At 47.6% G+C, this 56,582-nt stretch overlaps 4 protein-coding genes across 18 annotated transcripts; 2 read left to right on the forward strand and 2 right to left on the reverse strand.

Annotated features, from left to right (window-relative positions):
* The first annotated feature begins 23,700 nt into the window (after window positions 1–23,700).
* Window positions 23,701–31,769, forward strand: LOC122365464 (GPN-loop GTPase 1-like). 9 transcript variants are annotated; one of them, XM_043336677.1, is made up of 7 exons: window positions 23,701–23,735; window positions 28,717–29,078; window positions 29,363–29,541; window positions 29,832–30,017; window positions 30,326–30,471; window positions 30,858–31,138; window positions 31,596–31,769. In XM_043336677.1, the coding sequence occupies exons 2-7, from the start codon at window positions 28,763–28,765 to the stop codon at window positions 31,694–31,696; spliced, it is 1,209 nt and encodes a 402-aa protein (XP_043192612.1). In that variant the 5' UTR covers window positions 23,701–23,735; window positions 28,717–28,762; the 3' UTR covers window positions 31,697–31,769. The 9 variants fall into 9 exon arrangements, with proteins under 9 accessions (XP_043192612.1, XP_043192609.1, XP_043192615.1 ...); XM_043336674.1 differs by having other exon boundaries at window positions 23,725–23,816; window positions 28,715–29,078; XM_043336680.1 differs by lacking the exon at window positions 23,701–23,735 and adding an exon at window positions 23,738–23,796.
* LOC122365466 (GPN-loop GTPase 3-like) lies at window positions 31,565–35,724 on the reverse strand. Of its 6 annotated transcripts, none has more exons than XM_043336701.1 (6): window positions 35,596–35,724; window positions 35,256–35,362; window positions 33,899–34,095; window positions 33,384–33,522; window positions 32,892–33,073; window positions 31,565–32,642 (listed from the first exon to the last, which is right to left on the reverse strand). In XM_043336701.1, the coding sequence occupies exons 2-6, from the start codon at window positions 35,298–35,300 to the stop codon at window positions 32,348–32,350; spliced, it is 858 nt and encodes a 285-aa protein (XP_043192636.1). In that variant the 5' UTR covers window positions 35,301–35,362; window positions 35,596–35,724; the 3' UTR covers window positions 31,565–32,347. The 6 variants fall into 6 exon arrangements, with proteins under 6 accessions (XP_043192636.1, XP_043192633.1, XP_043192632.1 ...); XM_043336698.1 differs by having other exon boundaries at window positions 35,629–35,648; XM_043336697.1 differs by having other exon boundaries at window positions 35,516–35,632.
* A 46-nt stretch (window positions 35,725–35,770) lies between these two features.
* LOC122365462 (protein-serine O-palmitoleoyltransferase porcupine-like) lies at window positions 35,771–42,947 on the forward strand. Of its 2 annotated transcripts, none has more exons than XM_043336670.1 (8): window positions 35,771–35,823; window positions 37,528–37,771; window positions 38,094–38,298; window positions 38,610–38,874; window positions 39,251–39,363; window positions 39,623–39,720; window positions 39,989–40,120; window positions 40,301–42,947. In XM_043336670.1, exons 2-8 carry the CDS (start codon window positions 37,531–37,533, stop codon window positions 40,732–40,734), a joined length of 1,488 nt encoding a protein of 495 aa, XP_043192605.1. In that variant the 5' UTR covers window positions 35,771–35,823; window positions 37,528–37,530; the 3' UTR covers window positions 40,735–42,947. The 2 variants fall into 2 exon arrangements, with proteins under 2 accessions (XP_043192605.1, XP_043192606.1); XM_043336671.1 differs by having other exon boundaries at window positions 35,788–35,827.
* A 4,066-nt stretch (window positions 42,948–47,013) lies between these two features.
* Window positions 47,014–52,499, reverse strand: LOC122365463 (fez family zinc finger protein 1-like). The gene is made up of 2 exons (XM_043336673.1): window positions 52,411–52,499; window positions 47,014–49,241 (listed from the first exon to the last, which is right to left on the reverse strand). The coding sequence occupies exon 2, from the start codon at window positions 49,230–49,232 to the stop codon at window positions 47,856–47,858; it is 1,377 nt and encodes a 458-aa protein (XP_043192608.1). The 5' UTR covers window positions 49,233–49,241; window positions 52,411–52,499; the 3' UTR covers window positions 47,014–47,855.
* Window positions 52,500–56,582: the final 4,083 nt, after the last annotated feature.

Genomic DNA, 56,582 nt, shown 5'->3' on the forward strand with positions numbered 1-56,582 from the left:
GACCGACATCAAAGACTTTTCCAGATATACGCATGCGTGCACATTCAAATTGCATATGTTGCATATGGCACGTTGGGCGGACCCCTTTGATTTCGTTCAAAATCACAGGAATGATGCTCCTTGACCTCCTGAACACGAAAATAGTGCTACTTTTGACCGACATCAAAGACTTTTCCAGATATACGCATGCGTGCACATTCAAATTGCATATGTTGCATATGGCACGTTGGGCGGACCCCTTCGATTTCGCTCAAAATCACAGGAATGATGCTCCTTGACCTCCTGAACACGAAAACAGTGCTACTTTTGACCGACATCAAAGACTTTTCCAGATATACGCATGCGTGCACATTCAAATTGCATATGTTGCATATGGCACGTTGGGCGGACCCCTTCGATTTCGTTCAAAATCACAGGAATGATGCTCCTTGACCTCCTGAACACGAAAATAGTGCTACTTTTGACCGACATCAAAGACTTTTCCAGATATACGCATGCGTGCACATTCAAATTGCATATGTTGCATATGGCACGTTGGGCGGACCCCTTCGATTTCGCTCAAAATCACAGGAATGATGCTCCTTGACCTCCTGAACACGAAAACAGTGCTACTTTTGACCGACATCAAAGACTTTTCCAGATATACGCATGCGTGCACATTCAAATTGCATATGTTGCATATGGCACGTTGGGCGGACCCCTTCGATTTCGTTCAAAATCACAGGAATGATGCTCCTTGACCTCCTGAACACGAAAATAGTGCTACTTTTGACCGACATCAAAGACTTTTCCAGATATACGCATGCGTGCACATTCAAATTGCATATGTTGCATATGGCACGTTGGGCGGACCCCTTCGATTTCGCTCAAAATCACAGGAATGATGCTCCTTGACCTCCTGAACACGAAAACAGTGCTACTTTTGACCGACATCAAAGACTTTTCCAGATATACGCATGCGTGCACATTCAAATTGCATATGTTGCATATGGCACGTTGGGCGGACCCCTTCGATTTCGCTCAAAATCACAGGAATGATGCTCCGCGACCTCCTGAACACGAAAACAGTGCTACTTTTGACCGACATCAAAGACTTTTCCAGATATACGCATGCGTGCACATTCAAATTGCATATGTTGCATATGGCACGTTGGGCGGACCCCTTCCATTTCGTTCAAAATCACAGGAATGATGCTCCTTTACCTCCTGAACACGAAAATAATGCTACTTTTGACCGACATCAAAGACTTTTCCAGATATACGCATGCGTGCACATTCAAATTGCATAGGTATGTTGCATATGGCACGTTGGGCGGACCCCTTCGATTTCGCTCAAAATCACAGGAATGATGCTCCTTGACCTCCTGAACACGAAAACAGTGCTACTTTTGACCGACATCAAAGACTTTTCCAGATATACGCATGCGTGCACATTCAAATTGCATATGTTGCATATGGCACGTTGGGCGGACCCCTTCGATTTCGTTCAAAATCACAGGAATGATGCTCCTTGACCTCCTGAACACGAAAATAGTGCTACTTTTGACCGACATCAAAGACTTTTCCAGATATACGCATGCGTGCACATTCAAATTGCATAGGTATGTTGCATATGGCACGTTGGGCGGACCCCTTCGATTTCGCTCAAAATCACAGGAATGATGCTCCTTGACCTCCTGAACACGAAAACAGTGCTACTTTTGACCGACATCAAAGACTTTTCCAGATATACGCATGCGTGCACATTCAAATTGCATATGTTGCATATGGCACGTTGGGCGGACCCCTTCGATTTCGTTCAAAATCACAGGAATGATGCTCCTTGACCTCCTGAACACGAAAATAGTGCTACTTTTGACCGACATCAAAGACTTTTCCAGATATACGCATGCGTGCACATTCAAATTGCATATGTTGCATATGGCACGTTGGGCGGACCCCTTCGATTTCGCTCAAAATCACAGGAATGATGCTCCTTGACCTCCTGAACACGAAAACAGTGCTACTTTTGACCGACATCAAAGACTTTTCCAGATATACGCATGCGTGCACATTCAAATTGCATATGTTGCATATGGCACGTTGGGCGGACCCCTTCGATTTCGCTCAAAATCACAGGAATGATGCTCCGCGACCTCCTGAACACGAAAACAGTGCTACTTTTGACCGACATCAAAGACTTTTCCAGATATACGCATGCGTGCACATTCAAATTGCATATGTTGCATATGGCACGTTGGGCGGACCCCTTCGATTTCGTTCAAAATCACAGGAATGATGCTCCTTTACCTCCTGAACACGAAAATAATGCTACTTTTGACCGACATCAAAGACTTTTCCAGATATACGCATGCGTGCACATTCAAATTGCATAGGTATGTTGCATATGGCACGTTGGGCGGACCCCTTCGATTTCGCTCAAAATCACAGGAATGATGCTCCTTGACCTCCTGAACACGAAAACAGTGCTACTTTTGACCGACATCAAAGACTTTTCCAGATATACGCATGCGTGCACATTCAAATTGCATATGTTGCATATGGCACGTTGGGCGGACCCCTTCGATTTCGTTCAAAATCACAGGAATGATGCTCCTTGACCTCCTGAACACGAAAATAGTGCTACTTTTGACCGACATCAAAGACTTTTCCAGATATACGCATGCGTGCACATTCAAATTGCATAGGTATGTTGCATATGGCACGTTGGGCGGACCCCTTCGATTTCGTTCAAAATCACAGGAATGATGCTCCTTGACCTCCTGAACACGAAAATAGTGCTACTTTTGACCGACATCAAAGACTTTTCCAGATATACGCATGCGTGCACATTCAAATTGCATAGGTATGTTGCATATGGCACGTTGGGCGGACCCCTTCGATTTCGCTCAAAATCACAGGAATGATGCTCCTTGACCTCCTGAACACGAAAACAGTGCTACTTTTGACCGACATCAAAGACTTTTCCAGATATACGCATGCGTGCACATTCAAATTGCATATGTTGCATATGGCACGTTGGGCGGACCCCTTCGATTTCGTTCAAAATCACAGGAATGATGCTCCTTGACCTCCTGAACACGAAAATAGTGCTACTTTTGACCGACATCAAAGACTTTTCCAGATATACGCATGCGTGCACATTCAAATTGCATAGGTATGTTGCATATGGCACGTTGGGCGGACCCCTTCGATTTCGCTCAAAATCACAGGAATGATGCTCCTTGACCTCCTGAACACGAAAACAGTGCTACTTTTGACCGACATCAAAGACTTTTCCAGATATACGCATGCGTGCACATTCAAATTGCATATGTTGCATATGGCACGTTGGGCGGACCCCTTTGATTTCGTTCAAAATCACAGGAATGATGCTCCTTGACCTCCTGAACACGAAAACAGTGCTACTTTTGACCGACATCAAAGACTTTTCCAGATATACGCATGCGTGCACATTCAAATTGCATATGTTGCATATGGCACGTTGGGCGGACCCCTTTGATTTCGTTCAAAATCACAGGAATGATGCTCCTTGACCTCCTGAACACGAAAATAGTGCTACTTTTGACCGACATCAAAGACTTTTCCAGATATACGCATGCGTGCACATTCAAATTGCATATGTTGCATATGGCACGTTGGGCGGACCCCTTCGATTTCGCTCAAAATCACAGGAATGATGCTCCTTGACCTCCTGAACACGAAAACAGTGCTACTTTTGACCGACATCAAAGACTTTTCCAGATATACGCATGCGTGCACATTCAAATTGCATATGTTGCATATGGCACGTTGGGCGGACCCCTTCGATTTCGTTCAAAATCACAGGAATGATGCTCCTTGACCTCCTGAACACGAAAATAGTGCTACTTTTGACCGACATCAAAGACTTTTCCAGATATACGCATGCGTGCACATTCAAATTGCATATGTTGCATATGGCACGTTGGGCGGACCCCTTCGATTTCGCTCAAAATCACAGGAATGATGCTCCTTGACCTCCTGAACACGAAAACAGTGCTACTTTTGACCGACATCAAAGACTTTTCCAGATATACGCATGCGTGCACATTCAAATTGCATATGTTGCATATGGCACGTTGGGCGGACCCCTTCGATTTCGTTCAAAATCACAGGAATGATGCTCCTTGACCTCCTGAACACGAAAATAGTGCTACTTTTGACCGACATCAAAGACTTTTCCAGATATACGCATGCGTGCACATTCAAATTGCATAGGTATGTTGCATATGGCACGTTGGGCGGACCCCTTCGATTTCGTTCAAAATCACAGGAATGATGCTCCTTGACCTCCTGAACACGAAAATAGTGCTACTTTTGACCGACATCAAAGACTTTTCCAGATATACGCATGCGTGCACATTCAAATTGCATAGGTATGTTGCATATGGCACGTTGGGCGGACCCCTTCGATTTCGCTCAAAATCACAGGAATGATGCTCCTTGACCTCCTGAACACGAAAACAGTGCTACTTTTGACCGACATCAAAGACTTTTCCAGATATACGCATGCGTGCACATTCAAATTGCATATGTTGCATATGGCACGTTGGGCGGACCCCTTCGATTTCGTTCAAAATCACAGGAATGATGCTCCTTGACCTCCTGAACACGAAAATAGTGCTACTTTTGACCGACATCAAAGACTTTTCCAGATATACGCATGCGTGCACATTCAAATTGCATATGTTGCATATGGCACGTTGGGCGGACCCCTTCGATTTCGCTCAAAATCACAGGAATGATGCTCCTTGACCTCCTGAACACGAAAACAGTGCTACTTTTGACCGACATCAAAGACTTTTCCAGATATACGCATGCGTGCACATTCAAATTGCATATGTTGCATATGGCACGTTGGGCGGACCCCTTCGATTTCGCTCAAAATCACAGGAATGATGCTCCGCGACCTCCTGAACACGAAAACAGTGCTACTTTTGACCGACATCAAAGACTTTTCCAGATATACGCATGCGTGCACATTCAAATTGCATATGTTGCATATGGCACGTTGGGCGGACCCCTTCGATTTCGTTCAAAATCACAGGAATGATGCTCCTTGACCTCCTGAACACGAAAATAGTGCTACTTTTGACCGACATCAAAGACTTTTCCAGATATACGCATGCGTGCACATTCAAATTGCATAGGTATGTTGCATATGGCACGTTGGGCGGACCCCTTCGATTTCGCTCAAAATCACAGGAATGATGCTCCTTGACCTCCTGAACACGAAAACAGTGCTACTTTTGACCGACATCAAAGACTTTTCCAGATATACGCATGCGTGCACATTCAAATTGCATATGTTGCATATGGCACGTTGGGCGGACCCCTTCGATTTCGCTCAAAATCACAGGAATGATGCTCCTTGACCTCCTGAACACGAAAATAGTGCTACTTTTGACCGACATCAAAGACTTTTCCAGATATACGCATGCGTGCACATTCAAATTGCATATGTTGCATATGGCACGTTGGGCGGACCCCTTCGATTTCGCTCAAAATCACAGGAATGATGCTCCTTGACCTCCTGAACACGAAAACAGTGCTACTTTTGACCGACATCAAAGACTTTTCCAGATATACGCATGCGTGCACATTCAAATTGCATATGTTGCATATGGCACGTTGGGCGGACCCCTTCGATTTCGCTCAAAATCACAGGAATGATGCTCCGCGACCTCCTGAACACGAAAACAGTGCTACTTTTGACCGACATCAAAGACTTTTCCAGATATACGCATGCGTGCACATTCAAATTGCATATGTTGCATATGGCACGTTGGGCGGACCCCTTCCATTTCGTTCAAAATCACAGGAATGATGCTCCTTTACCTCCTGAACACGAAAATAATGCTACTTTTGACCGACATCAAAGACTTTTCCAGATATACGCATGCGTGCACATTCAAATTGCATAGGTATGTTGCATATGGCACGTTGGGCGGACCCCTTCGATTTCGCTCAAAATCACAGGAATGATGCTCCTTGACCTCCTGAACACGAAAACAGTGCTACTTTTGACCGACATCAAAGACTTTTCCAGATATACGCATGCGTGCACATTCAAATTGCATATGTTGCATATGGCACGTTGGGCGGACCCCTTCGATTTCGTTCAAAATCACAGGAATGATGCTCCTTGACCTCCTGAACACGAAAATAGTGCTACTTTTGACCGACATCAAAGACTTTTCCAGATATACGCATGCGTGCACATTCAAATTGCATAGGTATGTTGCATATGGCACGTTGGGCGGACCCCTTCGATTTCGCTCAAAATCACAGGAATGATGCTCCTTGACCTCCTGAACACGAAAACAGTGCTACTTTTGACCGACATCAAAGACTTTTCCAGATATACGCATGCGTGCACATTCAAATTGCATATGTTGCATATGGCACGTTGGGCGGACCCCTTCGATTTCGTTCAAAATCACAGGAATGATGCTCCTTGACCTCCTGAACACGAAAATAGTGCTACTTTTGACCGACATCAAAGACTTTTCCAGATATACGCATGCGTGCACATTCAAATTGCATATGTTGCATATGGCACGTTGGGCGGACCCCTTCGATTTCGCTCAAAATCACAGGAATGATGCTCCTTGACCTCCTGAACACGAAAACAGTGCTACTTTTGACCGACATCAAAGACTTTTCCAGATATACGCATGCGTGCACATTCAAATTGCATATGTTGCATATGGCACGTTGGGCGGACCCCTTCGATTTCGCTCAAAATCACAGGAATGATGCTCCGCGACCTCCTGAACACGAAAACAGTGCTACTTTTGACCGACATCAAAGACTTTTCCAGATATACGCATGCGTGCACATTCAAATTGCATATGTTGCATATGGCACGTTGGGCGGACCCCTTCGATTTCGTTCAAAATCACAGGAATGATGCTCCTTTACCTCCTGAACACGAAAATAATGCTACTTTTGACCGACATCAAAGACTTTTCCAGATATACGCATGCGTGCACATTCAAATTGCATAGGTATGTTGCATATGGCACGTTGGGCGGACCCCTTCGATTTCGCTCAAAATCACAGGAATGATGCTCCTTGACCTCCTGAACACGAAAACAGTGCTACTTTTGACCGACATCAAAGACTTTTCCAGATATACGCATGCGTGCACATTCAAATTGCATATGTTGCATATGGCACGTTGGGCGGACCCCTTCGATTTCGTTCAAAATCACAGGAATGATGCTCCTTGACCTCCTGAACACGAAAATAGTGCTACTTTTGACCGACATCAAAGACTTTTCCAGATATACGCATGCGTGCACATTCAAATTGCATAGGTATGTTGCATATGGCACGTTGGGCGGACCCCTTCGATTTCGTTCAAAATCACAGGAATGATGCTCCTTGACCTCCTGAACACGAAAATAGTGCTACTTTTGACCGACATCAAAGACTTTTCCAGATATACGCATGCGTGCACATTCAAATTGCATAGGTATGTTGCATATGGCACGTTGGGCGGACCCCTTCGATTTCGCTCAAAATCACAGGAATGATGCTCCTTGACCTCCTGAACACGAAAACAGTGCTACTTTTGACCGACATCAAAGACTTTTCCAGATATACGCATGCGTGCACATTCAAATTGCATATGTTGCATATGGCACGTTGGGCGGACCCCTTCGATTTCGTTCAAAATCACAGGAATGATGCTCCTTGACCTCCTGAACACGAAAATAGTGCTACTTTTGACCGACATCAAAGACTTTTCCAGATATACGCATGCGTGCACATTCAAATTGCATAGGTATGTTGCATATGGCACGTTGGGCGGACCCCTTCGATTTCGCTCAAAATCACAGGAATGATGCTCCTTGACCTCCTGAACACGAAAACAGTGCTACTTTTGACCGACATCAAAGACTTTTCCAGATATACGCATGCGTGCACATTCAAATTGCATATGTTGCATATGGCACGTTGGGCGGACCCCTTCGATTTCGTTCAAAATCACAGGAATGATGCTCCTTGACCTCCTGAACACGAAAATAGTGCTACTTTTGACCGACATCAAAGACTTTTCCAGATATACGCATGCGTGCACATTCAAATTGCATATGTTGCATATGGCACGTTGGGCGGACCCCTTCGATTTCGCTCAAAATCACAGGAATGATGCTCCTTGACCTCCTGAACACGAAAACAGTGCTACTTTTGACCGACATCAAAGACTTTTCCAGATACGCATGCGTGCACATTCAAATTGCATATGTTGCATATGGCACGTTGGGCGGACCCCTTCGATTTCGCTCAAAATCACAGGAATGATGCTCCTTGACCTCCTGAACACGAAAACAGTGCTACTTTTGACCGACATCAAAGACTTTTCCAGATATACGCATGCGTGCACATTCAAATTGCATATGTTGCATATGGCACGTTGGGCGGACCCCTTCGATTTCGTTCAAAATCACAGGAATGATGCTCCTTGACCTCCTGAACACGAAAATAGTGCTACTTTTGACCGACATCAAAGACTTTTCCAGATATACGCATGCGTGCACATTCAAATTGCATATGTTGCATATGGCACGTTGGGCGGACCCCTTCGATTTCGCTCAAAATCACAGGAATGATGCTCCTTGACCTCCTGAACACGAAAACAGTGCTACTTTTGACCGACATCAAAGACTTTTCCAGATATACGCATGCGTGCACATTCAAATTGCATATGTTGCATATGGCACGTTGGGCGGACCCCTTCGATTTCGTTCAAAATCACAGGAATGATGCTCCTTGACCTCCTGAACACGAAAATAGTGCTCCTTTTGACCGACATCAAAGACTTTTCCAGATATACGCATGCGTGCACAAAGTCGTTCTGAGTCTATAAGCTTCTGGTGGGCAGTTCTAGAAGCTCGACGAAAATGCGGTTCTAACATGTTGTAGCCACGTCAATTTTGCATCGACTGACACTAGAAACTTGAAGGTCAATTCAGTCGTTTTGAGTCTAGAAGCTTCTAAAGAGGCCAATGTTTGGCTATACACCCCGTAAGTGGTCTTTAGGCATACGAGTCAATGCAGAGGTCAACTTAACGGTCTCTCCTGCCTAAACTAAGAAAGATACAGAAACCCGGTTACCACCATTCGATAGTCCTTGAATGTATCTACAACACATAGGAAATTCAAGGTCTTGACGTTTTTGGTCTGGCCGCCAGATGACACCAAAGTTGACATATATTTGCGCCACCTGGTGGGCAGTTGTAGAAGGTCGACGAAAATGCGGTTCTAGTATGTTGTAGCCACATCCATTCTGCATCGACTGACACTAGAAACTTGAAGATCGGTATAGTCGTATTGAATGTAGAAGCTTCTAAAGAGACCTATGTTTGTCTATGCACCCCTTAAGTGGTCTTTAGGCATGCGAGTCAATTCAGAGGTCAACTTAACGGTCTCTCCTGCCTAAACTAAAAAAGATACAGAAATCCGATTACCGCCATTCGATAGCATTTGAATGTATCTATAACATATAGGAAATTCAAGGTCTTGACGTTTTTGGTCTGGCCGCCAGATGGCGCCAAATTTGACATATATTTGCACCACCTGGTGGGCAGTTGTAGAAGTTCGACGAAAATGCTGTTCTAACATGTTGTAGCCACATCTATTCTGCATCGAATGACACTAGAAACTTGAAGATCAATTCAGTCGTTTTGAGTCTAGAAGCTTCTAAAGAGGCCAATGTTTGGCTATACACCCCGTAAGTGGTCTTTAGGCATACGAGTCAATGCAGAGGTTAACTTAACGGTCTCTCCTGCCTAAACTAAGAAAGATACAGAAACCCGGTTACCACCATTCGATAGTCCTTGAATGTATCTACAACACATAGGAAATTCAAGGTCTTGACGTTTTTGGTCTGGCCGCCAGGTGACACCAAAGTTGACATATATTTGCGCCACCTGGTGGGCAGTTGTAGAAGCTCGACGAAAATGCGGTTCTAGTATGTTGTAGCCACATCCATTCTGCATCAACTGACTTAGAAACTTGAAGATCGGTGTAGTCGTATTGAATGTAGAAGCTTCTAAAGAGACCTATGTTTGTCTATGCACCCCTTAAGTGTTCTTTAGGCATGCGAGTCAATTCAGAGGTCAACTTAACGGTCTCTCCTGCCTAAACTAAGAAAGATACAGAAATCCGATTACCGCCATTCGATAGTTCTTAAATGTATCTATAACATATAGGAAATTCAAGGTCTTGACCTTTTTGGTCTGGCCGCCAAATGGCGCCAAATTTGACATATATTTGCGCCACCTGGTGGGCAGTTGCAGAAATTCGACGAAAATGCGGTTCTAACATGTTGTAGCCACGTCAATTCTGCATCGACTGACTCTAGAAACTTGAAGATCAATTCAGACGTTTTGAGTCTAGAAGCTTCTAAAGAGACCATTGTTTGGCTATACACCCCGTAAGTGGTCTTTAGGCATACGAGTCAATGCAGAGGTCAATTTAACGGTCTCTCCTGCCTATACTAAGAAAGATACAGAAACCCGGTTACCAGCATTCGATAGTCCTTGAATGTATCTACAACACATAGGAAATTCAAGGTCTTGACGTTTTTGGTCTGGCCACCAGATGGCGCCAAATTTGACATATATTTGCGCCACCTGTTGGGCAGTTGTAGAAGTTCGACGAACATGCGGTTCTAACATGTTGTAGCCACATCAATTCTGCATCGAATGACACTAGAAACTTGAAGATCAATTCAGTCGTTTTGAGTCTAAAAGCTTCTAAAGAGACCAATGTTTGGCTATACACACCTTAAGTGGTCTTTAGGCATACGAGTCAATACAGAGGTCAACTTAACGGTCTCTCCTGCCTAGACTAAGAAAGATACAGAAACCCGATTACCGCCATTCAATAGTCCTTGAATGTATCTACATCATATAGGAAATTCAAGGTCTTTTCTTTTTGGTCTGGCCGCCAGATGGCGCCAAAGTCTACATATATTTGCGCCACCTGGTGGGCAGTTGTAGAAGTTCGACGAAAATGCGGTTCTAACATGTTGTAGCCACATCAATTCTGCATCGACGGAATTTAGAAACTTGAAGATCGGTTCAGTCGTTTTGAGTCTAGAAGCTTCTTAAGAGACCAATGTTTGTCTATACACCCCTTTAGTGGTCTTTAGGCATACGAGTCAATACAGAGGTCAACTTAACGGTCTCTCCTGCCTAAACTAAGAAAGATACAGAAACCCTGTTACCGCCATTCGATAGTCCTTGCATGTATCTACAACTTAGAGGAAATTCAAGGTCTTGACGTTTTTAGTCTGGCCGCCAGATGGCACCAAGCTTGACATATATTTGCGCCACCTGGTGGGCAGTTGTAGAAGCTTGACGAAAATGCGGTTCTAACATGTTGTAGCCACGTCAATTCTGCATCGACGGACACTAGAGACTTGAAGATCAATTCAGTCGTTTTGAGTCTGGAAGCTTCTAAAGAGGCCAATGTTTGGCTATACACCCCGTAAGTGGTCTTTAGGCATACGAGTCAATGCAGAGGTCAACGTAACGGTCTCTCCTGCCTAAACTAAGAAAGATACAGAAACCCGGTTACCACCATTCGATAGTCCTTGAATGTATCTACAACACATAGGAAATTCAAGGTCTTGACGTTTTTGGTCTGGCCGCCAGATGACGCCAAATTTGACACACATTTGCGCCACCTGGTGGGCAGTTGTAGAAGCTCGACGAAAATGCGGTTCTAGTATTTTGTAGCCACATCCATTCTGCATGGACTGACACTAGAAACTTGAAGATCGGTATAGTCGTATTGAATGTAGAAGCTTCTAAAGAGACCTATGTTTGTCTATGCACCCGTTAGATGGTCTTTAGGCATGCGAGTCAATTCAGAGGTCAACTTAACGGTCTCTCTTGCCTAAACTAGGAAAGATACAGAAATCCGGTTACCACCATTCGATAGTCCTTGAATGTATCTATAACATATAGGAAATTCAAGGTCTTGACGTTTTTGGTCTGGCTGCCAGATGGCGCTAAATTTGACATATATTTGCGCCACCTGGTGGGCAGTTGTAGAAGTTCGACGAAAATGCGGTTCTAACATGTTGTAGCCACGTCAATTCTGCATCGACTGACACTAGAAACTTGAAGATCAATTCAGTCGTTTTGAGTCTAGAAGCTTCTAAAGAGGCCAATGTTTGGCTATACACCCCGTAAGTGGTCTTTAGGCATACGAGTCAATACAGAGGTCAACTTAACGGTCTCTCCTGCCTAAACTAAGAAAGATACAGAAACCCGGTTACCGCCATTTGATAGTCCTTGAATCTATCTACAACATATAGGAAAATCAAGGTCTTGATGTTTTTGGTCTGGCCACCAGATGGCGCCAAAAATGACATATATTTGCGCCACCTGGTGGGCAGTTGTAGAAGCTCGACGAAAATGCAGTTCTAACATGTTGTAGCCAAGTCAATTCTGCATCGACTGACACTAGAAACTTGAAGATCAATTCAGTCGTTTTGAGTCTAGAAGCTTCTAAAGAGGCCAATGTTTGGCTATACACCCCGTAAGTGGTCTTTAGGCATACGAGTCAATGCAGAGGTCAACTTAACGGTCTCTCCTGCCTAAACTAAGAAAGATACAGAAACCCGGTTACCAGAATACAAACCCGGTTCACAGAATACCTTCACCAAGATTCGTGACCTCCAGAGTCATGACCTTCCAGGTCAACATCAGGCCAAACGACGGAAAACGCTCTGCAAGCCAAAGGTAGCGAACGATTCCCAAAGGTAAGGTCTCCTGACTAGTCTCGTATGCCTAAAGACCACTTACGGGGTGTATAGCCAAACATTGGCCTCTTTAGAAGCTTCTAGACTCAAAACGACTGAATTGATCTTCAAGTTTCTAGTGTCAGTCGATGCAGAATTGACGTGGCTACAACATGTTAGAACTGCATTTTCGTCGAGCTTCTACAACTGCCCACCAGGTGGCGCAAATATATGTCATTTTTGGCGCCATCTGGTGGCCAGACCAAAAACGTCAAGACCTTGATTTTCCTATATGTTGTAGATAGATTCAAGGACTATCGAATGGCGGTAACCAAGTTTCTGTATCTTTCTTAGTTTAGGCAGGAGAGACCGTTAAGTTGACCTCTGTATTGACTCGTATGCCTAAAAACCACTTAAGGGATGTATAGACAAACAATGGTCTCTTAAGACGCTTCTAGACTCAAAACTACTGAACTGATATTCAAGTTTCTAGTGTCAGTCGATGCAGAATTGATGTGGCTACAACATGTTAGAACCGCATTTTCTTCGAATTTCTACAACTGCCCACCAGGTGGCGCAAATATATGTCAAATTTGGCACCATCTGGCGGCCAGACCAAAAACGTCCAAACCTTGAATTTCCTATATAATGTAGATACATTCAAGGACTATCAAATGGCGGTAACTGGGTTTCTGTATCTTTCTTAGTTTAGGCAGGAGAGACCGTTAAGTTGACCTCTGTATTGACTCGTATGCCTAAAGACCACTTAAGGGGTGTATAGCCAAACATTGGTCTCTTTAGAAGCTTTTAGACTCAAAACGACTGAATTGATCTTCAAGTTTCTAGTGTCATTCGATGCAGAATTGATGTGGCTACAACATGATAGAACCGCATTTTCGTCGAACTTCTACAACTGCCCACCAGTTGGCGCGAATATATGTCAAATTTGGCGCCATCTGGCGGCCAGACCAAAAATGTCAAGACCTTAAATTTCCTATGTGTTGTAGATACATTCAAGGACTATCGAATGGTTGTAATCGAGTTTCTGTATCTTTCTTAGTTTAGGCAGGAGACACCGTTAAGTTGACCTCTGCATTGACTCGTATGCCTAAAGACCACTTACGGGGTGTATAGCCAAACATTGGTCTCTTTAGAAGCTTCTAGACTCAAAACGACTGAATTGATCTTCAAGTTTCTAGTGTCAGTCGATGCAGAATTAACGTGGCTACAACATGATAGAACCGCATTTTCGTCGAACTTCTACAACTGCCCACCAGGTGGCGCAAATATATGTCAAATTTAGCGCCATCTGGCGGCCAGACCAAAAACGTCAAGACCTTGAATTTCCTATAAGTTATAGATACATTCAAGGACTATCGAATGGTGGTAACCGGATTTCTGTATCTTTCTTAGTTTAGGCAAGAGAGACCGTTAAGTTGACCTCTGAATTGACTCGCATGCCTAAAGACCACCTAACGGGTGCATAGACAAACATAGGTCTCTTTAGAAGCTTCTACATTCAATACGACTATACCGATCTTCAAGTTTCTGGTGTCAGTCGATGCAGAATGGATGTGGCTACAACATACTAGAACTGCATTTTCGTCGAGCTTCTACAACTGCCCACCAGGTGGCGCAAATGTATGTCAACTTTGGCGTCATCTGGCGGCCAGACCAAAAACGTCAAGACCTTGAATTTCCAATGTGTTGTAGATACATTCAAGGACTATCGAATGGTGGTAAGCGGGTTTCTGTATCTTTCTTAGTTTAGGCAGGAGAGACCGTTAAATTGACCTCTGCATTGACTCGTATGCCTAAAGACCACTTACGGGGTGTATAGCCAAACATTGGCCTCTTTAGAAGCTTCTAGATTCAAAACGACTGAATTGATCTTCAAGTTTCTAGTGTCAGTCGATGCAGAATTGATGTGGCTACAACATGTTAGAACTGCATTTTCGTCAAGCTTCTACAACTGCCCACCAGGTGGTGCAAATATATGTCAAGCTTGGTGCCATCTGGCGGCCAGACTAAAAACGTCAATACCTTGAATTTCCTCTAAGTTGTAGATACATGCAAGGACTTTTGAATGGCGGTAACAGGGTTTCTGTATCTTTCTTAGTTTAGGCAGGAGAGACCGTTAAGTTGACCTCTGTATTGACTCGTATGCCTAAAGACCACTTACGGGGTGTATAGCCAAACATTGGCCTCTTTAGAAGCTTTTAGACTCAAAACGACTGAATTGATCTTCAAGTTACTAGTGTCAGTCGATGCAAAATTGACGTGGCTACAACATGTTAGAACCGCATTTTCGTCGAGCTTCTAGAACTGCCCAGCAGAAGCTTCTAGACTCAGAACGACTATGTGCACGCATGCGTATATCTGGAAAAGTCTTTGATGTCGGTCAAAAGGAGCACTATTTTCGTGTTCAGGAGGTCAAGGAGCATCATTCCTGTGATTTTGAGCGAAATCGAAGGGGTCCGCCCAACGTGCCATATGCAACATATGCAATTTGAATGTGCACGCATGCGTATATCTGGAAAAGTCTTTGATGTCGGTCAAAAGTAGCACTATTTTCGTGTTCAGGAGGTCAAGGAGCATCATTCCTGTGATTTTGAGCGAAATCGAAGGGGTCCGCCCAACGTGCCATATGCAACATATGCAATTTGAATGTGCACGGATGCGTATATCTGGAAAAGTCTTTGATGTCGGTCAAAAGGAGCACTATTTTCGTGTTCAGGAGGTCAAGGAGCATCATTCCTGTGATTTTGAACGAAATCGAAGGGGTCCGCCCAACGTGCCATATGCAACATATGCAATTTGAATGTGCACGCATGCGTATATCTGGAAAAGTCTTTGATGTCGGTCAAAAGTAGCACTATTTTCGTGTTCAGGAGGTCAAGGAGCATCATTCCTGTGATTTTGAACGAAATCGAAGGGGTCCGCCCAACGTGCCATATGCAACATATGCAATTTGAATGTGCACGCATGCGTGTATCTGGAAAAGTCTTTGATGTCGGTCAAAAGGAGCACTGTTTTCGTGTTCAGGAGGTCAAGGAGCATCATTCCTGTGATTTTGAGCGAAATCGAAGGGGTCCGCCCAACGTGCCTTAAGCAAGATATGCAATTTGAATGTGCACGCATGCGTATATCTGGAAAAGTCTTTGATGTCGGTCAAAAGTAGCACTATTTTCGTGTTCAGGAGGTCAAGGAGCATCATTCCTGTGATTTTGAACGAAATCGAAGGGGTCCGCCCAACGTGCCATATGCAACATATGCAATTTGAATGTGCACGCATGCGTATATCTGGAAAAGTCTTTGATGTCGGTCAAAAGTAGCACTGTTTTCGTGTTCAGGAGGTCAAGCCTCAAGGAGCATCATTCCTGTGATTTTGAGCGAAATCGAAGGGGTCCGCCTAACGTGCCATATGCAACATATGCAATTTGAATGTGCACGCATGCGTATATCTGGAAAAGTCTTTGATGTCGGTCAAAAGTAGCACTATTTTCGTGTTCAGGAGGTCAAGGAGCATCATTCCTGTGATTTTGAACGAAATCGAAGGGGTCCGCCCAACGTGCCATATGCAACATATGCAATTTGAATGTGCACGCATGCGTATATCTGGAAAAGTCTTTGATGTCGGTCAAAAGTAGCACTGTTTTCGTGTTCAGGAGGTCAAGGAGCATCATTCCTGTGACTTTGAACGAAATCGGAGGGGTCCGGCAAGTTCACTTTAGGACGGGAAATCTGAATATCACTTGTATTTGCCTCTTGTCTTTGCTCAATAGGTTAATCGACTGTTTTTCGCCCTTTGGTCTAACAATGCCTCTGGTGCTTAAGTATATTGTTATTGCAGTATGTATAGCTAATGCCCTTCATAAATACGAAGCTGTCACGTGTAAAACGACTCCAAAAAGTGAGAAAAATTGCATGACCTTGAACGACCTTGAACTTAAGAGACTTCTCCTGAGAAAACTATGCGACCGCGTTTGATGCAAATTAGTTTTTTGTAAAGAACGACTGAGTCTTAATCATTTCTGAAATTTTTTTGAAATTTGATGAGGTCCGATTTTTCCGGGAAGGTTTACTAACCAGAATATTGTACTAGTAAAACAAACGTGAATAACTTGGAAAATACTTAATGTCGGTCAATAAAAAGATGATTTTCGCACTTAGGAGCTCAAGGTCTATCTGCTGTGCAATTTTCAGCTAAATCGAAGGGGTCCGCGAATGTGCACGCGAATCTGAATGTGAATATGATGCAACTATATGCACGTGTCTCCCTGGAGAGAAGCTGATATGTTGTTGTTGTTTTGGTGTAGGGCGCATAGCCTCTTGGGCTCAGAGCGTCCAGAAGTTGTCTTCACATCTTCTCTTCCTTCTTGTCATGGCCAGGGAATGGAACTAAGCGATCCATGGGACAAGGAAATGCGTTGCCAGGATTTGTCCAGTTAGGATTTATCAGTTTAGGTTGGTATTGCCGTAGTTAGATGTTAGTGATTGGTCAAACTACACTAACTAAAAATAAAAATAAAGTAAATTAAAGAGAAAGAAAAACAAACATCATACATTTCACAAGTTTAACATCAGCTCATACTCATAAGGCCTGCACTCAGCCATCACGCCAATCGTTCACATATGATCAACATATCCGCGTATATACCAAAAACGTATTCGAGTATATAGAGTAAACATATGTTCCTCTGTTATCCTGTAAGAGGAGCGCGCTGTGTTTCAGCTCGGCCTATCGCACACAGCAATGTGGTCTACACTGATTGTGCACGGTACTGATATAGTCTGAATATGTGTGTGTGCGACTGTCAGTACCGATATATTGTAGCGGTTTAGTGTACGCGAGTGCCGTGGCGGGTGGGGAGGGAGGGGGAAGCAAATCACCGAGTTAGTAGCAGCTATTTACCATTGTTATAAATCTCTACTCCTTCTACTCCACTCTCATGTTTTCCATTCACTGTCATTCATCATTCATTCATTCATTCATTCATCTCATTCTCATCCATATCATACTTTCACAGCATACATCACAGCTCATTATCACTCATACACAGCATAGTAGACAACAACAGAGACTTGCACTAAAATAAACAAAACGGTAAAGACTGTACATATCACAGCCACATAACATAAACATACAATAAACAATATAATCTTAAATTTTCTTAAACAGTTCACTATCGTGTAGAAACTTAAACAAAGCGTCAGTAATATCAGGGTATGAGTCACCAAGTAGAGTACCCAGCTCCATCGGCGCACCATGGTGCCGGCACAGTACACTGAGATGTCTTCTTTGGTCAGCGTAGTTCGGACATTCAATTAACATGTGTTGCACTGTCACGTACTGGCCGCAGGTACTACATTCTGGTCGCACATCACGGTCTATAATAAACGAGTGCGAGATTCTGGTGTGTCCAAGCCGCAGTCGACATAACACTATTTCCTCACGTCGGACATTCCGGCGACAAGACACCCAGTTCCCCGTAACATGCTTTATGCTCTTAAGGTTTGTCTGGCGAGTATCGTTTACCCACATGCTATTAAATTGATCAAAACATGCTGCACGGATAAAAGACACATATTCCTGCACAGACACTTCATACTCCTCCTCGGTCCTATCTAGTAAAACAGCCCGTTTTGCTTGAAGGTCTGCCTGTTCATTCCCGTAGATTCCACAGTGTCCAGGGACCCAAAGGATTACACACCGCAGATTGTGTTCCTTCAGACAATGCAAAGTATCCTTAATGTCGGTAACCATAGGGTGGTTACTTTCATTTGTTTGCAGGGCTAATAGCAGCGAGAGGGAGTCGGTACAAATGACGCTGTTTGCCAGTTGGTTATGTTGGACATAATGTACAGCTTGGAGCAAAGCAACACACTCAGCTGTAAAAATCGAGTAGTCACGTTTCAGTTTCGTTTTATACTGCATGTTTCCGTGCACGAAAGCACATCCCACGCCCCTTTCACTTTTCGAACCGTCAGTGTAAAGGAAATGATATCCAGGGTGTGTACCCTTAAACTCTTCAAAGGCCTGCAAAACATCACATCTCTCCAAATTAGCCTTCTGCTGTTCAATTAGTTTATGTGCGTCACACTGGTGTCGCTGCCATACAGGGTAAGCACTGGCTTTAAGCGTCACATCATTGGGAAGAACTATCCGAAGGTTTCGGGCGACATGTTGCAGACGTTCATAGAAGGGGAATCCAGATATTCGCTTAATATATCCCCACTCTAGGTCAGGTAGAGTAAAGGTCCCGTCAATGTAGTCTCGACATGGATGTTCATCGTATCCTGTCACTTTTAGGGCATATCTGACAGTCATCTCCCAACGTCGTAGGAAGAGTGGCGGTACATGTGACTCAACCTGCAGTGCCATTACCGGAGAAGTCCGCAATGCTCCTGTAGCTACCCTCAAACACGCGTTCTGTATGCTTTCAAGGGAGTGCACTGCATTGTTTGCTGGTCCATCAAGGACCTGACAGGCATATTCTAGGATGGGACGTATAAGGGATTTGTACATCCTCAACAGAATGGTTCTGTCGGCACCATATTCACGTCCGGATATGCATTTCAATATGGGAATGCGTTTCAATGCTCTGGCTCGAACGTACTGGATATGTTTGTTCAAGTTTAACTTGGAGTCCAGAAACACTCCAAGAAACTTTACATTGTCACAGTATGCAATTGGTTCGTCTTTAATCCGTAGTAGGGAAATGTGATCTAATTCAGTTCTTTTCATATATCGTCCAAATATCACTGCATTACATTTGGTAGGCGTGAAAGTAAATCCCCACGTATCTGCCCACTCCACCAAGGAATCAAGTGCGTTTTGCATGGTTGTTATTAGTTGTGGAAGATGCCTTCCTTGTAACCAAATTGCACAGTCATCTGCATACATAGCATAGGAGAACTCATCTGAAATACCTTCAAAAATATCATTTATCATCAGGTTAAAAAGTATCGGCGAAACAACTCCCCCTTGGACGACTCCATTCTCCTGTTCAAAAATCTGTGATAATCGACCACACTTCACCTGGAAGGTTCTTCCATTCAGGTAGTTTTCCACAAATTTCATCAGTCTTCCACGGAAGCCCAATGTATACATCTTTAGAAGGAGGGCAGGGGTAGACACTAAATTGTAAGCACTTTTAAAATCCAGAAATACTGCCAACGTATATTTGTGGTAGAGGAATCCATGTCGTATCTCTGATTCCAGTCTGATAATGTGGTCGACCGTACATCGTGCTTTCCTGAAGGCACACTGGTATTTCGATAGCACTCCTTTGTTTTCGGTATACCATTTGAGCCTTTCAGCTATCATTCTTTCCATGATTTTACCCATGCATGAGGTAAGTTGAATTGGTCTGTATGACTGAGGGTTGGAAGCCGGCTTCCCAGGTTTCAGGATAGGGACCACGTATGAATGTGACCAGTCTGTCGGAAAAATACCTTCCGTCCAGACTGCGTTAAACATCTTAAGAAGTTCTCCGTATTGAGTATTCCCCATATGTTTAAAAAAAGCGTAATGCAGTCTATCCGGTCCTATAGACGTATTTCCACATCGTTTTATGGCGTTTGTCAGTTCAGGTAAGGTGAATAAGTCATTGTAGCATTCAGCATTGTTAGAACGGAAATCAGGCATAGTTCTAATAATGTCATCAACTCGTGTACGAAAATGTTCTGAGTAGTTCTCCTGCGAGGAGATGCTTTCAAAGTATCGTCCAAGTGTATTCCCAACTTCAAAAGTATCATCGATAATACGTCCATCTATACTGAGTACGGGTAAAGGTCTGTTGTATCTCGTTTTCCTTGTGAATTTCCTCAGTATCTCCCACAACCTGGGTAAGGGGGTCTGGTAATTGAAGAGGCTAAGGAGTTTAAGCCAGGAGTCTTTCTTGGCCTGCCTAATAACCTGTCTGGCTTTGGCCTTTGCTCTTTTATATTCAAGTAATAGTCCTGGGACCTCTCTATTTCTCCTAAATCGGTTTAATAGCCTTTTCCGTTCTGTAATCGCTTTCTTGCACTCATCTGTCCACCAAGGACAGCAGTACTTTGCATGTCCAGTTTTCTTAGGTATTGTCTCTGTTGCTGCTGAGACAATAAGGTCTGTCATAACTTTGCAGTTTTCTACTCCCAGTTGATCATCATAGTTGAGTGTACACTTTTCTCTAAATTCATTCCAGTTTGCTTTATTTAAGTTCCATCCATAAAAAATGTCTGAGTCCTGTGAAGGGTCAACAACATTATTCAGTGTTATATAAATTGGGAAATGGTCACTGTCATGAGGATCATCTTCAGTCATCCACATTGCGTGGGGGGCGACTGATCCTGAAGATACTGTCAGATCGATATGGGAGTACAGCCCAGTGTAATCATCAATTCTAGTAGCACTACCATCATTGAGAACATTGAGTCCAAAAGTTCTGATCAAACGTTCCCATATCATTCCCCTTCGGTCACATCGATCCGAACCCCAAAGCATATGACGACTGTTGGCATCCGTACAGATAACCATGGGCTCCGGGAGCTGCTTAATCAGACTTTCCAACTCTTCATATTGTAAAGGTTCAGTGGGGGGTAGGTAAAGAGAACAGATGTGCATGGTTGAGCTGCCCATTCGTATGGAGCAGGCCACAGCTTGTAAGTTGGTGTTCACAGTTATCAGTCTGTGAGGAATCCTGTTAGTAACATATATACACACACCTCCCTGTCTCCTTTCATCATTGCCAAAAACATCATACCTTGTGTAATTCGGCAAGTTAAAATCATATTCATCTGATGGAAGGAAGTGAGTTTCCTGTAAACAGTAAACATCACATGTTTGGGTCATAAGGAAGGGTTTGACAGAAGCCCATTTTCCAATCAATGCTCTACAATTCCATTGCATTATTTTCACCATGGTGTAGTATGTGTTTGCCTCTAGAGTTTAGAGAAGTTTTTTTGTTTTTTGTTTTGTTTTTTTGTTTTTTGTTTTGTTTTTTTGTTTTGTTTTTTGTTTTTTGTTTTTTGTTTTGTTTTTTTTTTTTGTTTTGTTTTTTTTTAAAGAAAAGAAAAACTAACTAGCTACTAGTGAATATACTATTCACTCCAATCAGTTGTCTGATGCCGCTTGTGAAATATCTACCCATGACTGCTTTCTTGTCATGGGTTTGTCCCCTGCTCTTTCATTGGATATGCCTGCTCTCACAAGCGGGGGAGCGGGGGGGATGGTATCTGGACAAGCAGATACCTGTGGTTTGGTTTTGCCTTTTCCTCGTCCTAAACCCTTTTGCCTTTGTACAGTCTGCCATTTGGCAGCATCTTTGGTCTTTTTCACTGTGTCTATTGTCTGTGTCAAGTCACATGTCTGAATCATTTCGTCTCCCTCATCTCTTTCCATGGGTTGCGTAATTTCATGAGTTTTCCTCGTATCATTCACCTCCCCTTCATCACTGTCTGTTGTAGCATCTCCCATTGTCTCATCACCTCTCGATCTCTGTAATACATCCCTCTGGGTTTCCTTTACACGTACTGTGTCTGTTGTACTAGCAGCACCTTTAGAGGTACTTTCTGTGATCTGCGACTCAGTCAGTTTTTTGAGCAATGTCATCATCTCATCTACCTTCTTCTCTAGCTTTTCTACCTTTCCTTTCAACTCCTCATCCTCCTGCCTTCCAGTAATATGTGGAGTGCGCACAGTGGCAGCATAATTTCTGAGAACAGGGGGCTCATGGCGGTCATCATACAGTTTCCTGGCTTGGCTGAAAGATACCTCCTCTTCCACTTTGATCCTACATATTTCTTTCTCTTTCTGCCATGTTTCACAGTCATGAGATTGACACCCATGATCAGTGCGTCGGCAGTTGATGCACTGGGGCGTGCATTCTCCCTCATGAGGCATTTGTCCACAGTTTAGACATACCTTGTCTTTAGTGCATCGCTCCTGAGCATGCCCAAATTTGCCGCACCGGTAGCACAGCAGGGGGTTTGGTATATACGTGTGCACGTGGTATGTCACATAGTCCATTTGCAGTTTTGTTGGGCAGGATGGTCTGTCAAAGGTAAGTAGCAGGGTTGGGGTCCCTTGTGTTTGTCCATTCACTTTCCTGGTGAAGCGCTTTGCTCCAACAACCCCAAAGTCCTTTAGCCACTGGACCACCTCGTCCTCGCTAAGTTCTTCTAAGTCATATGCACGAATAGTGCCCCGTGATGTGTTCAGCCTTTCATCTTTCAATACTTCACAGTCCTCATTTGCAAATTTCCTAACTTTCAGAAACTTTTCAGTTTGGAGAGCATGTTTCGTTTTGACGAGCAAAGATCCATCAGTCAAAAAACTAGCCTTTTCCAACTTGTCAACATCCCCCAGGACACCTCTAACACCTAACTGCACCCATGGCCAGCCTCTGGATTTAAGTGTTTTCCCCGAGAGGAGTTTGATTTTGAGGTACGACCCGGAGTTTTCATTGTTTCCTTGATCGAAAAAAGATTCATCAGCCCTCACCCGTTTACCGGGCCTTCCCGGCTTCATTTTACATACCGTTGTGCACTGGGATTTTATAAATGATGAACGAATTGAAATTAAACAAAACTGAAACCAAAAACTTAAAGATCCAAGATGTCTTCCACCGCCACGTCACCACTAGAAAGTCAATCAGCTGTTCTTGCCACGTCCTCCCCGCAAGAAATCTGAAGCAAGAGTAGAGAAGCTGATACAGAAATACATGTTTACCGGTATTCGTAACTCGTGCGCCACATTCGCTATCCTATCTATACGGTTCTACGGTGCTGCCACCTAGCGAGGTGTCACGAGGCGAATTGAAATATAAAAAAACATAGAGTTCAGTGAAAAAACCGATAATGGCAACTGGCGCATATGCGACGATTAATGCGCATTTAAATGTTCTAAGAATTTTCATAAAAAAGCTGATTCGTGCATATTCTGCTCACATGCCTTGCAAATGTACATTCACCAATCAGAAGCGGGCCATAAAATCCATGAGCTAGATGAGCTCGTGACAGCGGTATAATGAATACCTGACAAAGCTAAGCCACATGCTACCCGCGTGCGGGGCGGTATTTCGGCTATTCCGTATTTATCTACTATATGTAATTTTCAATTATTCTATTATACGGCCTTCTTGTCAATTATCATTTATTTAGATCTCTCTCTATAACAATATACCGTGGTGATTATATGCACTGTGTCTGTGGGTTTGCATCAGGGTTTATTGGGTTTGGGTTGCTGTTGATACGAATTCAATTTGATTTTTTTCAATTTGAATTTGAATTTGGTTGCTGCATAGAATGCACTTGATTGCTATGCTCAAACTTTGCTCCAATAATCCTGAGGGCTGTTCACAGGCCCTGTGTGCGGTCAGACCGCACACAGCCTCGAAGCTCCGCTAACTGCGTCCCTACGTCAGCCTTCCGTCACCGCACACAGCGATCGCTGTGGCCGGTCGTGACTGGCCACAGCGGACCGTCCACCGCATGCAGCTGTGACGTCAGAACCGCCTACCCATCCCCTACCCCCACGCCTGCTGGACGCACCGCACACCCCGCACGCAGCAGTGTGCAGTGCCCGTGAACACCCCTCTGAATAATCCCTGGCTGCTAGGTCAGGGTAATTAATATTGCTTTATACATTGAAATCTGTTTGTCCCATTTTCATGTATTTTTTGTTGTAATTATTGTTGTTATTCACATTGAAGTCTGGTTGTCCCATTTTCTTATATAGGTATTTTTTGAGGGTTTGCAGTTATATGTTTTGTACAGTTCAAGCTGTTTAGGGATTAAAGGCTGAAACAGACTCTTTCTGTATTCAGGAAATCCCATGTGAGATGCTTTTCAAATGCATTAAGCTAAATTCTGCTCACATCAATCGTATGGGGTAGGTGCATACAATTAATGCATGCATTTTGCTTTAGGCTCTTGGGTGTAATTTCCTGGCTGCAGAAAGTCTGTTTTATTCTTGGTGTTTTGTCCTGCCTGCATTCAATGCTGCATGTCATTTTTGGCGCATTCCCTTAGATTTTGTGGCAGCCATAGCCCAAGCACCCATTTTCCCGATTTTGCCATTTTTCATGAACTTGCACATTAGGGTGGCACTTAAAAATCAATTTTTGATTTTTAATGCGTGCGGGTGGTTTTCCGGTTCCATTCCCGTTAAAAATAAGGGAGGCAAATTTTTATGGGAAAATATTGATGTTTAGAGGTCGCGAATTAAGGTAAAAATTGAGATTTTGGTAGCATATTTCAATATCATTAAAATCGCTTCTGAGTTTCCTATTACGCTATAATCGGATGATAATAAGGCATTTCTTAGTCATTTTCATATTGTTTATTGATATTCCATGCAGCTTCGGCCACGCCAGAACGCTGGTATATGTACTCCACTACTCCAGTTCCTCCTCTTTAGTAGATTATTGGCGCCTCATTGGAGGGAGGGGTATCATGGGCAACGGGCACCCAGATCACTTTGTGTGTAGCCTGGTTAGCAATTGCAGTCGATCTTCGGGTGTCAGGTTAGCGTTTTCTGTGATCTTTTCAACGACATGGAGGAAGAACTGGCGCTAATCTTTGTCTTCCATGAGTGCCAGTCCTACATCAGCGCCATACCGCGCCTGGTGAAGTCATTCACCACCCGCAGCTCCCGGACTACACGAGCTGCGGTTTGGTAGCCGCTGTCCTCCCAGTGGCCTTGGTCATTGATGATGAGCCCCGCGTCCAGGTCGTGTATCCTTGAGAGCTTTTTGAACGATGGTGTGAGGAAGCTCGCCAACGTCTCGGTCGCGAGAGCGGCGTTCATAGTGTCCACTAAGGACTTACGGGGCGGGTCCCCTCTCCTACAAGTCTATTGCCCGCACCATGTCTTGATTGAGCCCGAGGGTCGGGGTCTAAAAGCTCCAGAGTCACCAGCCGATCACTCAATTACTACAGGTGACGGCCGAAGACCGGGACTGTCGCTTTCGACAGCTCCTTGTCGGGGTAGGTGCAGAACGAGTTCACGAAGGTCAGGTCCAGAGCCGGCGCAGTGGCAGTAGAGTCCCAGACCAGGCGGCGGCGGCGGCGGCGAACTTGCAGGCAACGAACAGCGCACAGCGTCTGATGACCTGGGCCTCGGCCGCCGTCAGCCGGAGCCGCTCCATGAAGAGGAAGGCATCCACGGTACGGATGGTCTTTGCCATCCACCTAACTCAGTGGAGTACTCTGAGGCGGAGAAACGGATGCCGTGCTTGGAACTCCACCGAGAGCAGTTACGCAGAGCTCCAGAAGTTTTCGGTAGTCTTCCCGGAGCTAGGCATAGTCCAGCGATGGAAGCGATGGAAGCTTACCAGCAGCTTGTCCCACTCCGGAACGTCGTCGACGGCGAACGCCACCGGTGTGATCCTGTCAATGAAGCATGAACTCCCATCCGCCTTTGAACCTCTTAAACAGCCGGATGTAGAGGCCGCTCGAGATTCTACGGCAGGTGGAGAAGGCCTTCTCTAGGACCAGCTCTTACACGTGGTGCCGGCAGGCCAGCTGGAGGACGGGCCGATCCAGCTTCTGCTCGATAAGGGCAAGGCCCTAAATGATAAGGGCTAAAGTACCGTTCACCAGCATGCTGTTCGCCGTCGTGGCGTCGAAGCAAAAGGCCGCAGTTCCGCTTCTCCAGTTCCTAGCCTCCCAGCGCTGTGAGCATGGCCTCCTGTGCTTGGATGGAGGGGAGTTTGGGAACGGCGAGGAGCTTGGCCACCCTAATCCCCCCCCCCCATCACCAGGACCTAGAATCGGTCGACGCTCCTTCTCTCGCGGTTCAGGATTCGCGGTTCAGCCGGAGTCGTATCAGAAGTTCCGTGCCGCAGTTGATAACAGGCTCACGTGTTCTTCACACATTACGGTTGGGCAGTTTGGCCCGGTCGAGGCCAGTTCACTGTTGGGGACGTCCGCTCGCCCGCATGCGCTTGGGAGTGTGAGTCGACGTTTCTCTCTCATGGTCGCCATCGTCAAAGACGTTCCCTCCGTGTGCGTGCCGCAACGGCCGGGTAAGTCTGTTGCTGGCACTGGCACTATGTAGAGTCGGAAGAAGCGCCCACGGAAGAACATCCCGAAAGCACAATAAACCAGCGCAGCTCAATGCCCACTCTCGCCTCTGCTTTCCCCCGCCGGCGATAGGCTGGCTCCAACTTCTTCACATTCTCTTTGACAGAAAAGGAGCATGTCTCAAGAACCGATAGAACTGTGGGGCTCGTCCTCCCTTTGGAACAGGAGAGACCGTTCACTCCTCACACTCATAAGAGGATATGACCTCCACTGTGAGAGAGAAGGCACCGGTCGCAGGCCAAAAACAGGCCTGACATGGGTAAAACAGCCCAGATCAGACCTGTCTTGGCGTGACCTGGACTGGCTACGATCGACCGGAAGTGATGGGATAAGCAATTGTTATACAAATAAAGGTCAAAATACGTCGGATATGACGCTTAATGACCACATATGTCATTCCAAATAGGTTTAAAGTAGTTTCCAAAAAGTTGATTTTTTTCCCCAAAACTGCCAACTTTGACCTCAATTCACGACCCCTAAATATCAATATTTTTCAAAATTATTTTGCACACATTATTTTTTACGGGAATGGAACCAGAAAACTACCCGCACGCCTAAAAATCGGATAACATAAAATTCACCCTATTGCTAAGTGCCACCCTATTGCACATGGCTTTTGAACCAAGGAAGCTACAGCCAGGGTTGGCATTTTTGCCGGCAAAAACTAGTTTATGCCATTTGCCGGTTTAAACCGGTTTTAACCGGCAAAAAGTGGCAAAAACTGGCAAAAACTCAGAATATCACAATGCTATGCCTAGACATGATTTTGAACAGGAAACATTTTAAGGAGAATTTGGTGAAAGCTTTATGCTTTCAAACAGAAGTGACATTGACCACTGAAATGTTTCATACCTAACTCAGAAACATTTTCATGGGCTATCCATAAGGAGCTAGTAAGATGTCTTTTGGGGGTAATAAATGAGCCAATGCAAGGGTGACTGGGTGAGTCCTGCACAATCAGAAGTGCGAAGAGGCATCTGCCATTGATATGCGCACGGCACCGCATGACACCCTACTTACCGAGGCCGCCTTGTCCCACTCTCCCCTTACATGGAAATACATTCCGTTGTGGATGTCTACCGACATGCATAATTGCATAGACATTTTAAGCAGGGATAAGTAATGAGGCAACTTCAGAATGTTAAGTGCATCTATATAACTACCAGAAATGCATTAAAAGCATTTCTGTACATTTCAAATCCATTCCTAACTAGAAAAGTTGTAGGTTTGGCCATCTGATTTTTTGCCAGTTTTTGCCAGTTTTTGCCACCGGGGTTTCTGCCAGCCGGTTTAAACCGGTTAAAACCACTGGCAAAAACCAGTTTTTGCAACCCCTGCCAACCCTGGCTACAGCTCTGCAGAAAATGTATTTGATAGGTCTTTTGCTCTTCTACCACCCACTCTGCTGGGGCAGAATCTGCTCCTTTCTGTTTCGCTCAAATATGATCTAAAAGCTATAGCTCAATGCCAGTTAAGTCAACCTTGAGACTTGAAATTTGACCTCACCTGACCTGACCTTGATCAGCATTGACCTGAACTTCATCCAATAGGGCATGGCAAGGGGCTAAAAATAAACTCCTCTATCTGGGGTAAAGGTCTGTTTGCTTAAATGAGGAGTTGTTTATAATAATATTGTTGCTATCTACATTTTGTCACATTGGACTTAATGAATTACTGTTTTTAGTGAAATTGGTTTAGGGAAGAAGCATTCTGAAAATGCAAATAACTCACCTTTAATCCTCGAATCAATAAATAGTTAATTTATTGAAGTTGTTAAGTGTTATCCACAATTGTAGTTTTTGTGCATGTACATATGGAAAACAGTTCCTAAATTGTATACTTATGCATTTTTTCAGGCTGGGGTCTCTTCTTAATTTGTTCTAGATATTTCAAGTGTTGCAAATGGCAGAAGCTGGGGTCTCCAAGATGAATGCAAGTAGTGTGCCAGAGAATGGATCAGCAGGAGTTGCTGGTGCTGCTCCTTCAAATGCAGCAGACTCTCAGCAGTGTCCATCCTCTACTGATTCGTCTGATAATGCTAAAGCCAGTGGCGATTTCAGCAAGAAGCCTACCTGCCTCATATTCCTTGGCATGGCTGGCTCTGGAAAGACAACGCTGGTACAGAAAGTAACATCATATCTGTATGAGAAGAAACCAGCACCTTATGTGATAAACCTAGACCCAGCATGTGCTGAGATGCCCTATCCTGCTAACATAGGTAACTAGAAATTTAGGCATTTTATTGCATAATTAAACACATAAGCCGACCTTGAAATATTTGTTGTGAGCATTTAATCTGTTGATTTTTTTTCTCTCTGGCAATATATTCATGTTTAGGTACCTAAGTTAAAAAAAATTGAAAGTTTCACTCAGAATTCTAATGGTGCTCTTTCACAACTCCAAGTTGAATGTATTTCGTTCTACAAACTAAACCCCCAGTCAAAAGTATTTTTCTGTATAGCTTTTCTTTTGTTGAAAATGGCCACCTGATTCGTTTGACAGATATTCGGGACACAGTCAAGTACAAGGACGTGATGAAGCAGTACGGCCTGGGACCGAACGGCGGCATCGTGACCTCGCTGAACCTGTTCGCCACGCAGTTCGACCAGTTGCTGGGCCTGCTGGACAAGCGGCAGGACCAGCACGAGTACGTTATCATCGACACTCCGGGGCAGATCGAGGTGAGCTGGCAGACCGGCGTGCACACTGACGACGCCATCGTACTATTGACAGTGGACTGGCTTTCTTGGCTTCACTGAGTCATACAATTACTTGGGTTTGCTGCCTTATATAATGTGTAGAATAGATGGTGATGTTGCCAAAGTTTTGTAAATAGTCTTTGTTGTTTTGGGCCCTTTATTGACAGCTGCGTTTTTTCGGTTGCCCAAACCCAACCTGGTATATCGTATGTGGGACTCTCACTGCTCTGGCAGTTTGTGTGCGCGTGTTACCGACCACCTCGCTGCTGCAGGTGTTCACGTGGTCCGCGTCGGGCTCCATCATCACCGAGGCACTGGCAGCCGGCTTCCCCACCGTCATCGTCTATGTCATGGACTCGGTGCGCAGCGTCAACCCCGTCACCTTCATGTCCAACATGCTCTACGCCTGCTCCATCCTCTACAAGACGCGGCTGCCCTTCGTCGTCGCTCTAAACAAGGCAAGAATCCTCCCTGTTTCAGAAACTTTAATTTCGAAGTTTCTTATGGTTGCAAGGGTCTTTTTTCCAGAAAACGCAGCTTGCAAACGTCAAATCGATTTTGCTTGCTACCTCAAACCGCGTCAGGACACAGTCCTGCGTCTTTACCCGTATGCGTGTATTCATATTAGCAGCTAGCGTTTCCTTGGTAGTGGAGGAACGTCATCATTCAGTGATGCAGCCTCACCGCGCGGGCAAATGATATCAAAGAGTCCCAAAATTCGCGGCTCTCCGTGAGTCTGACCGCCGGCCCGGTTGGCTTCCATCAGACAGACGTGGTCGACAGCAGCTACGCCGAGGAGTGGATGCGCGACTTTGAGGCGTTCGACGAGGCACTGCGCTCGGAGAGCTCGTACGCCACCAACCTGACCTACTCCATGTCGCTGGTGCTCGACGAGTTCTACAGCAACCTCAGGTGAGCCGACATCTGATACGGTACATCTCCGGGGCTCCAGGCAGTGGAAGAGGTCCCGACATCCCGCGAGTTCGACTCGATGACCTGAATACTTTGCTGTTTTAGCAGGTTAATACTCGGGGTTGTATGCAAGTATATAGTATTTTGGTATATAGGACAGTTCTACTTACGAGCGCGACCAGTTTTAATGTACAGTCTCTTCCTCATAACTAAGTGTGCCTTTAGTATTTTTACGCAACCGAAAATAACCGTTTTCAGTGTCTGACACTGACTTCCAATGCCGCTATGCTGTTAACGTTATACTCTGCTGCACAATAGTGTGACACGGCAGGTACCCACTGTCACCCCTCTAACTCACCCGTGTCGGCACGCGCGGCCTGCGACAGGTGCACGGGCGTATCGGCGGTGACGGGCGCCCGGCTGGACCGGCTGCTGGAGCTGGTCGGCGACGCTCGGCGCGAGTACCTCACCGAGTACCGCGCCGAGTACGAGCGGCTGCGGGCGGCGCGCGACCAGGCCGAGCGCGGCCGGCAGCGGCGCGACCTGCAGCGGCTGGAGGCCGACCTCGAGCCGCAGGACCGCGAGGCCACCGTCGAGAGCGACGTCACCCTGCGCTCGGCAGCGCGCGTCGACGACGACGACGACCTGGCGGAGGAGCGGGAGACAGGTAGGGATGGGACCGGCACCTGGCGGGGGAGCGGGGACAGGCAGGGAGGGACCGACACCTGGGTGGGAGCGGGACACAAGTAGGGACGGATCGCCACCTGTACCGCCGGTACCCGACCTGCCATGTGAGGGGAAACAGGTACGAGGAGCTGGCACGAACTATGCAGTTACATCGTTAGACCTAGTATGAGGTTAACCAACTTTTGCCAGTGATTTAAGTTGCAATATTATCTTCAAATTAGATTTTAGAAAGTAATGCGAACTAAAAAGGCCGATAAAGAAGCGCCCGCAATATAATTAACTCCACCTTCTTTCAAAGGATTAAAACCGAAATTACTGCTTTTTTAAACTAGAACTTGTGCACAATATATCCTGTATTTTGCCAGTCTTTTGACAGTTCCGATAGCTAGTGAGACCTGTCCGACAATTATTGAACTGACGATCCGTTTGTATTTCAGAGCGGGACGATGAGGATGACACGGAGTCGTTCCAGAGCTTCCTCCAGCAGCACAAGCAGCGACAGGCGGCCCGACGAACGACCGATGCAAGCAAGTCTTGAAACCAGCTGTGAACACTTAAATCATGTCCATTCACTTGTAAGCGCTACGAATACATAACACTATATATGTTCACTGATTGTGTCCCATCAAAACGTCCCACTCAGATACAAAACGTCGCGGCGTTTGTACACAGTGATGATACCGACGGATGGCACTGCAGTGACTCGCCGCCCAGTGCGCGCCAGTCACGGGACAGTCGAGGCTCGCCGCCCTTCTAACACTTATCAATCACAGTCTACTCCACGGGCCAGCTGCTGGACGCCGCGCTGTTCGTCTACCAGCCGATCCTTCTCACAGCACAAGGGCGCCTTCGGTGACAGTCCTGGCCGGTCGTCAGCGAGGCGCCTCAGCCTCGTCTCTGCATCACAGGTCACACACCGCCGCAACCGCAGCGCACAGCTCCCGCATGTCTTAGCAGATCGCCGGTCGCCCACGGTTTCTGAAGGCATCTGCTGAGCTGTTCGCAGATCGCTCATAGCTGGTCCTGCAGGTACCTGTTGAGATCCTCGCAATTCCTGCAGGGACCTACTGAGCCGCTAATCAGCCAGCTACCAGTCCTAACAGGTACCAGCTGAGATGCTGGTGGACCAATTTTCAGTTCCTGCGGGTACCTGCTGAGTCGCTCACGGTTCTTGCAGTTCCTGAGCCGCTCACAGTTCCTGCAGGTACCTGCTGAGCTGCTCGTCGGCCGCCTCACCGTCGTCCGGGTCGGGCATCTCGAACTCGTGTGTGCGCACGTCCTCGTCCTCGCCGTACTGGATGGCGTTGTCGACGACGGCCAGTAGCTGTCCGATGCTCAGCTCGTCGTGTAGGTCCAGCGTGTGGTACTGCACCAGGCCGTACTCGTCGACCACGCGCGCCAGCGCGGCCGTCAGCCGGCGGTACCGCTCCGAGAAGCGCGACCCGTCCGAGTCCATCAGACGCCGCGTGTCCGGGTCCACGAACCTGCCCGCAGGCGCCCGGATCAGCGGCCAGAATCTCGGCGACAAACGCGACATAGTGACATCGGTGTGTTATTCATTCGACGATAGCCGGCCGCTTACATGAACCATTTTCTCTCAATATTTCATGGTAATTACTAATACTTGGTCCCAACCAGATGTTTTATTCTTAGCCTTAGGCTTATTTGCCAATCGATTTTAGTATGAGATAAGACACCAAACCAGAGGCAACGTTCCCTCATCCGCCAGTTACCTCTCGAGCTGGTTCCGGGACTCAGCGTTGAGGAGGTCCATCTTGGTCAGGACGTTGACGTGCGGGATGCTGATGTTCACCATTACGCTGAGCGCTGCCATCGTGCCGGAGATGAACTTACTGCCCTCGACCATGAAGGACGAGTCGACCAGGAACACGCCGCACATTCGGAAGTTCAGCGCCTGGCGACGCAACACCATCCGTTAGAGCTAGAAATGGTGGGAACAGTCTCAACCAGCGCTTCACCGGCTGGTTGCGTTGCATCGGACCGTGTCAACGGTGAATGTAGCGCAACGGCCCGTTTCCTGAGAATGGACGATCAGTTGCAAACCATGGATACCTATTACCTACTTTGCACGGTTATTTAACTAACTAGGTACCTACTAGCATTGCGGCGATGAAATATTATCGGCACTCGGTGGAAATGGTACTGAGTGGGACGTTACGGGCCCGAGTACAGTATCTCTCCGTGAAATTGCGCAGCTTAGTAACCTGCAGCGCGTCAACGATGTTCTTCATGGCATCCATGTGGGTGTAGAGCTCAATCTGGCCGGGACAGTCGAAGAGGAAGTAGTCGTCGTCACCTTCTCCGAGTTGCTCCTCCAACCAGCTCATGTTTTTCATCAGGTATCTGTGCGACATAGGACGGATGGATTCATCTATCAATCTCGCATCAATTGATGGCGTCGTACTTTATTCACTTGGGAAAACCTGAGCAAGGGTTAGGTACTGAGCTACGAATGATTGCGATGAACCGGCGCATGACTATGTAACCCGACACGCCATCTAATCAGCATTGTTACGTAATGAACGAATGGGATTGGATGATTTTGAGACGCTTTGTAAAAAGGTAAAATAAAACCTATTCACAAGGGTTGCTAATTTTCACAATATGGTTAATATGTCCATTAGGAGAGGTTGGCAAGCGCGATACAACAGATTGTTGGGCGCCATACGGTATATTACACAACTTCGATATGCCCTGCGAGTCTTTGTGTGCCGCTCACTCGATGCAGAAGACGAGTCCTCCGTTGGGTCCGAAGCGCAGCTCCTCATCCTCCATGGCGTCGTCCAGGTGGATCAGATCGCGCACGTCCACCGTCGGCTGGTAGTCAAAGTACTCGGCAGCCGGGTCCAGGTTCACCACGTGCACCGTCCGCTTCGCTGTCTGTGCATGCTTCTGCATCGCCGAGCAGTAGGTGCTCTGTTGGGCAAACAGATTCCAGTAGGATCAAATGAAAAGGTGCTGAACACCTGTATTGATAAACAATGACATCAAAGAACGTATTAGGTAGAATGGAATGAAAATGTCGATTTCGAAAAGACCAAAATAACATCAGAAGGGCATAAAACTATACAACAGCTAAAACTCATGACAACAAAATTGAGGGGTGTGATACCTACACCCTACTTCCCCACCTATCTAAGTACCAAACAAAACAATGAATATTGAATAGCCATTGCCCTCCCACCACAGAACACTAGGAATCATGTTTTAAGGGGCTCGACTATCATATGAATTGTATTATATAGGCATCTTTGGCACCTATTGCCACAGCCCAGCCAGGATAGCTGCTGAAGCTTTTGGCAGGGCCACAGCCATGTGATATTGTCCAAGTGGAGCAGCTCGTGCACATCCATCATTGGCTGGTGGTCACAGTAGGCACATAGGTACTCAGCAACTGGGTCCAGGACCAGGTTCACCTCATGCACTTGTAGCAGTGTATATAAATATAATTTTAGCAAGACATTTTTACATTAGCCCTATTATTTTGCATGATAGGCTAGGAATGATAGTGAAATTGCCCTTTTGTACCATAAGCTTAAAATTGAATAAAAACCACACCATATTGTCACAAACCAAATGTACCAAAAAATTGTTCATACTGTCATTTACTCCTAAAAACAGGTACACTGGAAGTGGAATAACAAAACCTAATTTAACTGACCTTTACATAATGAAGACTTACTTTACCTGACTAAACATGTGGCTGGAGTGACTTATAAATGTTAAGTGTAAAAAAAAAATATTTGTAAGTATTGATGTGCTGTGTCACTTTCAGGCTAAGGAGGACATGTTCTTTCCTCTCACCTTTTTAGCTTGCCAATTTCTGCAGTTTTAGAGGGCGCAGAAAGTAGATAAAGCTGGAATTACTTCTGTTATCGGTATCCTTAAGTAAATAATTAAAGCCCAACCACTAGACAATGAAAATGATGCCTATGAATTGTGAGTTAGGTAGCTAGTAGCTACCTACTAGGTACCTTTCAAGACTCGACAGACACTGACACGCACCCGAAATAAATTTTCTGTGTGCTTATTTCTGTAAATTATATATAGGCATGCAGAGTTATAAATATATTTACCTTCCCACTTCCAGCAGGACCCATGACAAGTTGGGCATACCTCATCTTGAGAACCTTTTGCAATTTATATTGATATTGATATGGCTTGCGAGATCAAGATGTTGAAACTGAAAGAGAAAGGTGGATTAGGTTGAAACAAGTGACAGTGTAAAAATATCAGACAGGACCAACATTTATTTTGATCAAATGTTACACAATCTTAATGAATTCTTATCAGCAGACACCAATAGATGACATAGGTACGTGTCTTTCATTTTAACATTTTATCGCTTATCCCTGGGTCGACACGGGGCTCCAAAATATCTGTTCTTTATTTATATCATATGCACCAAAGGAGGACCATTCGTGGTTGCAATTAGTCAATAATACTTTCTATTTAGTTATAAATTTGCAGAATTTTGATTTTAGAACACAATTTTTAATGAAACAAGCGCTTCATTTATGTAAAAAATGATATGACATAAACTGCGCTGCTGTTTCAGTTGGGATCACTAAATTCTGAAAATTCCGGGTGTCTGTTAGGTAAATAATCATTTGATCATCGCGGTGTGTGGAGGAGGGCCTATAAGTAGGTATGTTAGAAATATTTTTTTATATCTTTTGATCTTGTGATGCACTTCTAGGTTCATATGATCAACATCAATGTCGTATGTTGATTATCCTTTCATTCTAAGCTAGGTAGTGCAAGTGTGTCGAGAGGTCTAGGTTCAATTTGTCAGCCAGTCCAAGTCAGGTCTTTGAACTCTGAACCGGTCTGCCCGGTTGCTTGGTTTTCTGAGTAAGTAGTACCCATTTAGCTCTTCTAATTCACCCACTTGCATTGGTTTTGAAGTTAATCTCAGGCCTTGAATTTTACAGAAGGTAAAAACAAATATCGGAAGCTTGACAATAACTTACTCGCTCAGAGGTACAGAATTTTGATTGGCCACTTCAACTTGGCCTTTCACTTTATAACTGTTCCAGTCAAGCTGCTAAGTAATTGATAATCAGTGTTTCTTCAATATTCATTTAGGTACATACTAAGTTCTAATCAAGGCGTTCTAATAATATTTTTGCACTAATGCATTTTATCAATTCCCCACTCCCTAGTCCCCTCCCAAGTGAAGTATCTCAAGCATTCATCCCTAACAGAGTTTAAACTTTAAATCTGTGTGACTTATTGTGAAAAAATCAGCATTTCCTGTATTTACCAATGGTCAAAGCTATCAGATCATACATTTATATGCAAAGCTAGAAGTTGAAGTATCAAGTTAAACTTGTAATGTAATTATACCTACTTCATGACCTAAATGTTTGCAGCATATCTTTCCTTTAGGTGATATTTGTTCATAAGCATGGTTGAAAAGTTTGTAAGAAATGTGAATTCAAGGTCTGAGACATAAGGCATTTCACAACTAGTCCAGGGGGATGTCACTACTTTGCTTCGCCATAGGTCCAGTACTGATGTCGTCGGTTTCGATCCCGGTGACGTCAGTGCTGTCTACATCCGGGAACTTCTTGCACTTGGTTCTCATTAGAGGTGGCCATATTGTTTTGTCTCGTGACGACACATTTGCGTCATCAGGATCGAAACTGGCTGTAAACAAATCGCTCAGTGTCGCTACCTACTATATATGGCCTTGAACTAGTCAAACAAAGCACTTTGTGAAATCAATTTCATGTAAAATGCATCAGCTTTTGTTTGCTCATGAGCTTCCAGAGAGAGGGTGTTAGAGAAGAAAAGCATTTACCTCTCTGCCTAGAGTCCAGGTTCACTTTCCAGCCACTGCAGAGTACTGGTATCAGCTCTGTGAATCAGCTAGACAGCAGCACAACCATCACTATGGAGTGGGGTGGGATCAAGGCTCTATAGAAGGTGGGATGAGAATGGGACTGACTGGACGTGGACTGGGGACTCACAGGTGGCTGACTGCTGAGGACTATTTATGTCTGTCTGTGATATAGGCCAGGACTGACTGAAAGCAGCCAGGACTGTAGTGCTGGTGGTAACATGACTGAAACCTGGTGGGGGACGATATGAGAGATTTGCATTGCTACATACTTGTAGATTTAAAACAGGAGCAGGCAGCTGGTGAAGTCACTTGATTGGTCTGTCTGCTTTTTAAGCTGAAAATAGCTCAGCTCTCTGAAGTCTGAAGTCAGTTGAATGAGCCAGCTGAATTATTTTTAGCTATCGTGAGCCTCAGGATACAGAATGGTCGGCGACGGCGATGGTTAATTTTAAATTCCAAAATGTGTTCGAACTGATAACCGCTGTATCTGACGCCCTCAGACCATGGACTCAGACCTGGATTACGCGGACGGAGTGGAACTGGAGGAGGGGGAGTACGAGTACAGCAAGGAGCGCGAGCCGGAGGACTATGACTACGACACGGAGGAGCTGCAGTTCAACGACGACGGTCTGACGCTTCAGGAGACGGTCGACCACTGCGTAGTGCCGACCGCCAACGACGCCATCGCACATGTCGGCAAACTGCTCTTCTGGTGCTTTGTCCTGCGCATCGTTGTTGCACTATGTGAGTATTGTTGATTAATCTGATCTTTGATCTGATTTAAAAAATGTGACTTTTTGTATTTCATAGAAGTTCACAGAAATAAATTTGCAAGAAACATCATATGTTATACCTATTATGATGGGGTTATTTCTTCGGGCTTTTGTTCTTTCTCACAAAGGGAAGGGCATTTTGGGTGAAAATCGTTTCATACGAAAGGTTTTTTTTCGGGCATAAATGATCACCTTTCCCTGGATGAGTTTCACTGATCTTGTCGCAAATTATTTGCTGAGGGGCTCTAGACCTGACATTGTAGCTGTCGCTGATCGGTGGCCGTCCCCGGCAGGCTGCGGCCGCGCGCCCCGCGTCGCCCACCTGGCCTCTGCGCTGATCGGCTGTCTGGTGCTGCACCACTTTTTCGCCGAGCTGGCCGCCTCGTTCGTGGTGCACGCGGCGCTCTCGTACGTGGCGCTGGCAGCCAGCTCTCGACTGCTGCCGGCCGCCACGGCGCCGCTCAGCCTGCTCGTCTCGCTCACCTTCGTGTTCGCCTGGTGAGTCATGGCGAGCGCTACCCGTGCACTGTGAGTGACCTGCTGGTCTGGGGGGTCCGCTCCGATGTGCATGCATTTGTTTAGGTGTGTGCTCACTGCTCGTACTTCAGCTCGTAGACGCAAGTCTGTCTGGTCTTCCTTCAGACTGTTGTTTGTGTTTGAGGTCGGAGCGGGGTCGCAGTGTGTCAAACTGGGTGCTCGTGTTTGTGCTATTTCAGATGAAATGCTTGGTTTATTGAGATGTATCTATGTCTATCTTGGTGATATGTGAGTCAGTTTCGGTAACATTCAGATGTATGTGTCTGTTTCAGTGAGATGTGGTATTTCACGGCCGACAAGTGGCACACTGTGCGCGGCGGACAGATGATCCTCGTGATGAAGACGGTCTCGGTGGGTCTGGACCTGTCGGGCGCGGTGGTCGGCGGCGGCCCGGTCGCGCCCGGCGCCCCGGGCAGCCGGCCGGCGCCCGGGCCGCTCCAGTACGCCGGCTATCTGCTGCACCCGGGCACCACTGTGTTCGGACCGTGGATCGCGCTCGACGACTACATGCTCTCAATGGAGAGCCGGCCACTGGAGGTGGGTGCCGCGCCGTACCGCGCCGTGCTGGTGGTGTGTGTCACTGGTGATCCTGCAGTGAGTCGTGATGGCTGAAAAGTTAAGGTGCGTTGTAATTGCCGTGTGGTTACCCTAGTCGTGAATATTTTCCGGGTCGAGTGATAAAGAATAATGAACAAGCTTACTGAGTACTAGATAGTCCTGCCATGATTTACAGAAAAGCTTCAAGCGAGATGAACAATTTGATAGCAGGTATCATTGCTAAAAAGGACATGCACTATATGTACGCTATGCAGCTACGTTACCGCATAGCCCATTGCCTGATTGTCAGGTATGTCAGTCCTCCTCTCGGTACGCCCGCCTCCATTCAGCGCTCTCCCGTCGCGGTCCGTTTCAGCTGCTGAGTGTACGCTGGATGGTGACATCGGTCGGCAGTCTGGTGGCCGGTCTGCTCTTCATGAGCATCTCGACGTGCTGGCTCAACTATCTGCTGCCCGACCGGACCGTGCTGTAAGTGCTGCAGTCCTCACCGCCGGTCTGGTGCTCCGCCTCCAGTGGTCACAGGCTGAGGGTGCACGGCGAGCGTGCTCTTGTCGCTAGATATGACGGCTGTCCTGCGCTCGGGACCCTCTGGTACGCGGCTTTTAGCGTGATATTCAATGTAGTATCGTCTCTGAATTCGTAGCTGAAGAGTCGAATACCTACCCCGACCCTTCTCCCATCCCTGACTCTTGAAGTGCCCCTACTAACGCCCCGCTCCCGCCGACAGCATCACCGTATGGATCGTGGCGTACCGGGAGGCCCTGGCGTTCCGCTGCAGCCACTACTTTGTCTCGTTCGTCTCCCAGGCGGCGGCCACCATATCGGGTGAGAGCTCTGCGCCCGGTCTCGGGCCGCACTGCAACGGGTGTTATCGTCAGGCAGATCTGCCTGCATCTAACAGACTCGCTAAGCCGTCGGCATGTTCCGTTTGCAGGCATGCCCACTTTGGTTCCGGGACCCGGGTAGCAATATCTCAGGCGTGCATCGTGAAGGATTAAGGCGTGTAGATGGTAAACCGATTAGGCTGGTGGCGATGTCATTGCATAACTCGTGCGCATCTTCGCGGAAAAATGCAGATCTGCGTTCGTTTCAGGCATCAGCGGCGCAGTCTGGTCTCCCGGAGGTGAACTGCTAGTTAGCCGGCCGACCGCCATTGAGGCGCCACGGTCGCTGGTCGAAGTGGTTGTCAACTGGAATCTGCCCATGCACTACTGGCTCAAAACATGTAAGTACCTATATTCTGCACAAACTGTGTCTTCTACTCGTCCTTTTGATGTGTGATCGGTACAGTTCCATGCCGTCGGAAATCGCTTGCTTCTTTTGACGTGAGCTGACAAAGTCTATCCCTGAAGCCTGTTCCCCCGGCCGATCCGCGACTGACCGCCGCCCGGCGGCCTCGTTTCAGACGTGTTCCGCGTGGCGCGGCCGGCCGGCGTCTGGGTGGCCGTGCTGTGCACCTATGTGGCCAGCGCGGTGCTGCACGGCGCCAACTTCCAGCTGTCGGCCGTGCTGCTCTCGCTGGGCCTGTACACGTTCGCCGAGGACCGGCTGCGCACCCAGCTGGCCGACGCGCTGGGCGGCTGCGTGCAGGCGCGCCGGTGCGTCCAGCCGTGCCGCCGCCACCGGCTGGGCGCGGCGCTGTGGTCGGTGCGCCTGCTGAACGCCGGCCTGGCGCTGCTGGCCGCCTGGCACCTGGCCTACCTGGGCATGGTGTTCGACGGCTCGCCGACCGGCTCGGCCGGCTACAGCTGGCGCCACACGCTCGGCAAGTGGGCGCTGCTCGGCTACAGCAGCCACTGGGTGGCGCTCGGCACGCTGGTCGTCACCTGGCTGCTCTGAGCGGCGTCCGGGACCGGCGCCCGCGCCGCCGCCGACACAGGTCAGCAGGGGCGCCGGCCGCTCAGTCCGGCCCGGTCAGAGGGGATGGAGACCGGCAGAGAGGGACGCCGGTCCGTCCTTCATATCGCTACTTTAAACATAATTCGTATTTAAGATGCGTCTGGCGATTGCGAGATACTAGATGTTTGGTATGGTCAAACTAGAACCCGGTCAGCTGGCAGAACGCGTGAGGTGATTCAGCCCAACCGATCTTCATGGGAGACTCCTGAATGACTAGGTTTGCTGCTATAATGACTCGAATCTCCCCGTTCAACGGTCTCAGTGTCAGATCTGATCATTTGGAGCTGCTGATCACGCTGTGTGTCTGTGTTGACTGCCAGTTTGTCTCTCGGCTGAGTGGGCGGCCGTCACCCGGTGGGTTTGTGGGACAGTGACTGCTGTCCATCAGTGCCGTACCGGCGGGCCGTGTGCTCCGTATCAGTGTCCGGGGAGGAGCCGAGCGGAGTCTGTCAGTGTGTCCAGTGTCGCTGTGGGAAGCCGGTGGCGGGGTCTACGTGTCAGCTGTCCGGGATCGGTACTATAGGCATTATTTCGACTTTCTTAGGATCCCAGCGTCTATGTGTATTCAGTGTTGCTTTCTGTTGCATGCCATGTTTCCTTAGAAGATTCATCGTTGCTAGTACGGTTTATTTGGATCACAAATATCATGTGCATCGTGTGTATCTATGTTACAGGTTTTAACGTAACATTGCGACGTTTTGAGACGTGCAGCTATTTTAGATATCGATCTCATAAGATTCGCGTAGTGTAGTAAATCCGGCTTATCGGTACTCCCTATGCATTTATCCCAGTTTAGGGGATTAAGCTGCAAAAGTTATTCTGTCCCACGGTTTCGCTAGGCCTTGGTGCAACTTTCTGTAGTTCTTTGCTACTACCGGCCGGGATGCATGTGGAAATATGTTTGATCGACATCCGCCTTTTCCGTATACCGCATTGAAGGTGTAGTCTTTTTGAAATTGGGCATTTTTTATTTGTTTATCCGCTTAATTTGCTGTTATGTTATTCGCACGTAGGTAGCATTTCTTGCTATAACCCTGCACTCATGTATTCGATCTCTAACATTTGATTTGGTCGGTTTTACGCCACCTTTACCCCGGCCAGACTCCGAGGTTCGGGAAATACTTAGCTAACCCAGATGCCAGTTCCTTTTTCATAGTTACGATGATTTAACAGCCAGTTATAGTAGTCTTGCCATAACATGTTTTTGTGTGGAATCCAAGTAATCTCTACGAAAGCGCACACGAACCGTCTTTCTACTCGTTGCTCATTTAAGCCATGCTTACGCACTGAAGTGCATCCATCAGGGTCAAGATGGAGGTTAGAGTACTGAAAAAAATGAGAATGGCATGAAAATTAGAGAGAAAGTTTGGCAACAGCGTGCTTTGTGCTGCCTCGATTGATAACATATCAATTCAGGAGAAGTTCTATTTTTGGTAGCCTACCAGTACCGACATAATACATATCTACGCTGTTTATAGCGTGTCGTGTTATAACGTGTGTTGTGGGTCTACGCATCAAAATCCGCATCTGCCTGTGTCTATATTGCTACTTTACCTCAGTGCGAACCAATAGCCGTTGCTCTCACAAATCGTGATGTAGGTTTGATGTAGCGCCTGGCTGTTCGTCATCTGTAGGAGTGCATTCACTGATAATGTCCCTATTAGGAAAGTGCCTGATTTACCATGAGGATCCTCTTTTGCCGATTATCTCATCGCTGCACTCGTCCATATCACCTCTATTGAATGTCGCCTTCGTGTGTGTTTTGTGTTCGATCTGTGTGACCTAGTGCAGCCTAGTGTCGTCTCCTTTGAATCTCGCTGTGCGTCGCTGTGCCAAACCGGCTGTTTTGCCCCGCTGTGCTGTCTGTGATATACGTAGAACTTCTGTGCTGCATGGTGGTGGGTTGTGGCTTTGTCCTAGCTTTTCCTAGCGCTATTGCTGACATGTCTCCGTGAAACGGGAAGGGAATTTTGCAGTCTGAGAGCCAGTTTCGGCCGGCTGAGAATGGATGGGAGGTGTGAAAATTGTTTAGACGGCGGCATTTGATGCCTAGGATTGGAAGCCGTGTTGTTCTGATGGTGGGTGTGTAAATGTGTCCTGGGAGGACAGGAGTATCCGTTATCAAAAGACGTTCAATACAAGGTCCTAAGTTGTGTATTTCTTTCGTTTGAAAGTGGAACCAAATACCTGAAGCTATAGATATTTTGGGGAGGGGGGATTTCGTGATGCTTGATTAAGTTACGTCATATCACCCTATTTTTAACCGTGAAGTGTGGCGTGAAATTCAAGTCACGAACAGCAAATTAGGATTACCAACACATATATAATATGTAAACGATTAATGAATATGTGAAATGATTAGTGAAAACTGTGCATGACATAGGGGATAGTCACTGCTATTCCCAGTGGTGTATCGTCGTGTAGAATAGGATCCAATGTCAAGCAATACCGATCTTGTATCGTTTATAGAAGAGCAGATCGAACATCAGGCCATAGTTGTAGGCCATAGTCGTAGTGGGTGGCCCAATCAGGTCAAACAGCATACCGCTGGCTTCGTCCGAATTAGAGATTGCAATCCCATCCCGATCCCGATCCCGAAATTCCGCCAATCCCGGGATCCCGAAAAAAACAGTTTTTCACCATAAAAAAAAAATGCAGCCGCTGCACGAGTCTTGTTTACACTGTTCATGGTGCTTAGTGACATAAAGCAGAGAAACTATTTAGCTGACACCCCGTACCGGCCGTCCACAATTGACCGTGTTGGTAGCTCCCGGGTATCACCCACAGCGGATAAGCCGCTTAAAGGGACCCTCCCACCTTAACATTAGATTTGAGTTGAGATAGCCAAAATGGGGTCCCTGGCTCACAATTACCGGTTTCGGCACTCACAACATCGAGAAATGCCTTAAATCGGAAATATTGAATTTCAAAATTGCAGCATTTTGATTCAGAGGGGCTAATGCTTAGGAATACCCCTCTGAATGTGTGACGTCAGCGCAAATATCTAACGATTTTTAAATGTTTGACTAAAACGTTTTGTAGCACGCGGTGGTATATGCTATTTGCGCGCAACATCTGCCGCAAACGCCGCACTTCTAAATTAAAGTCGCTAGAAACAGCGGAGATCCCAAAAAAGTAAACAAAAGTAAAAGTCTAATATCTTGAAAACCGGTGAATATTTTTCGGTGAAATTTGGTAGATATTCGTTTTCGCTCTTTCTGAACCGAGCGACATCACTTTAATGCCAATTCATAAACTTTCTTGAAGGTGGGAGGGTCCCTTTAAATGTGTACGAAAAAGGGTCCCGAACGTCAAAAAATTGCAGCATCAGTGCAGCAACATCTCTATCAGGATCTCGGGTCGTGGAGTTAAGCGATTCTGACTTGTCCGTCCGTGGCCGGAACAAAAGAGGTCATCAAGACAGTGTTTGAGCTCGTGTCGCAGAAAGATGCCACAGATGTCAAGCAAGTGACGGCAGAGCTCACTGATTCAAACGTTGAAGACGGTAGAGTGGAGCTCTCCCAGTCAGTGACTCTGCCCTCAAAGCGACTTTGGAGCAAAATCTGAGAGACATTAGTGATGAAAGCGGAACCGGAAGGTGAAGTGACCAATCGACGTCTTGAAAACCTTGTGAAATAGGGAGCTGCCAAATTTTGCGTACACTGGTCGCGAGTTTTAAAATAGACAGACCTACCAGCAATGGCTTAAAACTGTCGCGTTAATACGAGTAGCGTAGACGAAGAGTTTGTGAGGCGTGGATGTGCTGGAACCCGTCTGAATGACGAGATAGTAAACGCACTGGTCGGCGCACAGTTTTATTAAGGCCAATTGGGGTAATACCTACTAATCAAATCGAAACGTTTCTTTCGCAAATTCAATCGTGTTCATTGCAAATGACATGGTCTAAGGATGGCTTTTGGTTGCCTCTTTGTTTGTGGTAAGCTAAAAGACGCAAAATATGTCAGTAGGAAATTATTCTTACGACCTATAGTGACAAGATCGGGATCCCGGGATCCCGGGATCCCGAAATGAAAACTTTCGGGATCCCGGGATTGTCAAAACGTTCCGGGATTGCAATCTCTAGTCCGAATGATCCGAATGACTCACGCTTTTTAAAGTTCTCTTTCGTCCGACACAAATCTACTCATTCAGAACTTTCGGCCTGGGTTTGCAGAGAGTAAGTGCAGGGTGCGTGCGGGGTCAGCCGGTGTGCGGGTGTCTGGGCCCGGCAGCGACCGAGGGACGTCTGTCCATCAACGGGGCTGTGCACGGGGTCAGGTCGGCGGGTACGGCGCCGGCCGCCGGCTGATGACCGACCGACCGGCCCGGTAACGGCCGCCCCGCCGCCCGTCTGGCCACAAGGCCACGCGCCGGCCCGCGCCCACTGACATTTCTCTGAGTGACACTTAGCTGGCCAGTGATGGCCGGTGGCGACAGCCGTGCACCGCGGCTCCTTCGCACCGCCGGGCCAGGCTCCGAGCGCAGGGGTGTTCACTTGGGGTTGACCTGTAGTTTTAGAAAGGGGGGCATGTTTCGAGCTAGCCAAATATACCAACCGAACAACATCGCACTATGTCAACTGATCGCTGGGCTACAGGAAGGTGTCCTACTCACTGGAGATATGCTGTGCCGTACATTTCCAACGTGACTCGTAAAATGAGTCACTTCATCACTGGAAGAAACCTGCTAATGAAGGAGTGGATTGGTGTAGACGCCATTACGACCTGCCAAAAGATGTATTCAATTGGGTAGGTCACAATATCTGAAACAAATTTCGGTCAGGCGACCTTTGTTGACATCTGGGATTTAACCCGCGCACCGACGGGGGTCTGCGCCAACTTCGCACCGACGGGGGGGGGCGGATGACCGCCCCCCCCCCTGAGATCTCGAGAACGAAGCAAGATAGCGACAAGCGGTAAACGGCAAGGGATACGCACGGACAAGGTCTACAATTTTTATTAAGGTCATTTTCAGGTCAGGTCAAAGATAACGTCACAGGGGTCAAAAAAGTCAAAATGGCGGCGCTAAGTATGGAGAGGGTTTTTCTCGAATAACTTCCGAACTAGTCAATATAGGAACAAACTAAGGGCACCATCGTGATCCTCTCGTCAATCCGCATCGAATGATATATATGTTGACCTCGAAAGGTCAAGGTCAAAGGTTGACCTCAGGTCACGTGACCTCGAGGTCATCATGTATATCATTCGATGCGCCTTGACGAGCTGACCACAATGAGACCATCCGCGCGGCTGTATCTTGTTCCTGTACGGAGTTATTGTCAAAAAACCGCTGGTGACCTTTGATGACGTCACATGACCTTACAGCTGCCCAACAGCAAAACAGACCTCAAGGTAGTGAAGGTTGATCGTATATGAGGTCATGTATGGTTTATGGGGCCATTCCGACCCGTTTTAGTGGTAAAAACAGGGAGTTGATTTTTCCCCCATTGACTTATAATGGGGAGGTCGAGAAATTGACCTGACACCGATATCAAAATTCCGAGATATACCTACCTACAAATTGTAGCTACTAATGACCTAATAACATCCTGCGACTTTCAAAGGCCTCCGACATCTACTGTAGCTCTGGCACGGTGACAAAGTTGCAAAAAAGTGACTTGTGGTTGGGTCATTCAAAGTGACCTGGTGACCTGACCTTAAAAGTTAGGAGGTTCAAACTTGCCCACCATGTGTAAAATTGATGAGAGAATAGTCGTCGGTTTTCCCGCTATTCGCGAAAAACCTCAGGGGGCGGATATCCGCCCCCCCCCCGTCGGTGCGCGTGTTAAAGCCAAAGAGCACCAAACAGTTCCGGTAACGAACTGCATTCGTTTGTGAGTTTGTCCATGCCTGTAAGTGTAGTGTATACGAAGGGCGATCTGATGTGTTGCAAGTCCATTTGTTGACGCCTGGGAGGTCGAACTGTTGACGATGGTTGTTGACGAACTGGTGGCGTCGGTCACGGACCAGGGTGCAAGGTGCCATGGCGCACGTTCTGAGTCGTTCAAGGAGCCTGAATATGTGAATATAGTTGGGATGAATCGGGAATGAATAGTGGATATGGGCTGAATGTGAGCTGTCTAAGGGCGTTAAGGCGAAAGGCTGCAAGGTGTTTGGTGGAACTCAGGCACTGCCTTGAAAGGCAAATGGGCACCGACGCACCACAGACCAATGCACCATCGATTCACTCACAAACGTTTTCCATTAAGATCCCGTTATATTCTACGTCAATATATTTTGTTCAACATGCTGTCCTTCATAACACACAGACCATAGTTGTCGCCTCCGCGGTTCAGGTATTGCACAGCTGGAAATATTTGGTACACAGGCCGAGCGTGAGGCCGATAACGGAGCAACTGACAGCGTGCCCTGTCTTCCTGGTGCCTCACTGGGGCTATAGTCAATATTACACAACGCATCCCAACAACGGATCAGCACGTACCTAACTGTCTATACACCACCTGCCGCGTCCCATTTACTCTCGGGGGACTGAAGTGAGTATTGGTGAGACGCGCCGTGCGGTAATTAAATAAATAAATAAACGAAAAGCTCGATCCAGAACGTGGCCGTCGATTACGCTTGAAACCAATAGCAGATAGATTACAAGTTCAGACTCTACGCGGTGTGTCAAGTTCTCTCCCATTTGAGGTTGGTCACCTGATCGTCTAAGGAGCTCTCTTGGATTGGCTGTTGCGGCGAAACGCTGGGCTCAGTAACAGTATTGGTGAACTCTGTGAAGACTCACAATAGATGCGTGACTAAGCGGGCTACGCCGCCACGTAATGTCACACTTATTGGGCGAGGTGGGTTGGACTGAAGAGGTGCAAGCTCCACCTCAGATAAGGGGTGTTGGTCTACACGGTATCTCATATAGGTGGGTCCGGGCGCGCGCGGTCACCTAAGGGTGGTTGCTGGTGTGAGTAGAGAACACGGGGGGGGGAGAGGGGAGGCTCAGAGTGGGGGTGTGTAAGGGATAGTCGGAGGGGGCCACGGAGCGGGTGTTTGTAGTGCAGCCGGTCCTGGAAGGGGGGGGGCAGTAAGAGGGGAGTGGTATAGCGGGGCTCAGAGCGGGTGGGTGTAGTGCAGCCGGTCCAGGTAGGGGGGCAGCCGGAGCGGGCCGGCCGCCGAGTGGGCTCCCAGCAGTGCCGGGAAGGGCGCGCCGAGCGGCGGCAGCAGCGGGTAGCCGGCGGTGAGCAGCGGACCGCTAGCCGCCGCCGGCCGGTACGCCTCGCCGCCGCCGGACAGACTGGCGACCGGCTCGGCCTCGTCCGTACCGCCCGGCTCCGACTCGTGCAGCTTCCGCGTGTGCTTCTTCAGATCGAAGTTACGGCAGAATCCCTTACCACAGAGCTCGCAGATGAACGGCTTCTTCTCATTGTGCGTGTGCATGTGGAAGGTGAGGTTGTAGACCTGGTGGAACGCCTTGCTGCAGATGTGGCACTTGTAGGCCTTCTCGCCGCTGTGCGTCAGCTTGTGGTTGCGGTAGTTGCCCTTCTGGTGGAAGCCCTTTCCACAGAACTCACAAACCCACGGCTTGTATCCGCTGTGGATGCGCATGTGCGTGTTCAGAGTGGAGCTGCGGTTGAAGGCCTTGCCGCACGTCTTGCACTTGTGCGGCTTCTCCGAGGTGTGGATGATCTTGTGTCTGCAGAGGGTGGACGCCTGCCGGAAGCCCTTGCCACACACCTTACAGACGAACGGCCGGGCGCCCGTGTGCACGGGCATGTGGCGCGTCAGGTTGTAGTGGGCGTTGAACACCTTGCCGCACTCGGGGCAGGTGAAGGTTTTGCCCTTGGCGGCTCCGGCTGCCGGCCGGGTGGAGGTGGCCGCCGCGCTGGCCGGCGGACTGGCGGCCGGCCCTTTCTCGGGACTGGCCAGCCGGGCGCCGACCGCCGCCTCCGCCGCCGCGGCCCCCGGGTACTGGCTGAAGGCGGACGGCTTGGAGAGCAGCGAGTAGGGCGGCAGGGTGGGCAGCACGCCGGCCGACGCCAGGCTGTAGTACTGGTACAGCCACGGCGAGCGGTGCAGCAGACTGACGCCGCCGTCGGCGCTCGGCGCGCCGCCCAGCCGGCCGGCGCAGGGCCGCGTCGGCAGCGCCGCGTCCCGCTGCGGCCCGGCGCCGTGACCGTCCGACTGCGGGCTGCGCTCCTCCGCCCGCTGACCGTCCTCTGACTCCTCCTGGAGCTCCTCCGAGTCCCTGCTGCCCTCGCACGGAGTGCCGCTCGGCTCGGAGTCCTCCCCTGTTGCGTCTGATTCCTCTCCCGGCTCGCTCGACTGGCGGTGGCACTCTGTCGACCTCTCGTCCTCGAACTCCATGATGCTGGCGATGCTGAACTTGAGCCGCCCGCCGCCGCTTGTGGCCGCTTGGGCAGGTGACGTCACCGGAGAAGTGACGTCACCGGCCGCCTGGTCACCCTCTGACTTTTGTGGAGTTGCCATTTTATTGCCCTGTCAAAGATGAAGGAAAACGTCAAGGTTATCTGATATTGGTAGTCGTTGGTCAAACTATATAAAAGCTCAGCAACCGTGCTGGCCGCCTCAAATCGAGTGAAATGTACGCAAGTCGTAAGTATGGTCGAACTTCATGCATCATGGAGCCCGAGAACGAGCGGCCGGCAGAGTGCGGCCAACAGCCGAGCGATATTGGGAGCTACTAGTTAGATTAGTAATATAGATAACGAGGAACATGGGACATCCCAAGTCCCAAGATGAATAGAAATGTACCCGAGAAAAATCGGGTCACCATCAGTAACAGTGCCATGGTAAAGTGTGAACGTTCATCGTAGAACTTACGAACCTTGACTAGATCGGGCTAAATTAGGTGCATCGGGACTCAAAGAGTCTCGCTGGATCTGCTTGACGCTTGGCATCCGTCGTGAAGTGTCAATTACGCTTTCCACTGCATTTTTAATTTGTTGGGTTATGGATTAGGCCCGTTCGCCGTATTTTGACCACATCAGGGTCGTGGAAATTGGAACGAGAAGTCAGGGGGAGACATTGGGCTTATTCGACCACCGCGCCGACTGCATGCGCTATAGCGGCTGGGTCTTGCGTTTCCGGTACAACATTGGTTCATGGTTGCAACTCGGAGGGGTTTATCTCTCGGAGTTTATTTCACCTCCAGAGGTCAGCTCATAGGCGCGGGAATCGGGGGCAACTTGCCCCCACAACTCCATAGTGCCGTGGGGCGGTGGCCCCACAACTTTGAGACGGAATCCCGCACTTTTTTGCAAATGTTTTCTTTTTTGTTGGAAAAGCAAGTGGCCTAAAACCGGTGATAAAACTAGATTTGGGGTACCCTAGGTTGATCTTTATTATGGTGTGCCCCCACAGTCTGAAAGTAGTTCCGGCGCCCCTGGGTCAGCTCCGGGGTGACCGTCTGGGCGGCTGAGTGGGCTGTCCCATCGGGACACTTGGGGAACTCGTCACCTCAGTACCTGGACACACCGGTGACGGGTCCCAACAGGACGGTTTTGCCGTTTCGGCGCACCAGCCAGGTCTCATCAGCACGACGCATCAGCGTGCATTAGCTCCTTAGCTTTACATTTTGTCTCCCCACGATCTTGAAATGGTGTTGACCGATAGCGCACTGACGAATCCAAGGAGGGGTATTTGGGGCAGTGGCGCTAACCACTACCCTTAGCGCTCGACATTGGCGAAATGTTGCCGGGCGGCTGGTTTCCCCGTAAAAAACGTGAGAAACTTTTTTTTTCTAATTCATGAGAAAACTTCACAGCAAGGCACGAGCAAGCGAAATTCGATTACTTTTTCATATATAATTGGGGAACCATTTGAGGTTGTAGGTAGCTAAGCCCCTCCCCACTGCAACGTCTGACGCTATTTTTCCAACCCCCCCCCCCCCAAATCATATAAACAAATTATTTATCGTTTCGGCCCGATCAGTGTCGAGCGTTAATTTTAGGTGTTATTTAATCGGGTGCGTCAAAGGTTCAGCATACGGAGACGGTGCTGTGAATCTAAACTGACATCCAGTTAGAAAACGGTGGAGACAATGGTTGATGCCTCCCTCAGCTCCCGAACTTGACGAAATTAGAGTTCAACTGAAAATTGTCCCCCGGTTTGGGGAAGGGACAAGTAAATTTGAAAGAGGAGTGAAAGTTCGTAGCATTGGAGGGATAATAGTAAGAATGACAAAGAGTAAGAAGTAAAATATATTTAAGATAAGCAAATGGGAAACAAACACTTGACGCGGATCGAGGCAAATACCTATGCACTGTAAAAACAGATTAATGGGTGCTGCGAACCGACTATTCACAAGTGCTAAACACTTAACGTGCTTGAATATAGCACAGTTTTGGTGAAGTATGAAAACCATTCTGAATGCGAGTCAGACTTGCTTTGAATTCTGATTGTTGGGACTTGGGAGCTAAAAACGGGTGCAAATATGAAGTGCAAATATGCAATTGTTAAATAACGTTAAACATAACCATCAGGTTAGTCGACAGCACTCTCAAAGATATAACTAGATACTGATAGGACGTTGATTTGTGTTCCACTTCCATGAAAGAGCGCGGATCTTTGACGACCGTAAAACTGTACCTAGGTAGGTACCTAGTTAAAATCCGAGGTGTGTTGCGTGGGTTGTGATGTGTCTACAAGGTGTACAAACGTATACAAGTAGTGTATACAAGTAGGTGTATACAAGGTGTGTACACCGTCTACAAGGTGTACATCGAAGCTCTCATTTCGTTGTTATGGGGTGGTGTAACAACGTTACTTCTGTGACCTGACGTGGGAGAAATAACAAACGTAACTTAAATATATAAAAAATAAATTACAATATTGTATTCGGCGTTTCTTATCTCTCCCAAAACGCCAGGTCACAGCAGGCATAGGCGGCGGAACCGGGGAGGGCACCGGGGCACCGCGCCCCCCTTTGATTTTGGCATTTTAACATTAGCCCTATAGGCGTTTCATGGAAGGAATGGGACCAAAAGTCGTCACTGCCCCCCCCCCCCCCTTAATTGAAGGTGTACCGCCGCTACTGACAGTTGCTGCTAACCACTTACCCATATACCGGCAAAATAACGGCTTTGAGGGACATCAATAAAAGTACCTATATATCACGCAAGCGAAACAATACGACTAAGTTCTTCATTGCCTACAATTTACGGTCGTCAGCGATCGGCATACTCTTTTATTTAAATAAAGCACAAATCAATTGCCTCAGTGATCGGTCTATCAGTATGAGAGTGCTCTGGAGTCTGAACTGAGGTTTTGTGACAGAGGCAGTTGCTGCCAGGCATTATTATTCTATAAGATATTTTTCAGTAGTTTTGATTCTTCATTGGACATAAAGATAAGGTTAAAGTTTATCTACAATTAGGTACCTTCTGGAAGGTGTCTTAGTGGGCCACAACAGTTGGGTGTAGCTTAATAGTTGTGAAAATGCGAACACATTTCTGGCCCGTCCCTTTTCTAAGGTAAGCATCAGTACCGTCAACGTGGGAGCTACGGGTGACCGAATTCAGGGATACAGCTGAAAAGAAGGCCGCTGGCCACCTCTCGGCTATTTGCCCGGCTGGCCGCTGCGGGGCGGGCGGACAGCGCGGCGTCTCGGTCGGACAGACCGGTGTCCTGCACCTGTCCCACTCACCTGTATCCGCGTCCGGCACCACCTCCAGGGGCAGGCAAACGGTGCGGCGCCGCTGCTCGGCTGAGGCTGCTGCGGCCGCCGCGCTGGCCACGACTGGCCTCACAGGCCGGCGCCACTCCGCCGCCGCGGCCGCCGGCCGGCAGCCAATCAGCGCGCCGCTCGGCGTCAGTCGCTCGGCCGCAGCCGGCCCGCCGACCAATCAGAGCCGTGGCCCCGCCCACCGGCCGCCGCCGACTGGCAAATGCAACATGTCAGCGGGCGGCGGGCCGGCCGGCCGCTCGGTGGGGTGGGGCGGGGCTGAAGGACCGGCCGGGGCCGCACTGCCACTGACCCGCTTCGCCGACTGTTCTGCCAACACGGCAACCGGCTAGAGGGGGGAGACAGTTCATACGGCGCACAGGCAGACGCATCACTGGATACAGTGGCTTCGCGGAAGATATGATCAGATTGTTGTGAAGATATGATCAGATTATGGGCTTGTGTTACATGTAGCTTAATATGCGTTTCCGTTGCTAAGCTCGGGCCTCCACAATTCTTCTTGAAGGAATAGTCATCCGACTCATGGTTATAGATGGTGGGAAAGAGGCGCCATTACCTACATGCCCATGTCCCGATACACAAATGTAGCCGTATCGTATTTGAGGACCCATCTATGGAAGAGAATGGCAACAAAACATTTGGTGGTGGGCGAGTTTTTAGTATACTGGCGATCAATACAACACAACATCGGTCTTTGGGCATACCTACCTATACTTACCCACGTCTATGCACCCCACTCCCCAGCCCCCCCCCCCCCCAACGGTTCAATGCCTGATTCTTAATCGTGCGAAATAAAAATAAATAGGGGAACAGCTGTTTAACATACAATACTGGATACCTTGACGACTAAGGGCGGTTAGGTACACTGCACAGGTTCCAGGATCTTGCAAGGTTGCATTATCTTTTGTTCAGTGGTCAGTTTTAGGTCATTTAAAAATAATGATAGTAATGATAATAATAAGGGGAATAAATGCAACCAGCTTGGAAAAAGGCAGAAAAACTTACATCACAAAACATAAGATAGTAGGTGACTCAGCAAGAATTTAAGCAGCCCACAATATACCGAGAACATTTGCTTTGAAATACCAAACCGGAAGTCGGTAGGCCGGGTTCAGGGTTGGGTAGGTATTTGACGGTGGTCGGTGAGCATTTAGGGAAGAGTATACCTACTGTACCTACCCACCCATACCCAGCTAATGCTGGGGCACATAAAACTTAATGCTAAGCGAAAAGCTGCCCTCAGCAGTTTTTAACCCTCGCCGGCCGAGGGGGGGGGGCGGGTGCCCATAGACCCGGGAACAGGGGGGGGGCAGCGGGGGCGCTTGCCCCCCCCAACTTGAGAGCCGAGGGGGCGGCGCCCCCTCAACATTGAGGCAGCGATAAAGGATCTTTCCTCCCTTTTCCGGAATTATTTCCTTCTCGTTTCTTTTATACATCTAAACATCAACACATGGCATATTCCTTGCCATCTGAATGGTTCAGTATCGATTTGATAACTTCTGCTATTGTCATCCCGCTTTGGTTTGGGCCTGACCTTTGCCAAAAGTTTGGCAGGCCAGATTTTATACTGGACCATTTGAATCAACTTTGAGAAATACATAACGTACAACGGTGGTAAAATCGTTGCTATAGGCATAACACAGTTTACCCGCTCCGGGTGTGAGGAAGGGGTGTGGGGCAATGAGTGCACTGACGTGGCACCCTCGGAAGGCCGGTATGTGATGAAAGCTCAGCGACACTAAGGGTTTGTGTGGTACCTTCGGTTATGGGTAGCGCCCTCAGAATCACCGGCGTAGGGCTCTCAGAGCCGCCGGTAAGGGGCCTTTAGAGGCACTGGTGTGGGGCCGTCATGCGGGTGCCGGTGTGGGCGCTCAGAGGTGCTAGTGTGATTCTCTCAGAGGCGCCGGTGAGGGTCCTTACAGGCTTTGCTGTGGACCATCATAGACGCTGGTGTGGAGCCGTTACAGACGGGTGTGGGGCCTTTAGAGCTGCTGACGCGAACCCTCTACAAGGCGGCAGGGGGTTCTCAGTGACCGGCAAGGGGCCGGCAGAAGAAGTCCTGTGGGGTCCTTAGAGACCGGCATGGTACTGTCAGACGCCGGTGGGGCCCTCAGAGTCACCGGTGTGGGGCCCTCAAAAGTCACCAATGAGTGGCCTTTAGATGCGCAGGTGCTGACTGTTGGGTCCTCAGAGCCGCCGATATAGGGCTTTAATAGGCACTGGTGTAGGCACTCAGAGTTAGGGGTGTGAAACCCCCAGAGACACCGGTGTGGGCCCTCATAGGCGTCGATGAGAGCCCCCACAGTTGCCGTTTTGGGGCCCTCAGAAAAATAAGTGTGGGACCATCACAGGCGGGAAATGCCCCTAGAACTGGCCCCTCATAGGCCGGTAAGAACTCTCAGAGGCCAGTAATGGGCCTTTGGGGACCACCGAGGGGTTCTTAAAAGCCGCAAGAGGCCCTCAGAAGCCGGCGTGGGGCCCTTATAGAGATCTAAGTGTGGCTATTTAGGGCCCATGAGGTCCTCTAACGAGCCCCATGGGGCCATTCTGAGTCAAAATATGGCCATCGTTAGCCCTCAGCGGTCAAATGGCGCCGCAGGGCCCCTCGGACCCGAGGATCCCTTTGAACCCGATGGGGGGGGGGTACGTGTCCCCTTAGACCCCTAGCTACGATACTGTTTCATATGCATCATGTCAGGTATTTTAGGCTCGCCCCCCCAACTTGAAAATCGTTCCCGGGCCCCTGCGGGTGCCGCCCCCCCCCCCATAGGGTTTTTTCGCGATAGCTCCGAACACGCTGGCGATAGAGAGCTGAAACTTGGCATACCTGACCTTTGATCCAAGCTGCATCTTTTGACACCAACCGCATTTTTGGGTCAGGTCAGGTCACTGACCTATGACGTCATAAGTGAACCTCTGCACGGTCTTCAGATGTCGCAACTTCGCAACGCCCTCACTGCCAGAGGAGATGTCACAGGGAAATGAAACTTGCAGGATCTAGTATCCATTATGAGTCCCACAACTTGTATATCTCGGATTTTTCCTAAAGGTCATATGAGGTCAGGTCATTTTCGTGACCTCACCATTATAAGTCAATGGGGAAAAATGAAAACTGCTATTCTGGCGCCGGGAACGATCTCCAACTATCTCAAGCACACAGAATCGTGATTTGATGCACTCCTTGCAAGGTTAGATGCGTCACTTTTGCAATGTTGACCTTGCGTGACGTCATTTATGACGTCATCAAGGTCATATTAGTTTTTCGTCAATAACTCTTGATCAAATTGAGCTAGCGAGTCGGGAAAGCCACCAATGGACTCAGGAAGACCTGCCGAATCGAATGATATGCGACATGACCCCTTTCGACCAACTTCGTGACCTGGGGGTGCTGACCTGACCTTGACCTGAGGTCAACACCCCAAGTTGACCTGACCCGGACAAAAAGTATATCATTCGACGCGCCTGAGCGAGACGAACACGATGCTGCCAAAATCGGCGCTCTGCGGCCGTTTTTTGCGAAGTTATTCACCAAAAACTGAACCGTACCTTGGGGCACTTGACCTGACCTCAGAGGTCACCGGTTGACCTAGGACCTTAAAATCGGGTACCAATCTCTGCGTCTCGTAACGGCGCACACGCTCGTTTTTTCCGCGACGCGCTAGCTCCACCAGGGGCGAAACGGCGAGGGGGGGGTCGTACCCGCCCCCCCCCCTCGGCCGGCGCGTATGTAGAAAACCAATAGGTCCGGCGAGGGTTAATTAATACGTGTTTGTTGTAAATGTGTCATCATCTTAATTGCGATCCTTAAACATTTTGTTCTGATAAAATCTTTCTTAACTCTCGCAAGAATAAACATTTTTTATGACAACTAACCACTAAAAGCCTTTTTCCAAACCATTGCAAAAAGAGTCTTTAGACGCAACATGCCCTAATCGCGCCTCTCAGGGCCCTGAAGAGAAATCCCTATAAAAGTATCACTTCACTTTAGTTTTTGTAGTCATCGGCAGGTTGAAGTCACTTCATTTAAGTGCTGGTCATGACGACGATGGCCATTTACACTAAACGTCTGAGCCAAATGAAAATAGTTTAATATACTTACCTATACCCATCACAAGTTCTTACCTAATCCACGC

The sequence above is a fragment of the Amphibalanus amphitrite genome, unplaced genomic scaffold, assembly GCF_019059575.1.
Source record: "Amphibalanus amphitrite isolate SeventyFive unplaced genomic scaffold, NRLGWU_Aamphi_draft 000740F_arrow, whole genome shotgun sequence".
Lineage (NCBI taxonomy): Eukaryota > Metazoa > Arthropoda > Thecostraca > Balanomorpha > Balanidae > Amphibalanus > Amphibalanus amphitrite.

Coding starts and splice junctions, on each gene's coding strand:
- LOC122365464 (XM_043336677.1), top strand. CDS start 28,763: ATGGCAGAAGCTGGGGTCTCCAAGATGAATGCAAGTAGTGTGCCAGAG. Junction 29,542..29,831: donor ACACTCCGGGGCAGATCGAG/GTGAGCTGGCAG, acceptor TCGCTGCTGCAG/GTGTTCACGTGGTCCGCGTC. Junction 30,018..30,325: donor TCGTCGTCGCTCTAAACAAG/GCAAGAATCCTC, acceptor GGCTTCCATCAG/ACAGACGTGGTCGACAGCAG.
- LOC122365466 (XM_043336701.1), bottom strand. CDS start 35,300: ATGAGGTATGCCCAACTTGTCATGGGTCCTGCTGGAAGTGGGAAG. Junction 33,523..33,898: donor GGACTCGTCTTCTGCATCGA/GTGAGCGGCACA, acceptor TATGTCGCACAG/ATACCTGATGAAAAACATGA. Junction 32,643..32,891: donor TCCCGGAACCAGCTCGAGAG/GTAACTGGCGGA, acceptor GCCTGCGGGCAG/GTTCGTGGACCCGGACACGC.
- LOC122365462 (XM_043336670.1), top strand. CDS start 37,531: ATGGACTCAGACCTGGATTACGCGGACGGAGTGGAACTGGAGGAGGGG. Junction 38,299..38,609: donor CTCACCTTCGTGTTCGCCTG/GTGAGTCATGGC, acceptor TGTCTGTTTCAG/TGAGATGTGGTATTTCACGG. Junction 39,721..39,988: donor GGCGGCGGCCACCATATCGG/GTGAGAGCTCTG, acceptor CGTTCGTTTCAG/GCATCAGCGGCGCAGTCTGG.
- LOC122365463 (XM_043336673.1), bottom strand. CDS start 49,232: ATGGCAACTCCACAAAAGTCAGAGGGTGACCAGGCGGCCGGTGACGTC.